Genomic DNA, 60948 nt, shown 5'->3' with positions numbered 1-60948 from the left:
AAGGGAAAGGCTGTCTCCAAACAGAGGTTGGCCCACTGGATAGTGGATGCCATCGCCTTGGCGTACCAGTCCCAAGGCGGGCCGTGCCCCCTCGGGTTGCGAGCTCACTCCACTCTGGGTGTTGCTTCTTCCTGGGCGTTGGCGCACGGCGCCTCTTTTGCAGACATTTGCAGAGCTGCAGGCTGGGCGACACAAACACATTCGCGAGGTATTATAACCTCTGAGTGGAACCGGTGTCCACCTGTGTGCTTTCTACTCATAGATAGCCATGGGTGTTTGCTTGCTGTGCCATTTCCCTCACTTTCCTGGCTTTTTTGTCGTTGCTGAAAAACGGGGGATTGAGTTCCGAAGCACCCCGTGGGTAAGGAACAGCAGCTTCGACTTCTCCACGGTAACGCCCTGTCCTCTCCATCCCACTGGTATGGAAGACATTCCTGGGCTTACTCTGGGCGCTGGAGGGTTGCGAGTATGGGCCGCACTTGCATTTGGCACGCTACGGTTTGCCAGCATCTGCCTCCCTAACACTCGTAACGTGGTTCAGTTGTTATGGCGCTTTCCACGGGACCCCATTACGTCAGTATCGACGTAACATCGAACGTGACTGACTGAATGGGAGCGTCTAGGTTACTAGTGTAACCCCCGTTCCCAGAAGGAGGGAACGGAGACGTTACGGTTCCCTGCCATAGCTTTGAGTCACCGCTGAGCGGCCAGATACCTATCTCGGCTCCTCAGCAAAAATATGAATGAAGGTGAGTATGCCAGCCCTATTTATACCCGGATGCCGGGGGAGGGGCCCGGCATGTAAATCTCACAGGCCAATTCCCATTGGCTTGTTTTGTATCCTTGGAGGTGATTGGGCTCCCTAGCGAGACCCCATTACGTCAGTATCGACTTAATGTCTCCGTTCCCTCCTTCTGAAAATGGGGGTTACACTAGTAACCTAGACGTTTGCTCTGCTGCTGCTGTAGTGTGGCCTTGTTATAATATTGGGTGGTTTTACAGAGCAACTCAGGGATGTTCTGTATCTGAGGCCAAAACACTACACACAATGAACTCATCAAATAGAAAAAGTGTGCTTTTGTCTACATTCATGTTATCAGTCTTCTTCACAATGCACAATACACAATACACAGACTAGTGATGCATATTAAAACCTGAAGATAAACATATTATCACAGGGTTATCATGAAATATATAAAAAAAAAAAAAAATACAGTCAAACAGATCCTTTTGTTTGTATTAGAATATGATATAATGCTATATAAAAGAAAATGGTTGGAATACGGATCCATATATGAATATAGAAATAAGAGATTGTTTATTTATTTGTGTATCGCATAACATTTGATCATTAATATGATAAACATAAAATATTTCTCTGGAATAGATAATTCAGTATAATGACTGTTGAACAGTATTGATCACTTTCTATACATGCAAATAATTTAACCTACATGACTGTGCTAGTCTCACACATCACTCTGTGTTCTCAGATAATAATTTAAAAATTTAAATAACAATGTGTGTCCAGTTATTTGGTAATTAACCAGGTATTCAGCAGATTAATGTCCATTCAGGTTGTCATTAATGTCAAACTGGGTTTATTTTGTAATAATGACCAGCTGAAAGTTCATTATCCCTTTATGGCCTCAGTTTCATTGATTTGTTTGAGTTCTTGATGACACTGGGTGGTCATTACTGGAACTTACACAAATGATGCATCAGAATCAGAATAATCAGAATTTAAAGGAAATAGTTGACAAACTTTTTTTCTTCAGTTCACACATCTCACTTTTATTTATGAAAAATTATAATCTCTTAGAAAACATTTCAATAATGCGAAATATATTTTTAAAACTATTTCACACACATCAGACTTTTATAAAAATGTTTAGCTTTGTAGTGTTATAATACAGTAATTGAAACAGTAATTAAATCAGGAGATGACTTGGATGCTGAGATGAGAAGGTAGTGAACAGTACTTGCCATTAGAAACCCGTAGCAGCTTAGCAGTGTCATAACATTCGCTTTCCTGTGTTTTGCATGTTTGTTACTTCATTAAACAAATCGTCAAATATGTTTAATAATGCAGTCACACTTTCTTCATATAAGTTAACAAAACCCAGTTAAATCGGTATAAAGGCTTAAAACAAATAATAGGAGACAAAATGCCCTGTTGAGGGAACAAAAATATTGCAAGTTTGTACAGCCTCAGGCCTTGTGGTTTCTCTGTATAGGAAGAATTACTGACCGTCACCCCGCGGTCTTGCGGGGTCCGTTTTGCTCATGCAGTCTTTAAGACCATCCTTCAGTTGGACAAGCTGCTCAGAATGGCTTTCTAGCGTCCCGTTGACCTGTTCCAGGAAGCTGACCGAATGCCTTTCCAGCTCACTGCGGATTCTCTCAAGGTCATCGGCCAACTCACCTAGGCTGCCACACTGTCCTTCAACCTGGGTGATTCGACTTTCCACCCCCATCACTTCCTGTTGCATTCCCAGCGTTGTAGTGCGACAACCCTGCAGTTCCCCGGCCAACCTCCGCCGCAAGCCCTGGAGTTCCGCCTTCAACTGGATCAGCCTCCGCTCCCCGGCCCCAAGCATGGACGCCTGCCGCTCCACCAGATCCGAGATGCCCTGAACCTGAGAGACCAGCCGGCTTTCCCGTTCCTGCCAGGTGGAATTTACCTGACCGACTTCTCGAGCAAACAGGCTGACCGAATCATGTAGTCCCTTCAAGGTACGATTGACAGAGTTGACATTGATCTTGAGGAGAGTGATTTCCCCTTGAATGGAGCCCTCTGTGTCCTCCTGGGATAGCTGTGTAAGGAGACCCTGTAAGGTGTTGTTGAAATGATCCAGTTTGCTGGAATGCACGTCCAGGCGGTCCATCATCTTCTTTTCTGTTTCCTTACAGTCTTCTACCTCCGTCTGGATGAGGGCCGTCTCCGGGCTAGAGGCAGGGGAGCAAGCAGAGGTGCAGAGGAGCTCAAGGACAGACATCTGCTTCTGCATCCCATCGAGGTCAGCCTCCACCCTCCTCCTGACACTGTCGATCTCCGTCTCCAGTGCCGGCACAACTTGCCCCTCTAGCAGAGCCGGTGCCGTGGCGTTGCTCAACTCCTCAACTGCTACGAACAGACGTCGCTCCAATGTCTTCAGCTTATCGTCTAACAAAGTCTTGAACCCATCCAGGGAGCTGAACCCAGGCTCCAGCCCATCTTGGTGGCCATGTTCAGAGGCATTAATCCTGCCCTCCATGTACACCAGCCGGTTTTCCAGTAGAGTCTCGATGTGGAGTGTCTGGTCAGTCATGTCCACTTGTAGCTGCCTCTGGGACTCGGTCAGGCCTGTAACTGAGTCCTCCAACTGGAACATCCTCTGGGTCAGGCTGTTTATGTCGCCACAGCAGCTCTCGGTCACAGTCAGACCCTGGATCTGTGCCTGCAGCTCACCCAGCTCTTTCCTCAAACCCGTCTCACGGCCATCCAGGGATAGTTGAATCTGTTCCTGACCTGTCAGGTGCTCTTTATGACACTGCTGTTGAACCTAAGGACAGGATACAGGAAAACTTAGATTAGGTGAATCAACTTTATATCATAGCTGATGTTGCTCTGCCTCAAAAACTTGTATTATTTTCAGTTTAATCCTAATGCTAAATAAGTTCTTTATACTCTTTATAGCTCTTTATATACTCCTTATATCTTTATACTCTAATTTTATACTCTTACTTTTTATATGCTTTATACTCTTACAGTTCAAAAAATCGTTCTAAATATAAAAAATAGCAGAGTCCACACTACAACTATAACGATAAAGTTATAAACGAACGATATCGTTGTGTTCACTTTAAGAATGATTTTTTTTTTTTCGAGCTGTTGAATGATAAAACACTGACAGCTAATCAGTATCCATTTGAATTTAAGGGCTCACACATTTAAAATGGCAGATGGCATTTCAGAAAAGTTAATTGCTGAGGTCCAGAAAAATCCACCACTGTTTGACAAGTCAAACCCCCTTTTCAAGGATACTTTAAAGAAAATGGATGTGGACAACAATTGGTCATACCCTCAAAATAAATAGTGAGAAGTATTAACGGAGGTGAGATCATTACGCCAGGCTAGCATGAAATAAAATTTACTTAGGGAAAAAGACTAGGAAAAGACTAGGTGTTGTTTTTATTCCACTATATTGTTAGATTAGACTGATTACACTAGCTAGATTCTCTCAAAACATAGCATGCTGAGGACATGAAGTTGTGTGTATAAGTAAGTGAGTGAGTGAATGGGTGTCCCATACTCGCAATTTGTGCTCTGCATTTCACCCATCCAAGTGCCGCACACACAACAGTAAATATTGAACTCACACACCCCCAGAGCAGTGGGCAGCCATTTTTGCTGCGGTGCCCGGGGAAGGATTGAGGGTTAGGTGCCTTGCTCAAAGCACCTCAGTTGTGGGTAATTAGAGTGGAAAAGAGCACTGTTCATATGAACGGGCCTTAAGATTAATGAATCCTAGTCTGTACTTATATATTAATACCAAAGACTCTACAGTGCAAGTATTTCAAAATTGCTGCATGAGTCATACTGAGAAAGTGTGAGTTTGCTACTGCAAAAATCAATGATGGCTTGAATATTGATTTGTTTGCTAATCTTCCAAGAGTGTCTAGTTGTGTAATTAATATTCATCACCAGTCTTCACAACAGATAATGAATGTGAGTTAGTTAATGTGCAGCTCATATTAAAACAGATCTTGCAGGATTGATATATGTTAAAGGGATAGTTCACCCAAAAATGAAAATTTGATGTTTATCTGCTTACCTCAAGGGCATCCAAGATGTAGGTGTCTTTGTTTCTTCAGTAGAACACAAATGATGATTTTTATCTCCAACCGTTGCCGTCTGTCAGTCTTATAATGCGAGTCAATGGTAACACAATTTATAAGAGTCAATAAACATGCACAGACAAATCCAAATTAAACCCTGCGGCTCGTGACAATTGATGTCCTAAGACACAAAACGATCGGTTTCGTGCGAGAAAACAAATAGTATTTATATCATTTTTTACCTCTAATACACCACTATGTCCAACTGCGTTCAGCAACCGCTTAGTGAGGTCTGATCGCGCTCTGACATCGGCATTGATGTCTCGCGCATATACTTCAATGAGTGCTAGACATAATTTCCGCTGTCAGAGCGTGATCAGACCTCACTAAGCGAATGCTGAATGCAGTTGGACATAGTGGTGTATTAGAGATAAAAAATTATATATAAACACTGTTTGTTTTCTCGCACAAACCGATCGTTTTGTGTCTTAGAACATCAATGTGCTGTCACAAGCCACAGGGTTTAATTTGGATTTGTCTGTGCATGTTTATTGACTCTTATAAATTGTGTTACCTTTGACTCGCATTATAAGACTGACAGATGGCAACGGTTGGAGTTAAAAATCATCATTTGTATTCTACTGAAGAAACAAAGTCACCTACATCTTGGATGCCCTGGGGGTAAGCAGATAAACATCAAATTTTCATTTTTGGGTGAACTATCCCTTTAATATACTCATGTTTGATCATCCAGTATCGCTAAAGTTAATAATTCTTCATTTCAATGCCTGCTTGCAATGCTGCACTGTGACATATTCATGTATGAAAAATTAGTCACAAAAATTTAATTAGTCACAATTTCTGGTTCATGCCGACTTGAATTAGAACCAACAAAACAAATGTCATTATGTTCAACGGTCTTTGTGAAAAGTTGAGTGAACCACTCACCTGACCGATTCTCTCATCACAGTGAGTCTCCAGACCCGTCAGTCTCCTCTCAAAGCCATCGAGGACATCTGCCCTCACTCCGGCCAATCTGGAGTCCAGAAGTTCCTCTAGATGTCGCTGATCACCAGGGATGGGTCTCCCTGTGGCAGTGTCTATTAGTCTCTTTAGCTGGCCATCATGTCCCATCACCATTCCACGGATCTCATCCAGCATGTCACTTTTGACCTTCAGCTCATCTTTAACCTCCATCACTCTTCCCACCAACTCTCCAAAACCAGGGAGGTTCTCATCGCCATCTAAGCCATTTGGCGTGCCCTCTGGGATCAGCCCGAAGCCCACAGAGGTATCCAACAGCCGGGGGGCGCCACCGAGCAATGAGGTCAGCATCTTCTTGGTGTCCTCACGAAGAGAGATGCGCAGACGTTCCTCCATGCCAATCACCATGCCATTCAAGGTGTCCAGATCTTTAGAGAGTTTACGAAGGTTTTCTTCAATGCGGTCCAAACGTTCACCAGAGACTCCCGCATTTGGACCTTGGAAGAAGTGGGAAAAAGATCACTTTTAAACCTTTGCAAACTACATTTACGAAATTAGAAAAGCAGGGTTTCTGGGGGTTTGTGAAGGAACTTCAAGGGGTTTGTGAGTTGATGAAAATCTAATAATGAATTATATCTAATCAGAGGTGTCAAGTAACGAAGTACAAATACTTCGTTACCTTACTTAAGTAGAAATTTCGGGTATCTATACTTTACTGGAGTAATTATTTTTCAGACGACTTTTTACTTCTACTCCTTACATTTTCACGCAATTATCTGTACTTTTTTACTCCTTACATTTTAAAAAATAGCCTCGTTACTCATATTTCATTTCGGCTTGTTTTCATTCCGGCTTGAAAAAAAAAAAAAAAAAAAAACTATCCAGATAAATCGCGCCATCTGGATAGAGTGAATTTGATTGTGGTTGGATGAGACATATGTCTATGGGATGAGAATAAACATATACAATTCTGACACCCTATTGGGTTGTAAGCGATCCAGCGCACCTGCACGTCACAAATCACGTCAAATCACAAATCACATCACACTCCAGCACGGACGACAGTGCTGGGGGTCGTTACTCGAAAAAGATGATTTCTTAAAAGTTATTATTTCTCTAATACTGGCTCATTTAGGCTATCACACTGGTGCTTTCTCTTCGTCCTCTGCAAATTAAGCTAGGTCGGTAGAGAGACGTTTGAATAAATTAGCGTATATGCTTACTTACGCCGGTTTTTAAACTTTTTTTAGCACGACCCTTTTTATTTACGTGCCCCATAGTCACATACAACCATGTAGCTAAACAAGCCAAAACGAATTAATATAAAACGAAACTGAAGGTACGTTGCTCTCATGGTGTTATACCTCTCTTTCACTGAAGTGGAGCAGTGCTCTTGCTGAATGGCACGGATTGCACTACGGACTATTGTTCCTTTTATATGTTTTTTTTTAAACTGTATTTTATTTTTTATAACGAACAAGCTGCGATGTCACGTTTCCAGTGCTTTGTTGTGTGTGCATGAGGCGCGGGCGCGATCAAACAGCTGTCTTTGCAGGGGACTTGCCTCATCGTCATGGCAATGGTTCGTGGCCAGGTCAGATTACGTCAGGCCCTGCGTTCCATTCGGAGGGGCTCATCCCTATGCCCTAATCCCTTCAAAGTGTTTAACCTCCGGAGTGAGAGCTTCGAAGGGATGAACGGTGTAGAGGTCAAAAATACTCCTTTTTTGGAACGCACTTCTGCGTCATCTTAACGAGACAATCAAGGAGGATAGATTGCGCAAGCTGCGCCCTTTGTTTAACGTTAGTTTATTCATTTATTTTTGGTTTATCGCACCATAATGTATATTGTGTCTATGTATTTGAAACATTTGAATGGACTGATAAAGGGAGCTGTAAAATATTTTTGTTTAAGTACAATGTCGTTTTGACCATAATAATGTACTAAATTTAACTCGTATAAATATTACAGTAGTATAAAACACTATACATATATTTATAGCCTCCTGTACCCATTTTGTGATGACAAACAACTTTCCTGTGCAAAGGATCATGGGGGTCCGAAGTGTCCATCAGTTGTACCCTTCGAAATCCTTCATTCCGAAGGGCCCTTTAAAGTGGCCAGTTTTGAACACTTCGGTTTGAAACGACCCTTCAATATGGCGGCCATGATTTTTTCACTCCGAAGTGCCCTTCGGAGGGCGATATATCCCGTTTGGAATGCACCGAGAGTTTGTTGCCGTTTGTTGGATGGTCAGACGACCAAACAAACGGCGATTAAACATTTTCAGCCTGGTAAAAACAGACTCCAGCCAACGCCAACACCTATCCAACAAACTCCAACAGACGAGTTTGTTGGCATTTGTCGGTGCGGTGTGAACTGAAAGAGCAGAAAACTTTGGCGGGTTGGCGGGTGTTAATGTCAAGCCCTGATTGTTACTAAGCCTGCCCTGGGTACACCAAAACTACCCACATTTTTCTTGTCCGCTGCCCTCACAGATTCCTGCAGTTAAGCTTGGATGTACATTTACATTCCAATAAAGATTATTTATGACATTTTGAGGAGGTGGAGTGCACAATAGACCCCCGTGACACGGCCTAAGCTTTTGTCCCTAATGGCATTTTTTTCCCTAACATTACTTTTACTTTTATACTTCAAGTAGTTTTGAAACCAGTACTTTTACACTTTTACTTGAGTAAAAAGCTTGAGTTGATACTTCAACTTCTACAGAAGTATTTTTAAACCCTAGTATCTATACTTCTACTTGAGTATTGAATGTGAATACTTTTGACACCAGTGTATCTAATGTAAAATTAACACAAATAAATGGGGCTCCATGATAATCATGATATAGTTTAGTGTGATTGTCAAATCAAAGTTATTAATTAATTAAACAACACCAGTGTAATTGTAATGTGGACTGAAACAGTATCACAACTAAAATTTGTATCTATTTACTTGCTTATCATGTGACCATTAACCGATATCAGAGAACCGTGAACATACAGAAGTGTTGTCAAATTATTTAAATATAAACTTCAAAGCACAGGGGGTAATTCAAGTAAATATTTTACAATTTAGGGATTTAGCTGAGAAAAAAATTGGGAAACCCTTGCATAGATGTTTGGCTTTAAAACTATAATGTACCATTGTAAACATTATTACTTTGTAATGATCTATTTATTACATTTATCCTTTACCCAACTGTTAATATTAATTGCAGTGTTCATGTAACATTAATAATCAAACTGCTAATGGTGAGATATGTCATTTGCATTTACCATAACTTGTTTTTGGAGTTTCTGGTGGTATGAATCCACTAGGGATGGGTTTGTTGTCAGGGTGACCTCCAGGAAAGGGGATCCTGGGATGACCCCTGGGGTAACCCTTCACCCCGGGCCGAGGGAAAGAGCCCTTGAAGGGTGGCATCATGGCATCTGGGTCAGAGGTCGGCCCATCAAAGCAGTTCTCTCCAGAGTAACCAGGGCAACAACGCCACTCCAATTCAGTGATGGTTTTGTAACCAATTTTGTACTGCGGTTTATAGAGTGTCCGATACCTGCAGGGAAAAACACGCTGAATGTCACAAACAGAATGAACTTCACACTTCATCATCCATTTGCCCTGTGTACATCAGGGTTTTTATTCACTGACATTCAGGTAAGACCGTAATGATGCAGCCTATTATCCTCTGAAAAATAATAATAATACTTTTTTACTAATTTGTTACAGCCGAATATATTACTTTTTTTGTCAAATTATATTTATGGTTTGGTTCAAACATTTATTCAAACAAATATTAAATAAAGAAATAAAAAATAAAGAAATAAAGAAATAAAACTTTAAAAGACCATAATGTTTATTGTGATGTCTTTTTTAAAATAGGCATCATATTTTCTGTTATAACAAAAGAAAGAACGTGTGACAGAAATATAATTTCTGCAGTCAGAAGAGCTAGTATGTGTTCTACACATCAACACTATTTAAAAATACTGTTTTTTTTCTCTTAACTTTTTCTGTTGTTTCTGTCATTTGCTTTTAGACAAACTGAACAAAACAGGTTTCAACTTGAAAAGCATGATTTTCAATTAGACCAATGTAGAAAACCATTTTCACTTTTTTCAGTGTACTCCATCAATTTATCTCACATGTTTACATACAGAAGCCAAATAATATCATACGCTTCTGCTGCTCTCTGAATGTAAAACTGAACAGCTTTACTGGACTTTGAACAGTATTCTAAGTGGCCACTAGAAGGCAACTCAAGGACACAATAAAAATTGCTTGACATCTTCAAACACCACCAAAACATGACATAAACATAAACATATTTGAGACTATCTTTCTCTTGCTAGTTTGAAAAAATAAAAACCCATTTTGAACTATATTTTGTTGTAACACTAAAATCCCTCTACATTCTATTCCATTCAAGATTCTTAGTGCATGACTTACATGAGCACAGGACATTTCTGTCCCCATATGCACTTGGTAGTGTACTCTGGTTTGACATATGTGGCCACTCCATCTTGCATTACACAGGTGACGTTCTTCTGGACAACGTAAGCACAGAAGTTCCTGTTGTGAGGATAGAGACATGCAAAATGAATAAGTAAGCCGGGCTTTTTATTATTGGGTTGAGTTTCATGATGGAAATGATCATTTATTTGTAAAATTTTTTACAATCACTTTTTCACTTGGCAAAGTAACATCAGCTAAAAAAAAAAAAAAAAACAAAAAAAACAATAAAGTTAAACATCCACCAGAGAATCTTTCAGTATTGTAAACAGAAAATGCTGCAGAATGATTCATTAAAGCATGAAATAATATACAGTTCCACAATCCATGCTGAACTTTGCATCAGTGTTAAACTAAAAAACACACCCATTCACATTCGTTCAAACTTTTTCATCGGAAGTGCAGCTAACTGCCTAGTGTCCACAGCAACAAGAAACAACAAAGAGATACTGGCTATGTAATAACAGCAATGGAACAGATATGCAGCCACAGTATGCTGCATGTCATCAACAATTTCATGTAAAATTTCCTAATTTTTAGCAGTTTGATTAAATAATGATTAAAGAAAGATATAATAACAATATTGCTAATGGCTCGTTTATCACACAGGAAATGGAAGGTCAAGTTGTTGTTGTTTTTTTGTAATGTGGGACACAGTATTCCATTCAGTGTGTTTCTCAGTGCTGGGGATAATCCATTACTAAGTAATGAGAGTTACATAATCAGATTACTTTTTCAAGTAACTAAAGTAAAGCATGACTTTAAAATTTACAGCAAGACTTCTGAGTTACTTTTTCAAATAAGTAATGCAAGTTACTTTGTTGTCACATTTTTTGACTGGCACTTCTCCCTGTTCCATGAAATCTGGAGTGAGTGCAAAGACGCTGTGTGCGCAGTGTAAACAAACATGATGGTTATTGTATATCTAGACGTGAGCATGCATTTACTTATGCATCACTTGCACATAAACAGATTCAGTATTCCTCGAAATGAAAAAAAAAAAAAAAAATGAAATGAAATGAAAACTCAGAATATTATGCAAACCTGCAATAATTAAATATGTTCAATTTAAACTTACTTTATTAATCAATGTCTTTGCTGTTGACCTTCAATAATCCAATTCAACCATACGCATAAGCAAAAATTACTTCAAACACCACATTTGTGTTTCTTTCTTTTTTTCTTTTTTTTTTTTTTTATTGCTGAAGAGTGTTGAATCTTCTCCACCGAACCTTCTCCTGCGATCCAGAACCTGAAAGGTTTGTTTGAGCTGTGCCCTCTACTGTACAGGCGTGAATTTGCATTTCCTTCAGCCTGAGTCTTACTCATTTCACTTTTGGTGTGAAAGGGCCTTTACATTTGCCAAAAATAGAACTTTGTTGTTGTTGTTGTTAAAAAAAAAAAAAAAGAAGAAGCAAGCCGAGCCCAGGTATAAGTAACCAAAGAGTAACATTACATTCCATAAAAAGTAACTAAGGCAATTAGTTAATTTTTTAGGAAGTAGCACAATGTTGTAATGCATTACTTTTTAAAGTAACTTTCCCTAACACTGATGCTTCTCAATACATAAACATAAAAAATGCACATTGTGGAAAGTGTAAATACTGCATATACTGCAAAAATAGTAACAGACTGACCAAGTCTGTCTGAGATTTATACTGCCATTCTGAGATTTACTGTATATCATTAAATTTTGTCAAATATGTATTCCATAATATGTATATTATATTCCATATGTCTGATTTTATAGTGCCTGGCATTTACTTTGTTCTCAGCTTGCTAAAACATAGTATGAATAGTATAGAAATATGCTATTCTGTCAAACCCAAAGTCATGTTTACTAGCTCTATTAGGAACAACATTATACAGTGATTACACAGCTCAACAGCTGTTGAAATCTGATTTATGGCTGTCTAATGCTAACACCGCTATGAAACAAACAGTTTTGTTGAAGTGATACATACAAGACACACAAAGAAACCCATATTTGGCTATAAATTTGCAAAATACAGCCCACATGTACAGTACATGTGTCTTAACACAGAGGGCTCATAGAAAGAAGAGCAGTCATGCATTGCTGTACTAGAGTTGGCATTTTCCAGTGAGCCTGGAGCAAAACTCTAAGTCCTGCTGTTCTGCTTGAGAGATCTGGACTGTTATAGAGCTTCAATCATTCACAGTGTGTAAGGGAGTTCAGGTGTAGAGAAATTCTTGACATTAATGAATCTAATTACAAGTGTGGCCAGTGAACTACCTAACAGGAGAAGTCTGGTGTGTCTTCATTTTTCTGTCTTAAAGCAGCTTGGAGATTTTTAAAAATAGTGTGTGTGTGTGTGTGTGTGTGTGTGTGTGTGTGTGTGTGTGTGTGTGTGTGTGTGTGTGTGTGTGTGTGTGTGTGTGTGCTTTTGTTTATATTACATTGTGGGGACCAAATGTCCCCATGATGTAATATAAACCTGAGTTCACCTACATCGTGGGGACCAGCCAGCGGTCCCCACAATGTAAATGGGTTTATAAATCATATAGAATGAGTTTTTGTGAAAAAGTAAAAGTTTGCACAGTTTCCTGTGAGGGTTAGGTTTAGGGGTAGGGGCAGGGTAGGGGGATAGAATGTACAGTTTGTTCAGTGTAAAATGCATTGAAGTCTATGGAAAGTCCCCACAATTCACAAAAACAAACATGTGTGTGTGTGTGTGTGTGTAGTAGGTGTGTGCGTGTCTGTGTGTGTGGCCCTGGTAAACCCAAAATGTCCAAAAGGCAATATCCAAAATCCTTGTCCTTGTGGAGACATTTTTTGGCCCCCAATGAGGAAAACAGTAATTCATACCTAGTGATTGTTGTGTTGTGTGATTAATAGTGTGACTTGTGTCATTAATTTAGGCAGCATTGAATAGATCTGTGCAAACACTGCAAATGAAGGGAATGCAAATAATTACATGCAGAATTCTCAAGATTTTCTGACTGTGAGTAACGAAAAACAGACTTCAGCATTCAGCATTTGTTTGTCAGGTGAGCGCACACTTGGAAGAAAAAGGACAACCTCTGTAGTCAAGCAAAATGAGTCCAGGTGTTCACACATAGCCCAATTCAACCATAGCTGCATGAGCTGATTCCATCAATATGAAATTATGTCCACAGGAAGACCAAGAGAGACATGACACAGATACAGTATACGTGTTAGACATGTTGTTTGAAGTTGCAAGCATTGCTTAAGTTCTGTCAACAATTAAAAAAAAAAAAAAAAAAAAAAAAAAAAACCTAATGTTTAACAACAAAAAGGTCATTTACTAGTATTTCATGCATTTGCATTTGTTCATATGGAACAAAGTATCTTGTGATGCTGCTCAAATTACAGTACTGTGACTTGTGAAAGGACAAATTAACACATTGTCAGACATGTAAAGTGATCTAAGAGCCTCCTGTGATGTGTTAAACAGGGCCTATGATCTGTGTGGTGCATATGAAAGATGAATATTAGCTCTGCAGGCTGATCTCCCAAACCACAAAGACCACACAGCATGTGGAAAACGTGTGTTCATCTATCAGAGGAATGGTGAAAGAGGCTATTGGAGAGATCTTTCAGCTGGTGTGTCTTCTGTGTGTGTTGGATTCATCTCATGGGATAAAATGCAGCGATGAATTGATAACAATGTGAGGGGGGCTAGTACATACACCTGAGGTACACCACATGAAAAAAGAGGTGCAAAACTTGTCTCAGCCTCAAGTAGACGACATTTACTGACCATCTGATGCAAACAGTGAAGAAAGCTGGAAGAAAGTTATCACTACTTACTACTTTTGGAAATCTATAAACGTTTATGTAGTTGTTGTTTTTGTTGTTGTTGTTGTTGTTTTTTTGTATTTTCTGAAATATTAATCCCAGAATCATTCACAGAACTAACTAATTAACTAAATAAACAAAACAAATGGTGCTTGGCAACTGCACATTTCAGTCACTTTGACTCTTCCTGTCTAAGTGGGAAGTTCTTGGCCAGACTTTACAGACCAGACTTTATGCAGCTGGCTACATGTGACTAGTGCAAAAAAAGCAGAGCCACACAAATTGTTTTAGACCATCATCTAGCTCAAGATTTAGCTGTGGATTTTCATAATCTAAATATAAATGGCCAGCATTGTTTAAAATGACCCCTAGTCACCCTTGAGTAATGCACAGGCATGTCAAAAGCTTTTAATGGCACTTAAAGCTTACAGTTGTGAGATGGAGTTGTGCCAGAATTTTCCTCTCGTTCTCCATATAAATATCTCCCTCCATTTTTTCATTGTTCTCTCTATCTCATTCACTCTCTCACTCACACTAATGGAACCAATCTTTCATCGGTCGTTGAGTTCAGTCATTGGTCATGCTTTAAAGAGTCACTCTGAAAGGGATGGGGCTACTGACAGTATAAATATGGAGATACGGTGCATGGAAGCTTTTTAGGATCCATTAACTCTTTCTTTAGAAAGAGGAGCTGCTACACACTATTGAACAATGGGATACATTTAGTATGGAGATACTGTATCCATCCTCCAGAATAGCAAGAGTAGAGTTCAGAGAAGTAATAAAAATGGACCTTCACTCAAACTAATTAGGCCTGCTCTCATGCACAGCATTCAAAGATACATGCAGAAATAGATGTCAAACTGATCTGAGTTATTTTCAGCTTCACTACGGACCGCATCTGTGGCAAAGTGTCAATTATCATGCATAAATGAACAGAAAATATATTCAATTATGTTCATTTATTTATGATGCACAATGGAAACCTAGCAAGCAAAAATTCCAGAGCTTTTAAAAGTAGGCATACCTTTGTCTATGGCACTTATAAGAATTCTTCCCTAAAGCTGTTTATAACTGTAAATTTGCAATTTTTTAAATAGCCAATTGGCTGCTTTCCTGGATGGTGAAACTTCTGGTTATCTGCCATGCTGGTAGATGCTGTCAACACCATTATAACGGTCACAAGCCTGTTATAGGGGTTGTTGCTCTTCCTCAACACTAGGGGCACTAGAGGGCATTAGAGTGTTTTAGTATAAGTCAGGTAATATGGTAGAAGGAGAGGTAGCATGCAAAAGCTAAAGCATGGCCTCGCCATGTGCACCTTAAGTCCTGGTTGGGAAATTTGTTTTAAATGCTCAACTCCAAGTAAGTCATGTTATATTGTGTATAAAATGTGTAATTTATCTTTTCATTTGGTTTTGGAAGTGTGAGAATTTGTTATTTGTATTATTTGTTTATTATACCTTTAACTTTGTAGAAGGACTTTTTGTATGGGGTCTGGAGGATGGTCCTTGAAGGGAAGTTTGTGGGAAAGATTTTACTTTCCTTTGTACTACAAAATGTCTTCAACTGTTCCATACCACCTTTATACTGATCTATCAAGAACTTTGATCTCTGAGTACAGCAGGTAACTGGCTGGAGAACTTATTGGACATTCTGAGAACTTGAATGGAACTCAGATAAGACTGTATTCACCCCATTTCCTACTGTTGTCATTCATGATCATACAAGATCTGTATTGAATTGTGTGTACCTTTTTGCTCTTTTTGTGTGGAAGGTCTAAAGGAAATAACTATGGCTATGCTTACTTGCATGTTTTTTTTTTCATTTCTCTTTTTAATATAAATATGATATTTTGCATTCCATATGAGTCTATGAGTTGTTGTATGTTTTGTTAAACAGATTGTTATTGCAGTAGATTTCCTTTTTATAAATAAGTGTATGACTAGTCTTTGGTTGAGTTAAATCAGAAACCGTTATATAAATGGCGCCCCAACAGGGCCTCTATTGCATTTAATGTTTGTTGTTTGTTTGATGATATAGAAAATGGCAACTCAGAATCAGCATATTGAGACAGAGGGTGAGTGTGAACCAGATTCCAAGCTTGACTTTACCACTGAACCATTTGTCATCAGGAGGGAACCTATTAGAGAGCTCATCAGCACATTCAGTGAACTTTATATCGACTCTGAAGATGAGGAGGAAAGAGTTGTTGAGTCTCTTGATGACCTTTCTTTTCCACCACCTCCACCACTTGAAATGGAAGAAAGACCGGAGTTTAACTCTTTATCGCCGATGATGGACAGTTTGGAACAGCTAGAGAAGAGACTAGTAAATCTGGAGAAAGGACTAGAAGAGTGTAATAAAAAGGTGGGTGAAAGTTTTTCCCAGATCGAAGTGGAGAGTAGATGCAAGAAGATGGAAGACAGACTAATCTATCGAATGGAGAGGGAATGTTCTAGAATTCAGCAAAAACTTGAACTTAGTATCCAAGACTTGGGTCGCTCAATGGTAGACCGTTTAAAACGAAGAGACACCTAGCTTGACAATAAGTTCAAATCTCTCATCCCTCTGAAGTCAACTCCAATTCATCCAACCCAAAGCTCTATCCGGCCTCCCTCAGTTTCCCAAGTCAATAACCAAAACTATCAAGTTCAACCCAGTTACACACAGTTGTCTGGTTCTGAAAATCCTTCTGCAGTTCCACCTGTAAAAATAGAGTTTCCAAACTTCGATAGCAGTGAAGAGGATGATCCAGTTGCATTTATTGAGAGATGTGAAGAATATCTAGCCATCCGACTTCTATCTGACTATGAAATACTAGCTTCTCTTACATCTGTTTTAAAAAAAACACTGCAAAAGATTGGTGGGTAGCTGAGAAGAGAAATGTACAGACCTGGGAACAATTTAAGCAATTCTTCCTGTGTTCATTTTTGAATGAAGACTATGAAGATGAAACGGCTAGAAGGCTCCTAGAGAGAAAACAAGGTGCACAAGAGAACATACGAGATTTTGCTTTTCACTACAGAGCCCTCTGTTTAAAATGGAAAAATGTCTGAAAAAGAGATCTTGCAGTCCATTCTTAGAAACTGTAACCCACGTTTAGCCAGCCTACTTAGAGGAACAGTACGAGATGTGGGTGAATTGGTAAGAATAGGAACACAAATTGAGAAAGATTTGGAGGAAGCAAAAAGATACTGGAATAATGTTAACGCTGAGGCTCAAAGAAAGAAGTCACAACTTAACAGTTCCTAAACCTCCCCATGCTAACACAAGAGTAATGCAATCAGTCCAAAGTACTTCAATACAAGATCCAAACATGATTACCCTACCTATCCTGCTGAGAAATAGGTACTTACAAGCTGTCATCGATACAGGAAGTACACTTTCTTTGATTCAGGAATCCTGCTGGAGGCAACTGAAAAATCATGAGGTATGGAAGTCAAGTAATGGACAAAATTTTCTACTAGCAAATGGCCAAAGCCAAACAGCTTTAGGAAAATCTGACTGGGAGTATGAACTACAAGGCAAGATGTTCAAGTTAACCCTGTATGTAATGAGAGACTCTGATTTGACCGTTCAAGTTATCCTGGGAATGGATTTCTTGATGACTTCGGGAATAATATTAGATTTCAAGAACTTACAATATTGTTTTTCTCCCATGGATGATGGTATTGTGCAGAGGTTTCCGTTGTGGTCTCATGAATCTTCCAAACCTTCACTTCACTTTTATCTTGCACTACCTACACCTCAAATGACTGTAGAGACCTTACAATCCATCAACCAACTGGTCATGAAAGCAGACTCAACTGATCAATTAAAAAATCAACTAGAAAGTTTGGGAAATTGGCCAACTGTTTGTACTCATGAAATTGGTCACTCCAAAATTGTAAGACACCGAATCATCACAACAGATGAAATACCTGTTAGGAAGAGAGCATACCGAGTGTCAGTACCCAGACAACAGTTCATTGACAATGAAATTCAGGAGCTGTTAAGTAAGAATATTATTCGTCCCTCAGTCTCTCCCTGGGCTTTCCATTGTACCAAAAAAAGGTGATTTAAGACTGTGTGTGGATTATCGGGGACTGAATGTAAAAACCCACTTGGATGGTTATCCCATGCCCCAGATTCAAGACATATTGGAGTCCTTACATGGAGCATCAATATACAGTACTCTAGATTTGAAGAGCAGATACTGGCAGTTGGAAATGGAATCTGACAGTATCCCAAAGACTGCGTTTGTAACAGCAGCAGGACAATTTGAATTCTTGCGTCTTCCGTTTGGACTTAAACTCTGCAGCATCATTTCAGAGATTGGAGTGTGTTCTCAAAGACGTTAGAGGGAAGTGTTGCTTTGTTTACATAGACGATATAGTAGTGTATTCAAAAAATGAACAAGAACACTTACAACACCTGAATCAAGTCTTTACCTGCCTCCAACAAGCTGGTCTTACGGTGAATTTCAAGAAAAGTAACCTTGTGCAACGATCTCTCTCCTTTCTGGGCCATGTGGTATCCGCTGAAGGAGTAAAAACAGACCCTTCTAAGGTTGCAGCTATATGTGATTTCCCAGTACCTCAGTCTCTCAAAGAGTTACAAAGATTTTTAGGATTGGCTGGATGGTACCACCGCTTTATTCCAAATCTATCTGAAAAAGCCGCATCACTCCATTCCCTAAAGAAGAAGCAAGCCACGTGGGCATGGACTGAAGAATGTCAGCAGTCATTTGAAAGAATCAAACAAGACTTGTCCAAAGCCCCGGTACTCGTCCCTCCTGATTTCAGTAAGCCTTTCAGGGTACAAACTGATGCGAGCGAAGTTGGTCTCGGAGCTGTGTTGACACGAGATTGATGGACAAGAACATGTGATCGCATATGCTTCTAGACTGCTTCGAGGAGCAGAGCAGTCATACTCTGTATCCGAAAAGGAATGTCTTGGAGTGGTGTGGGCTGTGGAAAAATGGAGAGCATATTTGGAAGGAACACCATTTGAGGTAATCACTGATCATGCCGCTTTAACTTGGGTCTTCCAACATCCCAAACCTTCATCCAGATTAACTCGCTGGACAATTCGACTTCAAGGCTAAGAAAAGGACAGAAAAGGACAGTGTAACATTGTCCCAGATACTTTATCCTGAAGTTTAGACACTACCTCAACACACATGATGGCTGTGGTTAAAGCCACCAGAGATTCTGGGGTCTCGGCCAATTTACCTGTTGATTGGTCAGATATCGCAACAGCACAACAGAATGACCCAGAAATACAAGAGTTGAGTCAAAAGGCTAATTCACAGACAAGTCTAGATCCATCTAGAGTTCACTGTTATTCAAAATGGATTCCTGTTTCGTAGTGTCCCAGATGGGCAAAAAGGGCCCAAATTACTGTTAGTAATACCTGCTTGTTTATGACCTAAGTTTTTTTTTTTTTAAGATATTCACATGACAATCCACTTAGCGGACACTTGGGTCGACTTAAAACGCTGTTGAGATTGATGGAAGTTGCCTATTGGCCAAGTTTGAGAAGTGATGTATGGAAATACTGCAAGGAGTGCCAAACATGCCAGCAGTATAAACCAACCCTCTCCAAGTTGTCAGGCTACCTACAGTCTACTCCTGTCATTGAGCCTGGACACATGTTGGGTGTAGACCTGATGGGGCCTTTTCGAAAGAGTCCAAAACAGAATGAACATTTGTTAGTCATAGTAGACTATTGTTCAAAATGGGTTGAATTGTTTCCATTACGTGTGGCCAAAGCACCTCAGATAGCGCGTATCCTCATTGATGAGATTTTTACGAGATGGGGAACTCCGGTCTATCTAGTATCTGACAGAGGTGCACAATTCACCTCGAATCTTCTAAATCTTGTATGCAAACAATGGGGTGTCATACAAAAGTTGACCACTGCATATCATCCGCAAACCAACCTAACAGAACGTATTAACAAGACCCTTAAAACCATGATAGCTTCATATGTCAAAGACAATCATCGTAACTGGGATAAGTGGCTATCAGAGTTCCGGTTTGCCGTTAACACTGCCTGGCAAGAGAATACTGGATTTACCCCAGCTGAAATTGCTTTGGGACGTAAACTAAAAGGACCACTAGAAAGAGCTCTAACAAAACCACCCAATCCTAGCAACCCCACATACGATACAGTGGAGAGACAGGAGAGCCTCATCTAGCTAGTTAAAGAGAATGTGCAACAAGCTCAGGCTAAGCAGAGACACTACTATAACCTGAGAAGAAAACAGGCTATCCATAAAGAAGGTGATCTCGTCTGAGTTCGTACCCACCCTCTATCGAAAGCTGATGATGGTTTCATGGCTAAGCTGTCTCCAAAATGGAAAGGTCCTGCTAAAGTTTGTAAGTGTTTGGGCCCTGTAAATTATACTATTTCCTTTCTTGATAATCCTGACATTTGTGATACTTATCATGTTCAAAACTTGAAGCCTTTCTATGGGAGTGTTCAGTCATCCAATGAGGGGGGTGATATATAACGGTCACAAGCCTGTTATAGGGGTTGTTGCTCTTCCTCAACACTAGGGGCACTAGAGGGCATTAGAGTGTTTTAGTATAAGTCAGGTAATATGGTAGAAGGAGAGGTAGCATGCAAAAGCTAAAGCATGGCCTTGCCATGTGCACCTTAAGTCCTGGTTGGGAAATTTGTTTTAAATGCTCAACTCCAAGTAAGTCATGTTATATTGTGTATAAAATGTGTAATTTATCTTTTCATTTGGTTTTGGAAGTGTGAGAATTTATTTGTATTATTTGTTTATTATACTTTTAACTTTGTAGAAGGACTTTTTGTATGGGGTCTGGAGGATGGTCCTTGAAGGGAAGTTTGTGGGAAAGATTTTACTTTCCTTTGTACTACAAAATGTCTTCAACCTGACTCTACTCTTCAACTGTTCCATACCACCTTTTATACTGATCTATCAAGAACTTTGATCTCTGAGTACAGCAGGTAACTGGCTGGAGGACTTATTGGACATTGTGAGAACTTGAATGGAACTCAGATAAGACTGTATTCACCCCATTTCCTACTGTTGTCATTCATGATCATACAAGATCTGTATTGAATTGTGTACCTTTTTGCTCTTTTTGTGTGGAAGGTCTAAAGGAAATAACTATGGCTATGCTTGTTTTTTTTTAATTTCTCTTCTTAATATAAATATATTTTGCATTCCATATGAGTCTATGAGTTGTTGTATGTTTTGTTAAACAGATTGTTATTGCAGTAGATTTCCTTTTTTATAAATAAGTGTATGACTAGTCTTTGGTTGAGTTAAATCAGAAACCGTTATACCATTCTGCTGCCAATAAGGATCTTCACATATTGCAAATACAAACCCGATTCCAAAAAAGTTGGGACACTGTACAAATTGTGAATAAAAACAGAATGCAATGATGTGTAAGTTTCAAATTTCAATATTTTATTCAGAATACAACATAGATGACATATCAAATGTTTGAACTGAGAAAATGTATAATTTTACGGGAAAAATAAGTTGATTTTAAATTTCATGGCATCAACACATCTCAAAAAAGTTGGGACAAGGCCATGTTTACCACTGTGTGGCATCCCCTCTTCTTTTTATAACAGTCGGCAAACGTCTGGGGACTGGGGAGACAAGTTGCTCAAGTTTAGGAATAGGAATGTTGTCCTATTCTTGTCTAATACAGGCTTCTAGTTGTTCAACTGTTTTAGGTCTTCTTTGTCGCATCTTCCTCTTTATGATGCGCCAAATGTTTTTTATGGGTGAAAGATCTGGACTGCAGCCTGGCCATCCTTCTACGCAGCCATGATGTTGTAATTGATGCAGTATGTGGTCTGGCATTGTCATGTTGGAAAATGCAAGGTCTTCCCTGAAAGAGATGTCTGGATGGGAGCATATGTTGTTCTAGAACTTGGATATACCTTTCAGCATTGATGGTGCTTTTCCAGATGTGTAAGCTGCCCATGCAACACGCACTCATGCAACCCCATACCATCAGAGATGCAGGCTTCTGAACTGAGCGCTGATATAACTTGGGTTGTCCTTGTCCTCTTTAGTCTGGATGACATGGTGTCCCAGTTTTCCAAAAAGAACTTCAAAATTTGATTCGTCTGACAACAGAACAGTTTTCCACTTTGCACCAGTCTATTTTAAATGAGTCTTGGCCCACAGAAAATGCCTGTACTTCTTGATCATGTTTAGATATGGCTTCTTTTTTGACCTACAGAGTTTTAGCCGTCAACGGTGAATGGCACGGTGGATTGTGTTCACCAACAATGTTTTCTGGAAGTATTCCTGAGCTCATGTTGTGATTTCCATTACAGTAGCATTCCTGTATGTGATGCAGTGCCGTCTGAGGGGCCGAAGATCCACGGGCATCCAGTATGGTTTTCCGGCCTTGACCCTTACGCACAGAGATTCTCTGAATCTTTGGATGATATTATGCACTGTAGATGATGATAACTTCAAACTCTTTGCAATTTTTCTCTGAGAAACTCCTTTCTGATATTGCTCCACTATTTTTCGGCCCAGCATTGGGGGAATTGGTGATCCTCTGCCCATCTTGACTTCTGAGAAACACTGCCACTCTGAGAGGCTCTTTTTATACTCAATCATGTTGCCAATTGACCTAATAAGTTGCAAATTGGTCCTCCAGCTGTTCCTTATATGTACATTTAACTTTTCCGGCCTCTTATTGCTACCTGTCCCAACTTTTTTGGAATGTGTAGCTCTCATGAAATCCAAAATGAGCCAATATTTGGCATGACATTTCAAAATGTCTCACTTTCAAAATTCGATATGTTATCTATTGTGAAAAAAATTTGATTTATGATATTTGTAAATTATTGCATTCCTTTTTTTTAATTTCACAATTTGTACAGTGTCCCAACTTTTTTTGGATTTATGTTGGATTTATTTTGGAACTTTTTTTTTTGTATTTATTTACAAACCCGATTCCACTTGCATGTCCACTTGCATGTTAAGCTTCCATTATAATTATATTACTATAACAAGTTTCTCATTTATTTAAACACTTTGTATATGTGTACACATTCACAATAAATTAAAAATTTTTCATGTTAACAGATGTGCCACAGATGTTTTCCATAGACATTAGATAGAAATTGATTGGCTGGAGTGCTGATGAGCTCAGTGAAGGTATTCCAGCCAATATTGTGAAAACAGAAATGTATAGATCCAACCCGATCTCAAGGCAATTCGTACGTACGAATTACAAGGCGGCTAATTCATACGAATTCATACGACCTCACTCATACCCCACTCATGCCTCAAAGCCCACCCCTAAACCTACCCTACCCAGGTTTAGACACATCGGACGGATTCGTACAAGGTCGTATGAATTTATATGAATTAGCCACCTCGTAAAATATGTACGAATTGGTCGTGAGATAGTGTTGATAATTCAGATATATTATGATAAATTCATTATTTGATTATGAATTAATTAATTATTATAAAAAAAATATAATAAAAAAAATATTAGTAGTAACTTCCAGTAATTATAGTGTACCTATAAAGGCTACATAGTGCATTTACACAGTACTGTTTTTTTATTGCAAAAGTGCACTGATTAAGTTGTTTCAAGGCAATTAAAACTACAACTATAGCATTTTTTTTTTTTTTTTAATATGGGGAATTATATACTCTTGTTTCATGTAGTTACAGGGTAAGTATTACATTACGGGCTGTAAATTAAAGTGGTGCTTGTTACCCTCTTGTTTCATGTAGTTACAGGGTACAGTAAGTACAATTAAAACACATGTATACACAATCTGATAACCCTTGGAAAATTTTTTTTTTGGAAAAACATCTTATTTCAAAACAGATTTAATGCTAAAACACTTCTTTTTCGTTTATCTTGCTTGGCTTCCTCCTTCTCTTGTTCCTCTTCTTTTTCTTTCTTTCAATTCTGTAGGCCTATGTATTAACAGAAAATGCAGTACACCCAGAAATATCCTCACCATTTACTCATGTTTTACCCTTATGCCATCCAAGATGTATACAACCTTCCTTTTTCTGATGAACACAAAAAAAGGTTTTTAGAAAAATAAATAATCTCTGGGAATGCATCAAACAGCACATAGGGGGGCTACAGCAATAACTACAGTAAGCCATACGACCCAATGGATGAATCAATGTCTTCTGAAGTGAAACGATGTGTTTGTAAGAAAAATACCAAATATTTTATATTTTTAAACTGTAGACTTTAAAGCTTCCGACCAACTGTCACCTGTGCGTACATGAGAGGGTTGAGAGTTCAAGCTTGTTTTTCATATAAATGTTTCAGAGTCTGTAAAATCAGATTGTGTGTTTTTATAGTACTTACCCTGTAACTTTATGAAACGAGAGTAACAAGCACCACTTCAATTTACAGCCCTCAGATGTCATACTTACCCTGTAACTACATGGAACAAGAGTATATTTCCCCAGTATTTAAAAAAAATTGCAATAGTTTTACTTGTCTTGAAACATGTAAGCCCAAACCAAAACAGCTGCATGTAAGATTGTTGTCTATCATAATAGAAGTTATTCTAAAATACTTACAGTATAAATAATTTATTTTCCTGGTCGTTACCCCTTTATTCCCAAGACTTTACATATTGTTCCCCTATACTTGCACGTACATACTTTATAGGTACACTATAATTACTGGAAGAAACGCTGTAAATACATTGTAACTGTAATCACGCAGTGTCACAGAGTGTCACATTGATAACAGCAACATGCTAACACTGTATGACACTGGGTTGCTGCCTATGTAGCATTCAAGATCTGGTTATCTGCCAAAACTGTTAATTTAGGTACATATTTTATGTCTTATATGAATGACTATCATTTTTGATGAATTAGTTGTCCAAATTTACAATAGCTTCTTTCTCTCTCAGCTTGTGGTGAGTCACTGATGAAAATACAGTGATAACGATTACATACAAATTACAAAACCCAAATTAGTTTTAATTGTATTGCAATATGATGTTGCTGCTGTTTGCAGAAACTAATCTTTCACTTGCACTGAATGATATAAAGAGAAAAATTTGAAACATATGAGATACATTTAGGCTGCATTCACACGGGGCGCCGGCGTTAACGCTTCTCGTTTACTTTGAATGGGTGACGTCATGCGTTGCCGAACTGAATTGTGGGTTCCGTCGCGTCGCTTCACTCGCGTTGCAAGCGGCAGAAGTTGAAGATTTCTCAACTTTTCAAGCGCCAACGCAGGCGTCATCCAATCAGATCGCCCTATGCAAATACCCTAGAGCAGTCGCAGCCAACTGCGTTCGTGCAACACCGGAAAGTAATGTGATTGGCTGCAATCAATATAACGGTTGCGTCAGCACAAGCTTCAGACACGCCCTCCGTCAAGCGTTGATGCTGACGCCCCGTGTGAATGCAGCGTTAGGGCTAAAATTTCATCAACATTACACTGGCAAAGGCATAATGACTTTGTGTAAGTCTTGGATGCTTTATTCTCATATGTTCTTACTGATGATGAGCTAATGATGAGCTATTGTGATGTGCTCATCAGGTTTTGTCATACAGACAACTATATGTGACATTTTCATGGACATGTTTGTTTAAAGATGATCATTAATTTTTTTATTGCATGTGTAATATACAGTAATTAGGGATGATAAACATAATATATATATATATATATATATATATATTTAATATACAGTATAGATCTGGCTATGTGAGACTAAAGTTTGAATTATTTCCTTTTCTTTGCATGACACTGACATTGCAATACAGAATGGCTCTTTCTGCATGTTTCATCTGTAAGAACAGGAGAGGCTCTCGTGAGCGCATGTTACCATTGTCACAGTCACCATCTCTGCCTCCATTCCTTCACTACATTTCCCAGCATCCTCCTTGGCTCCCACCTGCAAGTCCTTCTCAATAACCTGCACCTGCAACCTATCATCCTAATCACCTGCACTATTCTTGTTTCTCCTTGCGAACGAGTCTCGTTGATACCTATTGTGTGGAATATGTTGGATCTTTTATCTCCAGTGTTATCTCCAGCGTCATCTTCAGTGTCATCTCCAGTGTCATCTCCAGTGTTGTCTCCAGCGTTGTCTCCAGTGATTCCTCATGTGATCTTTCCAGTGTCCTTCTCCTGCATTCCACTCTACTGTGTTCTCCACTACCTTGTGTTCTCCTTGTGCCTGTTTGTTTGCCCTCTGCTGCACAAATAAACATCTGTCACCCATTCCTCTGTCCTGGGTCCCAGTTCCATTACAGAAGACTGGACCTTAACAGACTGCAGAATAATGGGCATTCTCCTCACCCCAGTTGACCCTGCCGATCTGCTTCTCACCATTTCCCATGATCACCGTCCGATAGAGGATTACATCAAAGAGTTCCTCAAACTCCCCACCCTGGAACAATGCTACCCTCAAGACCATCTTTTGGACTGGTTTAGACGTTCCACTCTTCAAGCAATTACCATCTGCTGCCACCACGTGTTCCCTTAAGAGGTACATCGAATACATTCTGTGGTTGTGTGGATCGTCCAACACTGTCAAGGAAGCAGTTTCGGATTTCCCTTCTGTCCCGGTCTTCCAACTGTCCCTTCCTGCCACAACTGGAATTCCAGAGTCTTGTCCCAAAATGGTCACCATTCCAGAGCCTCATTATAAGATGGCTGCCATTCCAGAGCCTCGTCACAAGATGGTTGCCATTTTCCAGAGCCTCGTCACAAGATAGCTGCCACGCCTGAGCCCTCAGCCAAGATGGCTGCCACGCCTAAGCCCTCAGCCATATGCCCATGGCCAAAGTGACCGATTCTGGGGCCACGGAGGCCACACCATCTTGGACCCTTGAAGTGCCAGATCCGCCCTGGCCTCCTGAATGGCCAGCTCCACCCTGGTCTCCTGAGCTGCCGGCTCCATCCTGGTCTCCTGAGCTGCTGGCTCCGTCCTGGTCTCTTGAGTTGCTGGCTCCGCCCTCGAGTCTATATAACCTGTTTGCCCTCTGCTGCACAAATAAACATCTGTCACCCATTCCTCTGTCTCCGGGTCCCAGTTCCATTACAACCATCACATCCTTTGGATTTTCATGGCAAAAATGTCCTGAGTCCTTCACATAAAAATCAGTCTACAAGCTTTCATAGACAACCTAGGAAGTCAGGGAAGTTTCGTTACAAGCTGTTCACACATTGGCAATAAAAAAAAGAGATTAATACATGAAGCTTCTTGCACGCCATAGTTGGCTCACAATGCTTTTGAGAAATGCACCCCAGTGTAGCAGTCACAAGCTGATAGCAAAAGACCACTTGAGAACTGCTCATAAGAGAAGACAAGATACAAACTGGAGTGGGTGGGCATGGCACAGGGCTCTGTGGTTACCCGACAGACCAAGATTAAGGTCTGAAACATACTCTTCATTCCATGCTCAAATTAACACAAAGAGTCAGAATGCAATGGATAATGCAGCTCAGGTGCACATTGCATTCTCAACGTGCTGTAGTAGGCATTGTACATCTTCTATGATGAATTTTCTTAGTCAGGTCAAACATTCCCTAGCAATAGCAAGGTAGCTTTAAAAGCATAAGATCCCAACCTCCCTTCAGAAACGCATAAATCCGTGTCTGACGATGTGAACAGCTCGCCTGAATAGGTTACCATCTCATAATTATGGTTATGACATGGCGTAAACACAGCATAAGCTCAGCATAAGCACAGCATAGGCTGTTTTGGTTCAGGAGGAACTGTAAAAGGCAGCTACTGTTTGTTTGTGGCTCTCTGTGACTGTCTGTCTACAACTCTGCATTGCCTCATGAAACGTTCTGATGATGTGTGATGATTTGGCAGTACACTTTACCATATCTCAAAGACAATATAAGTAATTATGAACTTACATATAAATATGTACTTAAGTCCTACTAAAGTGGGTCGAAAAGCACTCTTGAGTTCAACTACAGTATGTTCAACAAATTGCATTTAAAATAACTACAATACAAATACAATAATACATTTTCATTTAATTGTAAGAAGACGAAGAAGTTTTATTTATATAGTGCCTTTCCATAGCTCAAGGTCGCTTTACATAGAGCTATACAATATATTTGCAGATTTATACAGAACGTTTCTTGTAAATAATATAGAATTAAGTTTACATTCATTTACATTCAGTATATTCTTTTAAAGAAAATTATTTCCATAAGTACTTTTAAAAGTATGCTAAATTATACTTCACAAGGGTTGTCAAAGCAGAGAACATTTCCCTTTCTTTGTCCAATTCTGGATGGAATATCTTCACTGGGCTCATTGCAATGCATTCTGGGATTGCCTTTTTTTTTGTGAAGAATACATGATATGCTGCATTAGACTGTGGACAAAAGAAGCTATCTTAGAAGACAGTAAAATTGTGAACAGCTTTCGAATCGGGAGCATGGCAAAGAAGGCCTTAAGATGCTGCCTACATGGGCAGCTCAATGGAAACAGTGTTAGGCGGGAGATTTATAGGTTGTTGTGATTTACCCAAGTGACCAAGATGAACATGTTTAGATACACAAATGGTTTGTGTGGTAGCAGATAGTGCTCAGAGCATGGGTCATTGAGGACAGATGAGGCAGATACAACACCACTGCCAGCATTTGCGATCTGCATTTGATACCACTGGCATTTCAGAATTCCTAGATGCCAACAGGTCTTTGATGGGAATTTTCTCAACATGCCAACTGCTTATCTTTCAGTCAGATTCAAATTGCTCCAGAGCAACTTTTGGAACAAAATATCAGTATTGATTTAGGACATTTATACTGACTTCAGACTAGTGCTTTATTTGAGCCTATCCTGTTCCTATTCAAAATATCAGATTTTGGATTTTGTGTTCTGGTTTTTGTTTTTTAATGATCCAGGTGATTAACAAGTGCATTACATAGTAACAGTGTGTGTGAAACAGAGCACACATATTTAGAGGTTATGTTTTCCTACTGGCCCTCAACATATATTTTAACCAATCTGCTTTCTTAAGTTCAAAATCATTCTCACTGGTTGGTGCTAACGACTTATTGTTTTGCATGCGGTGAGCAGGGGAAAGTTTGGAGCGTGTATATAGTTTGAAGCCTGACAATTCTTTATATTAAGAATTAGTTCACCAAAATATCAAAAAGACAATCAAATATATTTGCATTTTTCAATGTAGCTCTATACGTAACAGAATAATACAATTTTGTACATTTTAGTGCACTGTAATTACATTTAAAGAACTTTTAATTAACATTTGTAGTTACACTGTTAACTTTACCCCTGTAACAACCCTCACCCCAAAGCCTAATCTGACATTTACTCCTAAACTTATCCAAACCTCAAACTCATTAGCTATAAATGTGGGAATTTTCCAGAACATAGGAGTTAGTAAAACCATCGTCATGTAGGTATTTATTATTAGTGCATAGTAGTTAAGGCCACCTAATATAAAATATGATCTTTTTTTTTATATGGTCATACAAAGAAAATTGTTAATTTTAAGCGTTGTGATGATTGTTATGATTTTAGAAAAGTATCCGTATTTAAAGTAAAAGTATTTTAATCACCTTTTTTAGTTCACTAAAAGTCCTGAGGTGGACAAATGAATTTCTGTAACTTCATACATTACATGTTGTTTCTCAAAGAATTTGAGCTCCTGAAACGAGCTCCAGAAAACGTTGTTAAAATAACTGCAGATGAAGCATGTGAAACTGCAGGACGCTTCTGTCACTGCTTGACATTTCATTTCTTGTGCACACACACACCCACATGGACTAATGCTTGATAAATTGGGCTTCTGTGCTGTACACACATATACAGTGTATACACACACACACACACACACACACACATCAAGCTTTACTGTTTACTTACTTATGGTGACCCATTGGTTTTCCAGGGTTGTATTGCGGGACGCTCCCAGACTTGTGTAGATTGTATCTGTATGGACTTCCATAGAGAATTCCTTTGGCATCCACTGAAGTCAGTAGCAACGTGACTAACAGAAGACCCCCACACGTGAATATCCCCCTCATCTTTAAGCAGCAGAGCAAAGGCTGACAAAAACACTTAAAGTGGAGGAAGACAGAGAAAGTGTATAGAAAGCAAAAGCTGGTGAGGATAAGGAGAAGGGGGGAAAAAAGCAAAGTCAGCTGGGCTGCAGAGTCCGGAGGTTGTGAAGTGTTGCTTGTTTTCCTTGCTGAGTCCCACAAGGTTTCTCTGGAGCACTGACTTCAGTTGTTGGCGGGCAAGCAGTGCTGCAATCGAAACATCTGCTGTTCTGGCACCATCCTGCCCACTTTACCACTCACACGAGAGAGAGACAGGCAGACAGAGGAGAAAGTGAAGAGGAAAGACAGAGCGACAGGGCAGCAGTAGCAGAATACTAAAGCAGGAGTCGCTGTGAGCGCTCAGATCCCTCTGTCAACAGTCGGCCGCGTGAGCTCGACCCTGCAGCTGCAGCTCTGAGGGGGCTGCAGTCAGGACAGCTGCATTTGCATATCCCTCCCCAAACTCCTGCCTGAAATGAGACCCAGCAGGCGACAGCAGGGGTGAACCCGCTCACTTTATGTTTCTCTCAAAACAGAAACCCATCGAACTCCTCAAAAACAAGAGCACATTTTGAAAAATTAACCAATCTCCCCACTTGTTTATTTCAGTGCAGCTTTAATCTGTGGCTCAAGTGTAAAAGCATGCTGAGATTAGGAATATTTTCTTTGGGTTCCTCTGTGCCAAATCTACACCCCCCTTCATTGACCTCAGCCCATAACCTTCTCACGTGCCTGCAGCTATAAATCTCCAAACATTTCTTTTGCTCTGTGATTTTCCTTCATTTCTGCAGAAAAAAAAAAAATGTGAGCAGGCTCCATCTCTGCAACTCTTTCTGAGAGTAAAAGCCAAACTTTTGTGAAAATGTTTTCATGCAACTTTATGCTTTTCTTTTCTTTTTTTATTATGATTCTCCATGTCACTGTATCTAATATGACTCAAAGGGTTAGATCACCCAAAAATAAAAAAATCATCCCATAATTTACTTACCCTCAAGCCATCCTAGGTTTATATGACTTTCTTCTTTCAGCCAAACACAATCAGAGTCATATTAAAAAATATTGGCTCTTCCATGCTTTATAATGGGAGTAAATGGTACCCAAGATTTTGAAGCACAAAAAAGCTCATCCATCCATCATAAAAGTAATTCATATGGCTCCAAGGCTTGATAAAGGCCTTCTGAAAAGAAGCGGTGCATTTTTGTAAGAAAAATATCCATATTTATCAAATCATCAAGATTTGATTGAATTGTAAAAAGTGGGCTATAATATAATTGGTTAATCATTTTTGGCCACACATGGCCTTGGTTACATGATTTCATATGACATGACTTTTTTGATGGAAGTTGATTATGAATAATAATTGTGCTTTTTTGTAAACAGTTTCTGCTTAAACATGCAGTGTATGCATGCTGTTTCATGCTGTTACGTGCTTGATGTTATGGTGGGATTATTACGTAATGTGCAAAAAGCAGAATCTCACGGAAGGAGATCTGGATGAATATTTGGTTTTGATTTTGGTCTTTGTTTATTTTGATTTCCTTATGAATATAAATTTGGTTCTGTCTGATGTTTGATTATTGATATGTCTGACAGAAATCGTGTTTGGTTTTGTCGATTTCTTGTTTCATACATTTTCTTATTTATGCTGATAAATCTCTTTTTGTTGCAACCTACCAAGCTGACTATGTCCTCTGTTTCATTTGTCACGGCTTTGAGCCAGTCGTGACAATAGCTACCACAGGGTCATTTAGAAAACGGCTGTGGTCAAGTGCCCCCAAAAGCATATCGTCCCTAAATGAAAACTCAGAACTTTACAAAACTAGGTGAGCACCTGCGACACATGTAGAAAACGGGCATGGTTAAGTGCCCCCCTCAAGAGCCTATCATCCCTAAATGAAAACTCAGAACTTTGCAAAACCAGGTAGGCACATACAACACATGATTCCAAAAAGGGGCGTGCAAACGCGTATGGAGACTGAGCCACAGACAACAGGCGTGTTCGACATCGGCTGCGGCTGGATGTAACCGATTAGTGAGATTAGCCGCGTGCAGGCAGGGAGGAGCTGAAGACGGAGACGTGAAGTCGGACACATTCTGCTTCCCGTAGTGACGATCGCGCTGTGTTTGCATCGGTTTGCATACTTTATCACAGCTGAAGTGAAATAAATGCAATAGTTGACTAATACACTGATGTTTCAGAAACCTTTTCATTCAAAACTTTATGTACTGCATAGCGTCTGTTTTTACAAGAATAAAGTTCAACATAAGCATATGTTATTTAAATAACAATGTAGTGGGGTCTTTGTTTTTTATCCATTTTATTTTGATAAACATGACACAATACAACATCGCGACTACATGAAAAGAGCTTTAACTGTTATAAAAACACAGATTTTTGAGCATTAGTGGAGCTGAAGGCGTGACAATAAACACGAAACACGTGTGATTGTTATCATGGGGTGAATCCGGCCAATCATGAAACAGCTGTGTCATCAGCGCTCGTGCAGCTCCTCTTGAGAAACTGCACTGGCTAACTCAGGCAGCTGATCTCGAATCGCTCTCACGGTACGGTTAAAGCCATACGTCACAGTCACATGACTTCAGCACTGTCTCAAGTCGGACAACATTTCTTACCGGCACGCACTGCTTCAAGTCCACCGCCGATCGGTCTTTGCGGCGCTGCATCAAGTCGAACAAGCCTAATGCTACGACTGTTAAAAACCACAGGTTCTCTCAGCACCACCTAATCTGCTTTCAACCAGTATGTCTAGGGGAAAGCGCGAACGCAGTCACCCACTACCATAAATTATGCAGTCGAGATTCCCACATTTGGGGAAATCGCAGGGTTCAGCACAACCGGAGTGCAATGGCCGAGCCTCACCCTGGGTGAACCACCTTCCTGATCATGGTGTCTCCCCTGCCAGGAAAGTATGAGTCCCCAGGCCTCCAGTCAGAGGCTACCCTATCCCTCTTTGCCATCCTCATCAACGGTGACCCCCCTCCCCCACCCCAAGCAAAGGAAGGGCGTGTCCCATTACTTGACTGCGATTACCGTGACCATGCCTTCAAGCCGGCAAACTGCCAAGCACTTACAGGTGATGGTCATATAATTAGAATATCATCAAAAAGTTTATTTATTTCACTAATTCCATTCAAAAAGTAAAAAAAGCAAAAAACATGAAACACTTGTGGAGCGTAACAATGCAGTTATAAATTATATACCATAAGACCAGGGACAGTTAGGCCGCGTGTCCACCAAAGTGTTTTTAGCCAGGTGAAAAGCTGGACGCTCTGCTGAAAACACCTAGCTGTGAGCGCTTGAGAGCGCTTCAGCAGCCCAATGTTTTTTTCAGTTGAGATACTTTGTTGCTATGATATGGAATATCTGTAGCACTGTTACTTGTAACTGATTTTGCAGATAATTTGTTTCAAAATAAAAACGTCGACACAATGTAGAGTACTTGATATGTATGTTCGGAACCAGCATTATTAATTTCTCATCCATTTTGTTCCGTTTTCCACTTGTTGTTGTCATTGTACAGCAAGAATGTTGTGACAGTTGGTTGGTGTTGTATTTTTCCTACCTCACCACCTCACCACCATCCTGATTGGATGACTGGCTAAAAAGTGACAGTGATGAACGCAGTGTTTTACTCAAAGTTGAAAATTCTTCAACTCAAGGCGACTGGTAAAAAATGCTGAGCTCTCAGTGCTTGAGCATGAAAAAGACGCTCAGCGCCTCATTATGCTCCTGCCATTTAAAAAACGTGGCGCTCCCATTGAAAACAATTGGAAAAGTACGATAGCCACTGGGGGGGAAAAAATGCTTTGGTGGACACACGGCCTTAGAAAGGAGATAGAGATGATTTGATTTTGTGTTGTTTTACAACACCAGGAAGACCAAACAAACAGACAGAACTGGTTTGGTAAGTATCAGAAATGTATAATTTTATAAACTGATTCATGAGGACAGGATTTGGACCTGATCTCCACCAATCAATCAGTGACCAAACGACTGGAGATGCAGTTTTAGGTTATTGTGGGGCATGACAAGACAGTATGTTACTGGATCAGAAGTATTTCCTCATCCACTAACAGCTGCTCAATGTTTACTAAAACCAGAGGAAAAGCACTTCTCTCATAGGTGTCAGGAGATCACATTTACAGTGTCATGTTTGCTTTTCATTCACACAAAATTATCTAAAGCAAAGAGCACCAAGCAGTCTTATTTGCAGAAAGTTCTTGCAAGAACGCACCAATGGAAAGAGACCAAACACACTCAGTTTTACTTACATATACTGATGACAAACTTGATGTGAAAAGTTCAGTTCATACTCAAAAAACATACCCTTTTGAAAAAAATGTGTTCTTAATTTTATTGAATTTGTGCTTGTAGTGTTCTTCAAATATTAAAAGTATATTTAAAAAAAAAAAAAAAAAACCTGTACTTACGCAGATAATATAATATTGATAATAAAATAAAAGTCCACACAACCTTCTTAAAATTGCAGGTTTTTGAGATTTAAAAAACAAATCTAAGGTAAATTATGTCAGATCTGTTTTCACCCTTAATGTAATAATGAATTTTGGAAATACTTCTGTATCCTTCTCCTGGTTGGTACCTCTTCACAATAAGATCTCACCACATCCTCTATGATCCCATCTTCAGCAATAAGGTACGATCAAGTTTTTTTTGCAACCAGGCAATTTTAAGTTTTTATTTTTTCCCCCTTGAAAGTTTCTGTTTGTTAGTAGAATTTTCATTTAATTTAACTGCAATTAAAATGCAGTTAAGTGTCTGAAAATATTCCATTTTGTACTTGTAGTAAGTGTAAGCTTTTAAATTATATTATAACGGGAATTCTTTTTTTTTAAAAAAAATAAAAAATATCCTAAAGTGTACTTCTTTTTCACAAGTGTAGACCAGGTATTAATTCATTAATGTAATGCCCCTGAGTCTACCAATTAAGATTAAACTAGACTTTACATAGTGGCAGTCATCTGTCAAATTCAAAAAAGGACCATAAAAGTGGTCCATAATTTTGTGCATTATTCTTCATCTTCTGACGTCCTTCTTTGTGTGATGAGCATTAAGTTGGTCACTGATAAACTTCCCCTCCAGCAAAGAGACTAACTGGAGAATTCAGAAGATTCAGAATATAGCACACAAACTGAATCGACATTTTAATGATAGTTATGCTGCTTTTGGGGTGTTTTTAGAACTTGATACATTATGAACTGTGGTTAAGACATTCATGATACATTTCTAGATTGATACAACTGATAATTTTAAACCACAAATTACATTTTTTCACCCTGGGTCATTATAGTTTGGTGTTTTTTTGGACTGAGCAAGTTTTTTGAAAACAATGTAAAAAGTATCAGGTCACGTATGTAACCATGGTTCCCTGAGAGGGAACAAGATGCTGCATCAAGCACTTTGGGAATGCCTCTGCGTGATTGCGTTGTGAAGCACATGTGAATTCAGTCCAATGGCGTGACGGAACATCATAGATGGGTGACGTCATGACCAGGAAACTATAAAGCACACCTGAACCAAACAGTGTTAGCTTCTGGAAAGTCAAAGTAAGTCGGTCACAGGCATGCTGGGAGTATGGCAACGTGACGCAGCGTCTTGTTCCCTCTTAGGGAACCATGGTTACATACGTAACCTGAGACATTCCCATTCAAGGGAACTCGCACTGCATCAATTGCTTTGGAGACTAAATACCTACACCGTCATAAAACCAAGTGTCTGTCTGTGTGAAATTGGATGCGCACACTAAGACACAAGCACTTTTGACCCTGGGGTCAAGGCCCAGTTTAGGTTATAAAACCTAATGAAGGTGTGAGGCGAGGACCACCCTGCCTCATCACAAACTTCCTGGAGGGAAACTCCAGAGAGTAATGCCAGAAAGGCAGCCATACTCCGAGTAGAGTGGGCTTGGACCTTGAGAGGTGACGGTTGGCTGGACAACTCATAAGCCAGCGAGAAAGCCTCAACTATCCACTTGCTTAATGTATGCTTAGATACAGGGTGCCCCTTATGTGGGGACCCGAAACAGAAAAACAGCTGATAAGTCTTACGCCAGAGGGCAGCTCTGTGGACGTAAGCCTCCAAAGCCCTGACAGGACAGAGCAAATTAAGTTTTTCCTGGTCTGGATCCTGGAACAGAGGAAGACAGAAGGCCTGCAGCATAATAGGGCCCGCTACATTAGTGGGGACCTTAGGAAGTCATCTTCTATTGTTTTTAACAGTGTGATAAAATTAAGGTTAAATAAGTCAGAAAGGTTCTGGGAAATGTTTATTCCTAAATATGTAATATTGTTTAGTGTTAGCGTGTCCTGTATACTAGTGTCCTGTGAGTTATATTCAGTGGTACAATTGTTGATTTGGTCCAGCTTATGGAATAGTCTGATATATAAGAGTATTTGTTGATGACGTTAATTATTTCTGAAAGTGATGTTTTGGGATTTTGTAGAAAAAGTAATAGGTCATCTGCATATAAGGAAATTTTATGATTAGTGTTGTTTGATTAAAAAAACTCCAGAGATGTTATCATTCTGTCTTATTGCAGCGGCAAGTCGTTCTATAAATAAAGCGAAAAGTAATGGAGATAAGGGACACCCTTGTCGAGTCACCACCCTGCCTTGACAGGATGTCTGCTTTGTGATTCATACGCCCCAGAATCTATACTGCTCTGACTGACAGTAGCTTCCCCTGGGCCCACAGGAGGATCTGGTGTGCCAACTTGCATAAGGGGCGCGAACGCAGACCCCCCTGATGATTTATATAAGAGACCACCGCCGTATTGTTTGTGTGGACCAACACATGATGGCCCCTGAGATCTGGGAGGAAGTGTTTGAGTGCCAGGAACACAGCCATCATCTCCAACTGGTTTATGTGCCAGGAAAGACCTTGAGCTGAGCGACCACTCATGATCGCCCCCCAGCCAGTGAGGGACGCATCCATCATATGTGTTACGCGACGACAAGGAACTCCCAACACCGGCCCTGGGAAAGAAACCCAGGTTTTTTTCTACACAAGCATGAAGGCATTGCCGCGTGATCTTGATCATGCAAAACGGATTTCCCCTTTCCCCTTCCCCATCAGACCTAACAGTCTCTGAACCTGTTTCACAGTGAGTGACTGGCCTAGCTTCAGCTTGTTTATGGCTGTGAGAATCGCCTCTACGTGAACAGGAGATAGACGTGCTTGCATCAAGACCGAATTCCAAACTACACCCAGAAAAGAGGTTTTCTGAGCTGGAGATAGTACACTTTTCTTTAGCCCAGATGCTTCATGTGGGCGAGAACAGCATCTCAATGCTGAACCACCAACTCCTCTGACTGTGCCAGGATCAGCCAGTCGTCTATGTAATTCAACATGCAGATGCCCTGGAGTCGCAACGGAGCTAGAGCTGTATCCATGCATTTTGTGAAGTCGCGGGGTGATAAAGCTAGGCCGAAGGGAAGAACCCGATATTGGTACACTTCGCCCCGAAAGTGAAACTCAGGAACTTCCTGTGTTGAGGAAGGATGGATATATGAAAGTATGCGTCTTTCAGATCTATCGTGACAAACCAGTCCTCGGACCTGATCTGTGACACGATTTGTTTCAGATTTAACATTCTGAACTTGAGCGTCTTGACAGAGTGATTTAATAGGCACAGATCTAGAATAGGATGCAACCCTCCATCCTTTTTCAGAACTATGAAGTATCGGCTGTAAAACTCTGACTCCCTGCTGGGAGAAGGAACCCGTTCTATAGCTTCTTTTCACAGGAGAGTCTGTACTTCTTGTTCCATAACCAGAGCCTGCTCAGGGCTCACCTTGGTTGAAGAAAACCCCATTTAACCTGGGTGGTTGCAATCCGAACTGAATTCTGTACCCAAATTCTATTGTGTGCAGGACCCATTGAAATACATTTGACAGAAGTTTCCATGCTGCCAGAAAGTCTACTAAGGGAATCAGTCTCTCGAGACTGACCTCTGGTGTTAGATGTGTGACCAGCCCGGTGCCCTGAAATGGTGAACCGGCAGGGAGCAACTGAACTGGCCACTTTTGACCCCTCCTTGGAGGGATCGAATATTCCAGCACCACTACGTTGCTGGGTGGACACTGAGATATGCGTTCACTGAGAACCGCTGTGCCCTGAAGCACACAAGGTGGCAGGGTTGGTAGAATGGCCACCTGAGGGCACCAGGGGGAGACGGGCACTGTATAACGAGGTGAAAACGAATCACCCCAGAGGGGACTGCCCTCTAAAGCCCGACACAACTGGTGTCAGGGCTTCTTTCCTGAAGCCTTCCTCTAGATAATGACGGTCCTCAGATCCGTCTTACCCTTAGAAGGCTTCGGTTGTGAGCACTGCCCCACCGCCCAGTCTTTCTGTGGCGGGGCACGGGAAGCAACGCTCACTGTCTATTATGCCCTGTGAGAGGAGCTCATACTCTGCGTTTGAGCAGAGCAGAGTTTCTTCCCCGCCGCTCTCAGGTCTCAGGGGCTGCTCCCACCCAGCAGCCCCTGAGACCTGAAAGCGGCGGGGAAGAAACTTTTGGAACGCCGCCGCCTGCTTCTTAGCTTCCTCACACCTCTTGACGACTGTGTTTTTACTGAGTCGCCGAAGAGGCCAGGCAGCGTAAGCGGGGCGTCCAAAAGGAAAGATCTGTGTCTCTCCTTTATATCAGCGAGGTTGAGCCACAGGTGCCTCTCCGTAGCTACCAGGGCTGCCATAGACCGCCCAAATGACTTGCCGGTCTTCTTGGTAGCACGGAGAGACAGATCGGAAGCTTTTCATAGCTCAGTGAAAGACTAACTTCCCCACCCTCATCAAGGTCTTTAAGCAGGTCGGCTTGGTATGCTTGGAGTATGGATATCATGTGCAAGCATGCCGCTGCCTAACCTGCTGCTGAGTATGCTTTACCCACTAAAGCAGATGATGTTCTCTCTTCAGGGGAGAGATAGCTCGCAAGCGTCTCTTCCACCCGAGGCATCTCTCCATAACCATGCTTTGTTATGAATATAACAAGCTTATGTTCAATCTGGCAACAGCTCTAGTCACAACATCCACAAGCTCCTCATAAGCTTGTGTGTGAGGTGGCGAGTCCTCAACATCACAAGCATTGATGTAGACAACGTCTAATTCCTCAGAACTAGATCGCTGCAGCACCAGTGCTTCACCAGGGGCAGAAGAAACCGCAGACCATGCTTCTACCTCCTGAAGTGAAGTGCTGGATCCTGCAGGTAAAGGCAGAGAAAGGGCAGGGCCCATCTCTAACCCCTCTGCAAGATCCATTTGCGAGCTCCACGACGCAAGCCTTTGCTGTGCCTCAGCAGCAGCGGGACCCGAGCTGCGGGGAACACGAGCCGAACCGCTTTCCTCAAAAAGTGACAGGTGGGAGTGGAGCGTCTTGAGAGACAGCTGTTCGCGGTCTGAATTGCTGATTACTCGCTATTATAACTTGTCTTTTCTGAGTGCTTGAACAACGTGATAGACAAACAACAGTAAATAAGACAGACAAATTTACAGAGAGCACTTACTGAAGACGCAGATGCTAACACTGTTTGGTTCAGGTGTGCTTTATAGTTTCCTGGTCATGACGTCACCCACCTATGACATTCTGTCACACCATTGGACTGATTTCACATGTGCTTCAAGACGCAATCACGCAGAGGTGTTCCCAAAGCGCTTGACGCAGTGCAAGTTCCCTTGAAAGGGAATTCTGTTATTTTTTAGTTTTATGAGAGGGAGAAAATGTCTGTCAATCAGAAAGCACACTGTTCGAGCTCAGGCCTCAAGCTCATAACCTAGTAATTATAATCAATTATTTAATAGAAATATATATACAAAGTTTGCCCACCCTGTTACATGACAATTTTCCAATGCAAAGTGTAACAGGTGCTGCGTCCCAATTCGCCTACTTATACTACGTCCTAAAAGTATGTACTCTTTTTGTAAAGAAAAAGTACATACTTTTGAGTGTGTAGTAGAAGAGTATGCAAGTTTTGGGACATACTACCTCGTCATAACTGCGTCTTTAACGGACGTTCTGTTGCTTAGTTACTCAACCTGTAACTGTTTAAACTACCGTGTCAATCATCATGTCACAGTTAAAATCCTCCACATTTAAATTAAATTTATTTTCCTACCGTTTCGGAGAGAAATGTAGTCGCACGTTGATCTGCCAGTCATGGGTCTTTCATGCAGAGAACTCTCCTCATCTTTGCATAATGATGCATTTAAAAGTTAATGACCAAACACATCGTTATAAAAGTTCACAATGCTGTTGCAGATGAAATATAATGTGGATAACATTTAATAAATATCTTTTTGTCAGGTTAGACACTGCTTATTAATCATTCAAGCCACTTTATCTTAATCGTCGTACCTCGCACGTCCGTCATGTTTGTAGTTTTTTAAACACTTTTTATTCGTATTTGTAGTTCTAATCGAATCCTCGTCCACAACGCAATGTGTTATGGGCAATATTAGCCGTTAGAAGTGTGCACGGATCTGCACTTCGAATTCTAACCGGAAAAAGTACACCATCCGGGTATCTTTGGAATACTCATTTCAACATACTACGATTTGGGACATACTAATTCTTTTTTCGAATACTATTTAGGATGCATAGTATGCGAATTGGGACGCAGCAAGGGTCTACATGTTATGTTTAGCACTGTTAGATAAGTCTTCTAAAAATGAGGAAAAGAGAGAAAAGCTTATTACTAAAACTTACTTTGTTCTTGGAGTTGCTTTCCCTCTAAAGAAATTGTTACTTCTAGCAAGTCATGTGATTTAGGACATATGCTTAAAGGATTAGTGCACTTTCAAATAAAATTCTCCTGATAATTTACTCACCCCCATTTCACCCAAGTAGTTCATATCTTTCTTTCTTCAGTCGAAAAGAAATTAAGGTTTTTGATGAAAACATTCCAGGATTATTCTTCTTATAGTGGACTTCAATGGCCTCCAAACTGTTGAAGGTCAAAATTACAGTTTCAGTGCAGCTTCAAAGGGCTTTAAATGATACCAGACGAGGAATAAGAGTCTTATCTAGTGAAATGATTGTTCATTTTCGAAAAAACAAATACAACTGTATATGCTTTATAAACACAAATTATCGCCTTGCACATGCTTCCGCTATCTGTATTCTTCAAAAAGCGTACGCTGTATGTCCTAAGCCTTCTCTATTCTACTTAAGGAAACCACGTGGCACCGCGTTCGTTCCGTAAGGCGATCATTTGTGTTTATAAAGCATATACAGTTGTATTTTTTTTCGGAAATGACCGATACAATATGTTTTATAATTAATTGCATGCCATTTATCAACACAAGCCATCCAGAATTTAATATGATATTCTAAAATCGATCTAGCAGTGTGTGTCAAACAAGTGTCTCACAGCAGCTGCCGAGTGAATGCACAGAGTTAACATTATAACATAATTTTCGACACTCTCAAATGTATCTAATATGATAAACAGAGCTGCGTTACCTCATACTCATGACCGGAAAAGCAGAAGCGGCACCAGCAACTGCAGCATAATAAAAGTTCCGCTGCTCGTGAGGCGTGTGATGCGCAATCGCTCCAGTGGCCTCATTCAGCTCATTCGGTCCTGCTCTGCTTCATACTACAGTAACGTTAATAATCGCATCCATGAACATGATTTCTTCCTGAGTCCTATCCCGATTGTTTCCACCGTCTGTTGAGGTAAAGACCACATGTCCCAAGATTTCACGCTCAAACTTGCCGTCATCAAGCTACGCCTTTGTTTTGAATAGGCCTCTAGCGACCTCTAGCGGACACAATTTTTACATATTGCACGTTTAAGTTGAGAAACATGATTGGGGACATGGGAATTTGTGGAAACAACCATGTGGCTTGAAAGCTGATAAACGTTTTATGCCAAACTGTTGGAATGACCCTCTCCTACATCACTTTGTGAAACACAATGCCCGTAAACATTCAGTCTATACATTTAAATTATTTAATTTAATTGTGTTCAGTCATTTTATTATTTAGTTCTCCGGACTCCTCACCACCCATGAACCATGAAACATCTGTGAATAGTTTCAGATAAGCACACTTATCTCTACTGCAAAATCACTTCCATGCACAGATGAGAAATGTACTTTCATTAACATATTTGCAGTGTATTGTTCACCACATGAAAATGTTAATACATAGCAGACATGTAGAAAACTCACATGGTCACTGTTTTCTGACTGCAGCGAGGGATTTAATTTAATGCAATAACCCCCCAAATGCAGTGTAATTTTTAAATCGGGTGTCTCTGCGGATTTTTGAAATGTGACCCGAACTGACAAGTTGTTAAAAGAACCACAGATTTATAGAGAATGTGTAAAACATGAGCTAAAGACAATGCAAACACATTCACACACACTACACATGAGCACACCACTGTCCTGTGTAGGGAGAAACTGAAGAGTGATCTATTATATTGAAAATGATACTGATACCTTTCTCTACAGAAATGAGGCCCATTTCTCCCCAGTATACTTTTTTACTCTCATTTCTTTACAGCAGTTGTTCTGAAACAACCTTTGGAAGGACACCAGAGAAATGACAGAAGCTATTTAACAAAGCAGTTGCTGGCCAAATTTTTCTAATGGTGACCTGCTCCCCATCAAATGAAATAAAAGCTGAGAAGACATGACAACTATATTGGTTTAATAATGTGGGCATGTTGACAGATCCAGTCATAACATGTTAAATCATGAAAAAGGTAAATTGCCCTGTGTACACATAACAGAGGAGGAGATCTGCGATAGCTGGAGAGAGCTACGAGTTAGTATTTCATCTCAGTGATGCCTGACCCTTCAGAAATGTGTGACCTGTATGCATGAACTGCTAAAATGTGTATAATGTACCTTTAATGCACTGTCTGGATAAAAAAAAAAAATTGTAATGCCTCTTGTGAAGAAAGTGTAATACCTCTCACAGTTCAAAACCGTTCCGCTACATCCTACTCCTTCCGTATTCAAATTACAAAAAAGTAAGTTAAGTAAGTTGAATATGGAAGGTGGTCTGGCAGAAACTAGATATTTTACTTTATAACTTGTTAAATAGGGATATTTTACACAAACGCATCGCTTAGATTCAGAAGGACTTTATTAACCCCCCGGAGCCGTGTGGAGCAAGTTTATAAAGGATGGATGCACTTTCTTGAGCTTCATACTTGTTGGTCCTGTTCACTGCCATTATAAAGCTTGGACGCGTCAGGATATTAATATAACTCCAACTGTGTTCATCAGAAAGAAGAAAGTCATACACACCTAAGATGTTTTAAGGGTGAGTAAAGCTTGGGGTAATTTTCATTTTAAAGTGAACTGATCCTTTAATATCTGCTAACACTTTATTTTGATGCTCCCCAACAGACATTCGGTAATAACTAACATGGGTAACACTTTATAATAACTGCACACTATGAAGCATTAGTTAAGCATTAGTTAATAGTTAATTAATCACTTATAAAGCATTAATATACATTAGTAAGTAGTTTATAAATACAGCTATAATTGCTTTATTCTTGATTTATAAGCATATCTATAATGTGTTTAATAATTGTATTTTCATACTTTACTAATAATCAATTTATTATTTCTAAATTAAGTATTACATTATTTACAAACCAGTTATTTAGGAGTTGTCAGTAGTTCATTTAGTAAGTGTAAGTAAATGATTAATAAACTATTTAAACATTCATTTATACATCTTATTATTTAGACACATAGTAATAGTTACTTAGTGTGTTAGTAAATGTTTTATTAACACATATTCCTACTGCAATTCATGATTAATTCAGGTAATTATAAAACATTTAGAAGTAGTCAGTTAACTATTTTTGTGAGCTCATCTAAAGTGAGGACTATTTATGCTTTGTAAAGCTTTTATAAATGAGATTTAAAGGTTCAGTGATCTTCTACACTGCTGTTCTCTAATTTTTAAAGTTAGTACTGAGGTAGTTTTGACACTAGGAATATGTTAATAAAGCATTTATTAAAACACTGAGTAACTAATACTATATGTATAAATAATAAGATGCATAAATGTACATTTAAATATTTTATTAATCATTTACTTACACTTCCTAAATGATCTTATGAACCACTGACAACTCCTAAATTACTGGTTTGTGAATAATGTAATACATAATTTAAAAATGATAAATTGATCATTAATAAATTATGAAAATACAATTATTAAACTCATTATAGATATGCTTATAAATCAAGAACAAAGCATTTATAGCTGTATTCATAAATGGCTTACTAATGTCTATTAATGTTTTATAAATGATGAATTAACTATTTACTAATGCTTAACTAATGCTTCATAGCGTGAGTTATTCTAAAGTGTTACCCTAACATGTTACTATAACATACTGTTATTACTGTATTTGTTAATCTTTGTTAACGTTAGATAATAAAAAAAATATGGGTAACACTTTACAATAACAGTACATGAATAACCATGAACTAATACCTAAATTAATAGTTACTTCAACATGAACTCATGATTAGTTAAGATATGAACTAATGAAGACTGATCCTTAACTACGACAGGAGTCATAAGGATTCATGCATGAAAACAGAAGCCTTAACTACGCGTTAATACATGTTTGATAATTAATGCATTAATTAACATTTAGGGGTAAACTAAATAAATCAGCCTCCGTAAGAGTAAACAAGAAGTACTCTGAATTTGAATTAAACGTGATTTAATACTGTCATAATTTACACTGTAATATCATAATCTGCCATCTGCAGCTTTGTGACAAATAATTGCAATGACACATGATTATTTAGCCATTAATTACATAGATCTGTCTAAACAAAAGTGGAAAATAGACTAACTACCACTAATAAATTTAATTTGATCTAAACCGTTTTCTGATTTTTATAGTTCATTTATATTTAGTCATAGCTAAATAGTCATAGTTTATTCCCGGAACTAAAGTATGTAGAGTTTGTATCTGGCGGGACACTCATTAGTGGTGCATGCTAGGTGTTCTCTTGGCGCGTTTGTTGTGTTGCTGGCATTTTAAACTAATAAATGTTGACTGCTTTGGTAAGCCGAATTAATAATTAAAGACATATTTACATGTATGTTTTATTGGGGTTTTCAGGAGGTTATGTGCAGTTATTAACTGTATTTGTATTTTTGTCGTTTAAATGTATATGATTTGATTAGCATTAGCTTGTGGACGCGCGCTATTTTACATGTAAATGTGCCTTATGTGTGTCTTTACAGGTATGTTTATGGCTTGCTTTCAAGTCCATATATGTTTAATTATATAAATAAAAATAAAATACAAATACTTTTTATTTTAGTTTTTTTGTACCGGGGTGTAAAGGAATAAGGATGGCACTCTATAGTGTTTATTCATATATTAGTTAATGATGTGTGATATGTGCATCATGTCATGACTTTACTTGAGGGGGCACAATCATAATTAACTCATTATTAACTAAGCATATACTAACATCAACTAATGGTTTGTTAATGTATACTTATGTCATGACTTTACTTGAGGGGGCACAATCATAATTAACTCATTATTAACTAAGCATATACTAACATCAACTAATGGTTTGTTAATGTATACTTATGTCATGACTTTAATTGAGGGGGCACCATCATAATTAATTCACTGTTAACTACTTACCAAATTCAGCTCATGATTATCATTAACTTACTATCAAATACACTTGTACTAACACAACTATATAAGTACTCAGTCCAGTTAAGTGATGTTGTGTGACTTTTCAAAAAGTCAGATAATGGAGGTACAGTATATGATCACGGCCTGTGTCTGGATGGAGAGTGAACTTCTGAATCTGATCCCAGCAAACGTTCCCTGACCTTAGCTCATGTTTCCTGTTTGGTTATTTTTTTGGGAACCGATTCCTCAGGAACTGATGTAAGTCACAGTAGTTTAGTTTGATAGGAAAGAATATCACAAAACAGATTAAGACCTTTTAAGATAGTGTATTTAAATAGTGTATTTAGTAGTTTATGTGTTTGATAAGGAGGATCAGTGAAAATAATTACAAACTAATCCTGTGCCTTTCAGTAATGTTTATAATGAAGCTGCTGATGTCAGTAGTTTAAATTCTGACAATAATAAATTGTTTAAATTTATTTCAAAGTCCAAATATGTATTATTCCTTCTTATAGAGACTGTTTGATTTAGTTTACCCTAAATGTTAATTAATGCATTAATTATCAAACATGTATTAACGCGTAGTTAAGGCTTCTGTTTTCATGCATGAATCCCTATGACTCCTGTCGTAGTTAAGGATCAGTCTTCATTAGTTCATATCTTAACTAATCTTGAGTTCATGTTGAAGTAACTATTAACTCAGGTATTAGTTCATGGTTATTCATGTACTGTTATTGTAAAGTGTTACCAAAATATGTTCATAGTTTGTTCATGTTAGTTCACAGTGCATTAACTATGTTAACATTTACAACTTTTGATTTTAATCGAGTCAGTTAGTTCAGTCAGGCCACGTTGGCATAGTGCTGCGCTGACGCGGTCAGATGTCAAATCGCTCCGATCACTACCATTCTTCTATTAGACACGGGACATATATACGCAGGGGTTAAATTGAGATTTGTTATGGGGGGCGCTCTGTGGTTTTAGGGGTGCATGTGTAATGCGAAGACTACAAAATCAAATCAATTGACAAACTAAAATATAACAAGTTGCTATGAACACTAAAATGTGTCATTTACTTGTTAGAGTAAAAAAGTAGCTTTTCTGAAAAACAAAAACAAATTGTGTGTTGTAAATATAATTATTGAAACTATAGGGCTGTTACCAAATTAAATAATTCACACTGAAAAAGTACAACTGCATTCAATAATGTTATGAGATTCTTTAAATATTTTTGAACATACAAATAAGAAATGTTGGTGGGAAATTTATACTTTTAAACATGAAATTAAACCGCCAGTAGATGGCGGCAAGTGGCCGTATTAATGAGTGAGCCACTGATTCATTTATTCAAACGATTCATTCAAAAGGCTGAATCAAGAATGACGCAGTTGTTTATGATTGGGCTATTAAATCTTCACTCAACCGATTAGATTTCGAAAAAGTCCCAAATTCAGTATCTCCGAAAATTAGAATATTACTTAAGACCAATACAAAGAAAGGATTTTTAGAAATCTTGGTCTACTGAAAAGTATGAACATGAAAAGTATGAGCATGTACCTTTTGCCTGAATTACTGCAGCAATGTAGCGTGGCATGGAGTCGATCAGTCTGTGGCACAGCTCAGGTGTTATGAGAGCACAGGTTGCTCTGATAGTGGCCTTCAGCTCTTCTGCATTGTTGGGTCTGGCATATCGCATCTTCCTCTTCACAATACCATTTTCTATGGGGTTAAGGTCAGGCGAGTTTGCTGGCCAATTAAGAACAGTAAACTGGAACTCTATGCACATGCATGTGTGTTAGCAAAGTGCGCTAGCCGTTTCTTCTAGTTGGCATGATGAATCAAATACTAAAGCAGGCTGAAGTAAAACACAGCAACAGGTAAGGATTTAAAACATTTTTCAAAGGGTCATATTTTTCTGAGCTTCTTTGCCAGACAAAATACAGCAACTACATAGAATAGATGCTAGCTTTTTAAAGTGAACTCCTGCCTTGTGGAAGCATAATATGCCATTGTATTGTCATTGTGTTTGTTTTTAACTGTCACGGGACCCTTCACTTACTGTTTTACCCCTTTCTTTCATGCTGCATCAAAGAAACCATGACAGTCATTTCAGGTACCTACTAACTATGCATACAATATGTTGATTCGTGCTTTATAGAGAAGAGAAATGAGCATTATAATATATGGTGACTGGTTCAATGAGTTTTGTTCGGGAACTTGATCGATATGGAACTTCATTGATATAAAATGGATATGATGAACTACGTACAGTGGTGCTCAGAATTATTGGCACCCTTGGTAAATATGATCAAAGATGGCTGTAAAAATAAATCTGCATTGTTTATCCTTTTGATCTTTAATTCATAAACTTAGCAAAAATCTAACCTTTCATTGAAGAAAAAGAATTGAAAGTGGGGGGAAAGTCATGAAATAAATGTTTATATCCAAAACACGTTGGCCACAATTATTGGCACCCTTTTATTCAATAGTTTTTGCAACCTCCTTTTGCCAAGAAAACAGTTCTGATTCATCTTCTATAATGCCTGATGAGTTTGGAGAACACCTGACAAGAGATCAGAGACCATTCCTTCATGCAGAATCTCTCCAGAACCTTCAGATTCCCAGCTCCATGTTGGTGTTTCTTCTCTTCAGTTCACTTCACTAATTTTCTTTATGGTTCAGGTCAGGAAACTGGGAAGACCATGGCAGAAGCTTCATTTTGTGCTCAGTGACACATTTTTGTGTTGGTTTTGATGTTTGTTTTGGATCATTGTCCTGATGGAAGATCCAACCATGGCTCATTATAGGATTTCTAGCATAAGTCAGGTTTTGATTTTTTATCTGTTGATATTTGGTAGAATCCATGATACCATATATCTGAACAAGATGTCCAGGGTTTCCAGCAGAAAAATAGGCCTACAACATTAAAGATCCAGCAGTATATTTAACCGTGGACATGGGGTACTTTTTATCCATGTGTGCACCAAACCCATCTGCTGGGTTTGCTGCCAAAAAGCTCTTTTTTTTTTTAGTTTCATCTAACCATAGAAGCCGGTCCAATTTGAAGTTCCAATCATGTCTGACAACTTAATATACTGGAGATTGTTTCTGGATGAGAGCAGAGGATTTTTCTTGAAAATCTTCTGAACAACTTGTGGGGATATAGGTGCTTTTTTTTTTTTTTTTTTTTAATCGCTTTCTGAGACTGAAGACTCAACTAATCTCTGCAATTCTCCAACTGTGATCCTTGGAGAGTCTTTGGCAACTCAAACTCTCCTCCTCACCACGCATTAGGACGATTTAGACACATGTCCTCTTTAGTTAATTGGAACTTCTTAATTATTGCCCTGATAGTGGAAATGGGGATTTTCAATGCTTTAGCTATTTTCTTACAGCTACTTTCTATATTGTGAAGCTCAGCAATCTTTTGCTGCACATCATAACTATATTCTTTGGTTTTACTCATTTTGATGAATGATTAAGGGAATTTGGCCTTTGTGTTTCCTCATGTTTATACTCCTGTGGAACAGGAAGTCATGGCTGGACAATTTCATGTTTATGTGCTAAAAAATATAAGTATGACTGGGAATATACTTCAGTGATATTTTACTCATAAAAAATTCTAGGGGTGCCAATAATTATGGCCAACAGGTTTTGGAGAAAAACATTTATTTCATAATGTGATTTTCCCCCCACTTTCAATTATTTTCCTTCAATGAAAGGGTAGATTTTTTACTCATTTTATGAATTAAAGATCAAAGGATAAACAATGCAGATTTATTTTTACAATCATCTTTGATCATATTTACCAAGGGAGCCAATAATTCTGAGCACCACTGTACATAATTGTGTTGTGGCCAATCGATGTGTTGTCATGACCTCAAGTTCATATGTTCTCAAGGCCACAAGTTTAGTGTAAAATAATCTACATGACCATATAGCAACATGCTTTTCATTTGTTTCTATAGTAACTGTCATTAGTTAATTTGCTTTCAGCTGTGCTTGATTAATTAGTCTTGTTTGTATTAACTAGTTAAGTTTTGCCTTGTCTCCGTTCTCTTTTTGGTGTTACAATTATATTAAGAGGCTTGTTTGAGATGCGCACAGCCTTGCCTGAAGTTCAGCCGAGAGTAGGCGACTGCAGTGAGGGGAGGAGTGAAAAAAGTGCAGGCAAGACGGACAGTTCTCTGTTCTCGAAGTGGATCAGACACATACGAGATCAAAGGCGGATATCGCGGGATGCACACTTGTGCGCTGTGTTGCTGATAAACTGGATGTAATTTAAGTTCTGTTGCTTTTATATGAAAATAAACATAATGAACAAGACACCCAAAGTATGTGTTATTTATTTGCATTCAAAAGATGTGTATCATTCATTTTAACTTTAATTATAGACATGTGTTTGTATATTTTTATAAATGACAACAATCATATAACCCATAGAGAGATCGCAGTGTGAGAGAGTTTGGGAATATTTGCACATTATTTTTACACATAAAAACATGGTATATTAGAGTTTTAAAATAAAACATTCTAAAAGAGATCAATACATCACGGTTGTTTAAACCAATAAGCATTAAGCTGTGTCGTCAGCAAGTCGTTTCCCATCATGCTTTTGGTCAGCACAGTCGGTGGAGAGCAACTGCACTCGACTGCAGAATCTAATGAGGCCGCCTCGCCCTCGCAAGACTTTTTTGATCCACGTCGGCATGACATCAGAGCAAGGTGGCCCACCGTCGGACGCATTTCTAACCGGCATTCACCTTGCATTGATAACCAGTGATCGGTTCTGCGCAGAATTTACTCATCTCAAACAAGCCTATTTTGTGTCACTCTGCCTGTTTAGTGGATTGGCTTGCCTTTGAGGGATTTATTAAACTTGGTATTGGATTTATATTCAATGCTGCAATAGTCTTTTTCTGTCTGCCGGCACACACACCCATTGTGTGACAATAATATAGTAAAATTGTTACAATGTATCGTTAGGAAAGTCACAAAGATGAGGAAACATTCAAGGACAGACTTTAATGATGAATGCTTAGAAAACAGGAATAAAAATGCTATCTGTCACAAGAACTGATGAAGACTAAGTGAAAACTGAGGGCTTATAAGCATGAACAAACTAAGGGAACTAATAAAATAATTAATGATATGTGTAGTGAGTTGTCTCATGTGATTGAAGTTTCATACTTCCGTTAAGGGAGCATAGTGAGCATTGTTGGTCCCTGATTTTCATGGTGCATTGTGGGACTTTTTAGGAAGTGAATATTTCAGTGCACTGGAAGGATTCTGTGACTGAGACAGCCCTTAAAATGGCTGACTCCCTGATCAGTGCTGACTACTGAACTACACTCTAAAAAATGCTGGGTTAAAAAAACCCAAGCTGGGTAAAATATGGACAAACCCAGCAGGTTGGGTTAAAGGGCACCTATTATGCCCTCTTTCACATGATGTAATATAAGTCTCTGGTATGGTCAAGTTTCAGCTTAAAATACCCCACAAATTTGCCCCTATTTGGGAGTGAGCAAAAACATGCCTTTTACTATATTAATATATTGCTGGCTAAAAAAATAAATCCAAAATTGGTTGAAAAAAATGGCTGGGTAAAAACAACCCAATCCCTGGTTTTGTCCATATTTAACCCAGCAGTTTTTAGAGTGTAGGGAGCTGATTGAAGCCCACTCATTATCATGTTCACACTAGTTAATATGGTCAACCTAGTAATATTAATGTTGACTGGATTGTTTAATTTAGCCAGACCAACTTGTATACATTGTCATCAAGCCACCAGTCTTGCCTTTAGTCTGTCATCAAGCCACCAGTCTTGCCTTTAGTCATCTACATTGATTACTAATTTCTTCCACTGCAGGAAACGACTCCAGCCCAGAAGGAACTTTCCCATTCAGGAATAAAGTCGGTATTAAGGATTTTGAAACTTAAAATTCTACAGTTTTTGAATTATATTTACTTTCTGTTTTATTCATTACCAATTGTATCTGGACATTTTAATTCAACTTCAACAAAGATGATGGAATTGTATGTTTAGGAGTGTTGTATACCAAATAATAAAAATGTATAGCCTATAAATGTGTATATAATGTAAAATATTTTATGCTTATGTATTTTCACATTTAAAATGTTTAAAATAAATTTAACAAAATACATTTTGTGACAAAAATCATGTCTTCATTTTACAGTACACAATTAAAGCAGTTTACAGTAATCTTATATTTGCTGTGATAAAAAAAACATACAGCAATAATAATAGAACACTGTGAAATGTACGGTAACTTGCTGGCAGCAATTAGCAAGTAAGTTGCTGTGTTCTATTCCACAGTATGCGTATTGTAAATGTAATCACAGTAACTATTTTGTTACCGTTTTTATTATTATACAGTAATTTTACTGTAATAATAAACACAGTAAAAAATTACTGTGATTCGATTTACAGTAAGCATACTGTGGAATAGAGCACAGCAACTTACTTGCTAATTGCTGCCAGCAAGTTACCGTACATTTTACAGTGTTCTTCTTACAGTGCAACCAAAAAATAGCAACAGAACTAACGTTATACATTTAAAAGACATGTACAAACAATAAAACGTACTTACAGTCTGAAGCCAATGAACAGCAGCTTCTGCTTTTAAAGTGGGAACTGCTTCATCTTTCAGAAAAAGCCTTTGTGCGAATCCAGCATTGAACTCGTGTAGATTCTGGAAGTTGTCTTCCATGCCGCATCCAGTGTCGAAAATATCACAGATTATAATGGGATCTATTGACGCGTCGCTCGCGTCCGGTGTACACAACTCTTCAGCATCCATTATGCTGTGTGTCATGGCCTCACCCACTTTGTTGCGTGTTCCCGGGGCCGTATTTTGCAGGGTTTATGATGTCACCAACCCGGGAAGAAGTTCATTGTAGTCCAAACCGGTCGTTTTTGGAGGCATTAAACTACCATAACTTTAAAAGACAATATCTCCATTTGCATTGAACTTTCAGTGCTGTAACTTTGCAGATACTGTTTATGCTCAACCAACAACATTGCACACTAACTAAAGTTAAAAAAGTGAAATCGAATTGAACCACCCCTTTAACATTTCGGGGTAAACTATATCAATCAGGCTGCAGTTTTGTGACAAATAATTGGAATGGTACATGATTATTTAGCCATTAATAACAAAGATCCGTCCAATCAGTTAAATTTTTTTTTTTTTTTTTTTTTTTTTTTTTTTTTTTAAATGTATGAGCACTCTTCCTGACAGTAAACAGATTCCCCATTCTATTTCTAATGTAGTCCAAGCGCTTTGCAACGGTCGGTCTGTTGCGGCACGATGCAACGTGACAAAAGTCGCGTGTTAGTGTATGTTTATACATATTTTAGTTAATTTGTAAGTTTATAATTGTGTCATGACTTGATTTTGAGGGGCATGTCATTACTAACTCATAACCATACACTAACATTAACTCATAGCTTTGTTAATGCTAAACGTAAATATTCTAAAATCATTATCCACGTCGGCACAAATGATGTTCGACTTCGCCAGTCGGAGATCACTAAAATTAACATTAAAGAGGAGTGTGAACTCGCAAATTCAATGTCAGCAAAAGTAATTTGTTCTGGCCCTCTTCCTGTTCGTCGGAGTGATGAGATAGTTAGCAGGTTATCATCACTCAATGGCTGGCTGTCTAAGTGGTGTGCGCAGAATAATATAGGTTTCATAGACAATTAGAAAACATTTGGGGGCAGACCTGATCTGTTGAAAGAGATGGTATTCATCCCTCCCGGGATGGTGCTGCTCTTCTATCTAGAAATTTGGCAAATAGTCTTAGAGCTGAAACATGACAAACCAGGGCCCAGATCAGGATGCAGACAAACTGGCTAAACCGACCGTCTGCTAGCCGCCTCACGTCACAAAACTCAAATAATTCACAGCACATAGAAACTCTTTCACCTAGATATTATCACATAGAGACTGTGCCTGTACCTCGAACTAGTAAATACAAAAACCTTCCAAAACCTTTTAAGGGTAAAAATGTAATTGATGTTCAAAAAATGAAAATCACAGATAAATCAGATAAACAAATGATAAAGCTTGGGTTACTGAATATTAGATCTATTTCTTCAAAAGCACTTATTGTAAATGAAATTATCACAGACAATAAACTAGACTTGCTGTGTTTGACAGAAACCTGGCTAAAACCAGACGATTACATTACTTTAAATGAATCTAGTCCTCAAGGTTATGATTATATATTATTATATATCGACACAATCCTCGACAGAAAGGCAAAGGGGGAGGTGTTGCTGTAATTTATAGTAATATATTCAGAATCACTCAAAAGAATTTCAAATATAATTCCTTTGAAGTGATGGTGCTTTATGTAACATTATGTAAGCTGACATTTGTGCTGGCTACTGTATAAAGGCCACCAGGGCACCATACTGACTTTATCAAAGAATTTGCTGATTTTCTATCAGAGTTAGTACTGGCTGCGGATAAAGTCCTTGTTGTTGGTGATTTTAATATCCATGTAGATAATAATAAAGATGCATTTGGATTGGCATTTGCAGACATTTTAAACTCTATTGGAGTTAGACAACACGTGTCAGGACCCACTCATTGTCGTAATCATACCTTAGTTCTAATACTGTCGCATGGAATTGATATTGATGCTGTTGAAATTCTACAGCAGAGCGATGATATATCAGATCATTATTTAGTCTTGTGTATAATACAATTAGCCAAGGCTACAAAACCACCACCCAGCCATAAATATGGTAGAACCATCACTTCACTACCACTAAAGATTGCTTTATAAATAATCTCCCCGAGCAGTTTCATCGCCTTAGTATACCTGACAACTTAGAAGAACTCGATGCTGCAACAGAAACTATTGGCTCTCTCTTTTCCAGCACATTAGATGCAGTCGCTCCTTTACGTCTAAAGAAGATTAAGGAAACTAATCCAACGCCATGGTATGATGAGCACACTCAGGCTCTAAAACGAGCTGTTAGAAAAGCTGAACGTAGTTGGAAGAAAACAAAACTAGAAGTTTTTCGCCTTTCGTGGAAAGAAAAAATTATTGAGTACAGAACGGCTATAAGAAATGCTAGATCTACTTATTTTTCAAATCTCTTAATAGAAAACAAACATAATCCTAGGTATTTATTTGACACAGTGGCTAAATTAGCTAGAAACAGAGATTCAACTGCTGACGTTTCCATAGAGCACAGCAGTAATGACTTTATGAACTTCTTTACTTGCAAGATTGACAATATTAGAGAGAAAATTAAAAACATGCAACAGTCTACAGTTTCGCTTCAGACAGTGCACTGTAGTGTCCCTGAGGTAAAACTAGAATCATTCGCCGCTATAGGAGAGGAAGAATTATCTAAACTTATCAAATCATCAAAATCAACAACATGTCAACAACCCAATGCCGACTAAACTACTGAAAGAAATGCTTCCAGAGGTTGTAGGTCCACTTCTTGATATAATTAATTCATCTTTAACACTAGGATATGTGCCAAAAACCTTTAAGCAGGCTATTATTAAACCTCTTATTAAAAAACCTCAACTAGATCCGAGAGATTTAGTAAATTACAGGCCAATCTCGAATCTACCTTTTCTGTCAAAGATACTAGAAAAGGCAGTTTCAACACAACTGTGCTCCTTTTTAGAAAGAAATGGAATCTGTGAGGATTTCCAGTCAGGATTTAGACCATACCATAGTACTGAGACTGCTCTTGTTAGAGTTACAAACGATCTACTCTTATCATCCGATCGTGGCTGTATTTCTCTATTGGTGTTATTAGATCTCAGTGCTGCTTTTGACACTATCGATCACAACATTCTTCTAAAAAGACTTGAAAACTATATTGGCATTAGTGGAATTGCTTTGGCATGGTTCAAATCGTACTTATCTGACCGTTATCAGTCTGTAGTAGTTAATGAAGAGATGTCGTCTCGATCACAGGTTCAATATGGAGTACCACAAAGTCTCAGTACTAGGACCATTGCTTTTCACTCTGTACATGCTGCCCTTAGGAGAGATAATTAGGAAGCATGGTGTTAGTTTTCACTGCTACGCTGACGATACTCAGCTCTATTTCTATTTCCTCGCGCCCTGACAAAACCTACAAATTCACAAAACTAACAGAATGCATAGCTGACATTAAGAACTGGATGACAAGAAATTTCTTATTATTAAATTCAGAAAAAACTGATATCCTAATCTTTGGACCAAAAACTTCCTCACGAAAAAACCTTGAATACTCTCTAACACATGACGGGTGCTCCATTAAATCTTCGTCCTCAGTTAGGAATCTGGGTGTGCTCTTTGATAACAATCTTTCATTTGAAAGTCATGTTTCCAGTATCTGTAAAACTGCCTTCTTCTATCTAAAAAATATATCTAAATTACGACATGCTCTCAATGACAAATGCAGAACAGTTGGTTCATGCATTCATGACCTCAAGACTAGATTACTGTAACGCTCTACTGGGTGGTTGTTCTGCTCGGCTTTTAAACAGACTACAGTTGGTCCAAAATACGGCAGCTAGAGTTCTTACTAGAACCAGAAAGTATGACCATATTAGCCCAGTTCTGTCAACATTACATTGGCTCCCTATTAAACATTGTATAGATTTTAAAATCTTGCTACTTACTTATAAAGCTCTAAATGGTTTAGCTCCCCAGTACCTAAGTGAGCTCTTAATGCATTATAGTCCTTCACGTTTATTGCGATCTCAGAATTCAGGCCAGTTGATAATACCCAGAATATCAAAATCAACTGAAGGCGGCAGATCCTTTTCCTATTTAGCACCTAAACTCTGGAACAATCTTCCTAGCATTGTTCGGGAAGCAGACACACTCTGTCAGTTTAAATCTAGACTAAAAACACATCTCTTTGCTCTTGCATACACATAACACATTATCAATACATTAACATTTTTCAAATCCGTTAAAGGATTGTTACGCTGCAATAATTAGGTCGGCCGGAACCGAGAACATTTCCTATAACAATACCTGTACATCAGAATAAGAATGGCATCTACGCTAATATCTGTCTCTCTGCTTATCCTGAGGTTTGCCGGGTGCTGGATCCAGGCCATATCCAGATCAGATGGAGAACCTGTGTCTGGACCTAACTACAACGTAGCCCAGGAGACAATGGGCCTACAGATCCAGTTCTGGCTGCATCTATAATTCAGATTTTTAATCCCCGTATCCGCTTACATATATTTATATATAATCTATTTTTAATCTCTATAATAAAAATGTATAATTCAGATTTTGATCTCCATATCCATTTACATATATTATATATATCTTCCAAGGGGTTTTTTCCCTCCTAGGACTTTTTTTCCCAGTGCTAGCACGCTGGGTTTTTCTCCTAGGGGGTTTTTTCCACCCCTGGGAGTCAGCCGACATTGTCTTAATGTAGCACCATCTTGTATATGTTACATATTACCACGCTTGTTTGTACAGCTTATTTTTAACCACTTCCCTTTTTTTCTGTGCTTCTAATATGTAAAGCTGCTTTGAAACAATTACCAATTGTAAAAGCGCTATATAAATAAATTTGACTTGACTGATATCCAGCAAATGTTCCCCTGACCTGAATGTTTCCTGTTTGTTTTTTTGTTTTGTTTTTTCATTATTTATTTTTAATTTTGGTGGATTAGTATTTTCTACATTTGATAAGGATGATCAGTGAAAATAATGACAAACTAATCCTGTGCCATTCAGTAATGTATATGACAAAGCTTCAGATGTCAATAGTTTAAATTATGACAATAATAAATTGTTTACATTTATTTCAAAGTCAAAATATTTTTTATTCCTTCTTATGGAGCCTGGCTGATTTGGTTTACCCCTAACTGTTAATCAATGCATTAACTATCAAACCTGTAGCTAAGGTTGCTGTTATTCATGTATGAATCCATATGACTACTGTTGTAGTTAAGGATAGCTCCTCATTGGTTCATGATTAGCTCATATAGTAAATGATTATTCATGTATGTTTATTGTAAAGTGTAAATGCACACACCTTGTCCTCTGCTGCTGACGTTAGTGATGTGTTGCAATAGGCTTGGCCTGAAGGTGACAATACAAAAAAAAAAAAAAAGGATACTGACTGTGAGTTAGATTTATCTGTTTGAACCCATAAATACCTCAGCTCAGAGTCTGTGTGTACAACACTTCTTGACAATACAGCTAAGGATAGAAGGTTTGTGACTTCCTCACACATATAAGGAATGTTTCGAAGGTTTGGGAAGCACATACTGTAGGTTCCTCAGTGCTTTAGAAGGCTGGGAAAGAATAGCTTTTCTCACACCTGGACTCAAATGATTGCAGTTCTTTGTTGATGAATACCTGGACAGCTTTAACACTGTTAATTTGACATCTTGATCTTCAGCAGACACTGGCCTAAACCTTGACCTAGCAAATATTCTAGGTATTCAGAGTTTGAAGAGTTGTTTGTTTCTTTTACCTGTCAACCCGTAGGAAAGAAAAATCTTTAAAGAGATTAAATCCCTTGTGAAAAAGAAGTGTGCTTACTTGTACTGAAGCACACTTGTAGCATACTTCAAATCTTAAAAGTATATTTGTAAAAAATTTGCAGATAATGTAATTTTAATTAAATAAAAGACCAATTAAGTGTAGGCCTACTTAAAGAGCCACTTCCAGTACACTTCAAAAAGTAATAAGGGATCTGTGATTCGATTTACAGTTACTATTTTGTTACTGTGTTTATTATTACAGTAAAATTACTGTATAATAATAAACACAGTAACAAAATAGTTACTGTGATTACATTTACAGTAAGCATACTGTGGAATAGAACACAGCAACTTACTTGCTAATTGCTGCCAGCAAGTTACCGTACATTTTACAGTGTTCTTCTTACAGTGCAACCAAAAAATAGCAACAGAACTAACGTTATACATTTAAAAGACATGTACAAACAATAAAACGTACTTACAGTCTGAAGCCAATGAACAGCAGCTTCTGCTTTTAAAGTGGGAACTGCTTCATCTTTCAGAAAAAGCCTTTGTGCGAATCCAGCATTGAACTCGTGTAGATTCTGGAAGTTGTCTTCCACGCCACATCCAGTGTAGAAAATATCACAGATTATAAAGGGTTCTATTATCTATTGACGCGTCGCTCGCGTCCGGTGTACACAACTCTTCAGCATCCATTATGCTGTGTGTCATGGCCTCGCCCACTTTATTGTGTGTTCCCGGGGCCGTATTTTGCAGGGTTTATGATGTCACCAACCCGGGAAGAAGCTCATTGTAGTCCAAACCGGTCGTTTTTGTAGGCATTAAACTGCCATAACTTTAAAAGACAATATCTCCGTTTGCATTGAACAATGTTGTTGCTGTTTATGCTCAAGCAACAACATTGCACACTAACTAAAGTTAAAAAAGTGAAATCGAATTGAACCACCCCTTTAACATTTCGATAATGGTTAATTCGACATTAATGATGTTGAATTAAAAGTTTTACTTTAAAGTACATTTTAAATTAAATTAATATACATTTTAAATTAAATAAAGTCTTTTGTTGTGCATTAAACAAGAACACTTACTTTGATGTAACATTCTATAAAGCACATGTAAAGTACTTCATTTTTAATTTGAACTGAAGTGTGTTATTCAGTATCACAATTAATACATTTTAAATGTGCTAAATTGCTCCATTATTGCCAATCTTTAGTTGCAGACACATTTAACCCTTGTAGGTCCCTTAATTGTACCGACGATTTAGTCCCTTGGGGTCAGATTGACCCCAAACTTTTAGAGCGATTGCATAAGGAAATATACATTTTTCATAAACTACATATGTTTTTTTTAGTATTATTTACTTCTCATCTATGCATTTATGCTTTTTTTTTTTTTTAACCTATTTACTGCACAATTACTTAACCATGTAAAAAATTTGATTTTTAATGAAAAAATTTTCATTTTCATTTTCATCACTTTAATGATGAACTTAAAGGGATAGTTCACCCAAAAATGAAAATTTGATGTTTATCTGCTTACCCTCAGTGCATCCAAGATGTAGGTGACTTTTTTTCTTCAGTCGAACGCAAATTATGATTTTTAACTGCAACTGCTGCCCTCTGTCAGTCGAATAATAGCAGTAGATGGGAACTTCAACTATAATAGTAAATAAAACTTGCTTAGACAAATCAAAATTAAAACCTGCGGCTCGTGACGACACATTAATGTCCTAAGACACGAAACGATCGGTTTGTGCGAGAAACCGAACATTATTTATATAATTTTTACCTCTAATACACCACTATGTCCAACTTCGTTCAGCTTCCTGTTAGTGAGGTCAAAAAACGCGTTGTGATGACGGAAGTGATGTCTCGCCCATATACTTCAATGAGCGCGAGACATCACTTCCGTTGTCAGAGTGCGATCAGACCTCACTAGCCGGAAGCTGAGCGAAGTTGGACATAGTGGTGTATTAGAGGTAAAAAATTATATAAATACTGTTCGGTTTCTTGCACAAACCGATCGTTACATGTCTTAGGACATCAATGTGCCGTCACGAGCCGCAGGGTTTAATTTGGATTTGTCTATGGAAGTTTTTTGGACTCTTATTGTTCAAATTCCCAATCACTGCTATTATTTGACTGACAGACGGCAGCGGTTGCAGTTAAAAATCATAATTTGCGTTCGACTGAAGAAAAAAAGTCATCTACATCTTGGATGCACTGGGGGTAAGCAGATAAACATCAAATTTTCATTTTTGGGTGAACTATCCCTTTAATCTAAATTGTATTTGGACATTGCTCTATGTGTTAGGGATAGAATATTACCATCTAGAGGTTTGTTGTAAAACTTCAGGGATTATAGTTAAAGAAAGAAAGTGCAATGATCACATCTCTCCAATAGAGGTCAATAGGGACTGTGTGTGTTTGTGTATATGTGTGTGTATGTGTGTATTTGATAGAAAGTTCGTTCCACTTCGTGTTTATAGTCAAGGACCAGGGGCCTCATTTATAAAACTTTGCGTAGACTTCATCCTAAAAGTGTACGTACGCACAAAAGCTAGATTCTGCGTATGCACAAAAAAAATCTGATTTAT

The 60948-nt window shown here is 38.7% G+C and overlaps 1 protein-coding gene and 1 non-coding gene across 2 annotated transcripts; both read right to left on the bottom strand.

The window, feature by feature from the left end:
- Nucleotides 1-2243: 2243 nt before the first annotated feature.
- On the bottom strand, nt 2244-30132 carry LOC137008757 (EMILIN-3). The gene is made up of 5 exons (XM_067370475.1): nt 29972-30132; nt 10258-10380; nt 9087-9364; nt 5770-6302; nt 2244-3545 (listed from the first exon to the last, which is right to left on the bottom strand). The coding sequence occupies exons 1-5, from the start codon at nt 30130-30132 to the stop codon at nt 2244-2246; spliced, it is 2397 nt and encodes a 798-aa protein (XP_067226576.1).
- A 2783-nt stretch (nt 30133-32915) lies between these two features.
- Nucleotides 32916-33079, bottom strand: LOC137010064 (U1 spliceosomal RNA). Its single transcript, XR_010893143.1, has one exon. It is a non-coding gene; the product is annotated as a U1 spliceosomal RNA (small nuclear RNA).
- Between the last annotated feature and the right edge of the window lie 27869 nt (nt 33080-60948).

Source organism: Chanodichthys erythropterus, chromosome 20, assembly GCF_024489055.1.
Source record: "Chanodichthys erythropterus isolate Z2021 chromosome 20, ASM2448905v1, whole genome shotgun sequence".
In the NCBI taxonomy this organism is placed as follows: Eukaryota; Metazoa; Chordata; class Actinopteri; order Cypriniformes; family Xenocyprididae; genus Chanodichthys; species Chanodichthys erythropterus.
The sequence above is the reverse complement of the archived record's forward strand: the minus strand, read 5'-3'. Positions and strand labels throughout refer to the sequence as shown.

Coding starts and splice junctions, on each gene's coding strand:
- LOC137008757 (XM_067370475.1), bottom strand. CDS start 30,132: ATGAGGGGGATATTCACGTGTGGGGGTCTTCTGTTAGTCACGTTGCTA. Junction 6,303..9,086: donor AACTCCAAAAACAAGTTATG/GTAAATGCAAAT, acceptor ACTTCTTCCAAG/GTCCAAATGCGGGAGTCTCT. Junction 3,546..5,769: donor GTGATGAGAGAATCGGTCAG/GTGAGTGGTTCA, acceptor TCCTGTCCTTAG/GTTCAACAGCAGTGTCATAA.